The 72,089-nt window shown below is 34.7% G+C and overlaps 2 protein-coding genes across 11 annotated transcripts; both read right to left on the bottom strand.

The window, feature by feature from the left end:
- Positions 1 to 14,273: 14,273 nt before the first annotated feature.
- LOC121227824 (putative 1-phosphatidylinositol-3-phosphate 5-kinase FAB1C) lies at positions 14,274 to 22,519 on the bottom strand. Its single transcript, XM_041110631.1, has 11 exons — positions 20,936 to 22,519; positions 19,919 to 20,707; positions 19,650 to 19,803; positions 19,202 to 19,546; positions 18,050 to 18,769; positions 17,641 to 17,972; positions 17,430 to 17,556; positions 17,183 to 17,347; positions 15,577 to 17,037; positions 15,196 to 15,462; positions 14,274 to 15,010 (listed from the first exon to the last, which is right to left on the bottom strand). Exons 1-11 carry the CDS (start codon positions 21,082 to 21,084, stop codon positions 14,756 to 14,758), a joined length of 4,764 nt encoding a protein of 1,587 aa, XP_040966565.1. The 5' UTR covers positions 21,085 to 22,519; the 3' UTR covers positions 14,274 to 14,755.
- A 13,500-nt stretch (positions 22,520 to 36,019) lies between these two features.
- On the bottom strand, positions 36,020 to 40,470 carry LOC121216993 (nicotinate-nucleotide pyrophosphorylase [carboxylating], chloroplastic). 10 transcript variants are annotated; one of them, XM_041094653.1, is made up of 11 exons: positions 40,262 to 40,470; positions 39,918 to 40,027; positions 39,679 to 39,821; positions 39,339 to 39,472; positions 39,185 to 39,248; positions 39,030 to 39,112; positions 38,549 to 38,632; positions 38,316 to 38,468; positions 37,809 to 37,985; positions 37,298 to 37,365; positions 36,020 to 36,380 (listed from the first exon to the last, which is right to left on the bottom strand). In XM_041094653.1, exons 2-11 carry the CDS (start codon positions 39,974 to 39,976, stop codon positions 36,284 to 36,286), a joined length of 1,062 nt encoding a protein of 353 aa, XP_040950587.1. In that variant the 5' UTR covers positions 39,977 to 40,027; positions 40,262 to 40,470; the 3' UTR covers positions 36,020 to 36,283. The 10 variants fall into 10 exon arrangements, with proteins under 10 accessions (XP_040950587.1, XP_040949522.1, XP_040949256.1 ...); XM_041093588.1 differs by having other exon boundaries at positions 39,679 to 39,827; positions 40,262 to 40,465; XM_041093322.1 differs by having other exon boundaries at positions 39,679 to 39,827; positions 39,918 to 40,091; positions 40,262 to 40,460.
- Between the last annotated feature and the right edge of the window lie 31,619 nt (positions 40,471 to 72,089).

Here is a 72,089-nt window from a genome sequence, read left to right as displayed (position 1 = left end):
GTTTGAACCTAGGAAATAAATCGAATATTCATGCCGTGACATATGGGTTATTGTAGCTAGTGTAAGACATGTCTGGGACACGCATCAGCCATATTATGAGAGCCAGTGTAAGACCGTGTCTGGGACATGGCATCAACATTGAGATGAGAACTAGTGTAAGACATGTCTGGGACATGCATTGGCCTCGAGACGTAAGTCAGTGTAAGACATATCTGGGACATGCATCGTCTATGAGATGATAGTCAGTGTAAAACCATGTCTGGGACATGGCATCGACTTGAGATGTGAGCCAGTGTAAGACTATGTCTGGGACATGGCATCGGTAACTTACCTACATTTAAGGCTTAATCAATATCCGGTAGTGTTCCAAATGGTTCAACGATGAACGTTATGTCCTTAAGCTAATGAGGAAAGCATAACTATGTTGCGAGTGGTACAGGTACCTAATTGGTACGTATGATATATGAGCTCATTGAACAATATGTGACTTGTATGGATGGTAATGAGTAAGTTATGCCTATGCCTACATTGGTATCATGAGCATGTGGTTGTGTACTTACTTATATGCAACTTACTAAACTTTTATGCTTACTTCCTTTCCTTTCCATTTTCTTACAGTGCCGCCTAACTAGCTCAAGAATTCCAGAAGTCAAAGATATCGATCACACTATCAATCGAAGCATTCTGTATAGTTGGATTTATATTTTTGAATATGGCATGTATAGGACTCAGACTTTATTATTTTGTGTCTTTGAGACTTAGCCAAATGTGTTGGCTTGGGTTGGAAACCCTTTAATTTGTATTAAGCTTTGAATGACAGTAATATTCATTTTGAATTTATAAAATATGCATTATCATGGTTGAATAAATGTCTAATGTGGTTGATTGGATTATAGAAATTTTGCTCGTTTTGGTATTGGTTGGCATTTGTATGAAAATAGGTAGGTAAGGGTGGCAATGAGGCTTGGTAAATAGCCTTATATTGTCCACACAGGTAGGCACATGGGCATGTGTCTAGGCCATGTGTGACACACGGTCTGCCCCATGGGGATCTAGTTCGGTCCTGTGTCCCCTGCACGTAAAAATTTCAAGTCAGTATGCATGGCAATAAACACACGAGCAGAGACACGACCGTGTGTCTCAGCCGTGTGGCGGACACAGCCTAGCACACGGGCGTGTGCCTTGGCCGTGTGACATTATGAGCATGCTGACGTCAGAAACAAAATACCCAGGTTTTTACACACGGGCTGGGACACGAGCGTGTCGTGGCCGTGTGAGGGACACAGGCCAATGACATGGGTGTGTGTCTGGCCGTGTGAAAACCCCTGTAGGTGTGAATTAAAATTAATTCTACACAGGTGTGGGACATGGGCGTGTCCCAAGGTGCTTAGGCCGTGTGAGCCACACGGGCCATCAGTACGACCATGCTGAGTCAGTTACACGGGCGCATTGCCCTTCCACACGGGCATGTGCCCTGTTTTAAGGACAAATTTTCATAGTTGGTTTAAGGACCCTGTATAATCCCGAATGGTTTTCAATGATCGATTTGAGGCTCATAGGCCCATAATAAGAAGTTTAAGGTAGAAATAGAAAAAGTTTTAAGTTTGGATCGAGTCTCGGTGACTTGAGATTGGTTGTATGCATGATTTCAAGTTAGGTAATACCTTGTGCCCTCCCCGGCATGGGTTACGAGTATAGGGTGCTACAGTTGAAACCCGAAAACCTGAAAAACTGCAAAGAAACTTGACAAAATTCGTTTGAGGTGTTCTCGATTTCCAAAAACCACAAAATTTAAACTAAACCTCCTCAAATTATGTAGATTTGATCTAGAAAGTTTCAGCACAAAATTTAACCTACAGAATTTCTTTCTTTCTTATTTTTTTCGTATTTTATTTTTTTGTACTTTTTTTAACATTTTTTGTGGGAAATATTTTTTTTATATTCTAAAATAGTGCGAAGAAATAGTATGTAAAATTTTAGATCGTTTGAAAATCGTTTACCCACTGAAAAATATTTTTTTCTGAAAACTGTAGGGGTAAAAAACTGTTTTGAGTCTGTTTTCTAGAAATCAGTTTATAAAATAAAAAGAACACCTAAAACGCCCAAATCTGATACCAAATGATAAAGGATGAGATGGATGAATACGAAAGTGGATCGTAAAGTTTGTCAAAGTTGCAGATTTGACTTAAGGCTCTAGACGTTTGGAAAGAAACTTGGATTTTGACACAACCTGAAACGAAATTGAATCCAAGTCAAATAAAACAATTAAAATAAATAACTAAAATAAAATAATAAATCAAAGATTAAGGAAGCGAATAAAAAAGATAAATGGAAAGATAGAACGTGGCACGTAGAAGTCCTAAGAAGCCTTGGAAGCACGAAGAATCCACAACCCCCTTCAAGCGGCTCTAATTTCCCCTTCAAGATAGAAACATTGGCAAGAAAAAGTTTGAAGATGATCCCCACAATTTAAAAAGATTGCTAAAACTCTTCTAAAAGAAACTCGAGAGAAATTCTTGAAAAGAAAAACCCAGAGAGAATTTATTAACTCAAAAGAGGAATAGAATAATAATGAATTGAATGTATTTTGTACAATGCAAAGGCCTATATATAGGCTAGCTAAATAATTCTAAATAAAACTCCTAAGTATACTAGAATTCTAATTTAATCTTAAACAAGAAGTAGTTTTAAACTAAACTTTCTTGTTAACATAAAATTCCTAGATAACTTAAAGTACTTAATAATTGTCAAAAATTTGGAATAAAATAATAATAAAATAAAAAAAGTTGATAAATAAAATATGAGGCTCATATATAATAAAAAGTAAGCTTAAAACTCAAACCCAATATGAAACGTCTAGGCTTGTGAGATCAATTGGGGTACTTGAAGTGAAATGCCTAAGCTTGTCATCATAGATTGAGAGTTTAGGCCTACGAACATAATTAGTCTCTTCTAATTCATCATTACTCCAGAATTCATCATATTGAAACTTCAACTCTTCTTCTAGAATTTTTTTCATGATAATGTCTTGAACCACTAAGTTGAGTTTTAACTTCATCTGTTTGGATTTGGATCTCGTAATTGAGCCTTGAAGGAAACTAAGCTCATCTCTATTATGGCCTTTGAATTAGGCTGAGTTGCTCGTATCAACTTGTCAACTCAATTAACTTGAAATTGTTTCACTCGATTCGATCAAACACTTACCCCTACAAGTAGTGGAAGGCAGGGATGTTTCACTAGGTTAGTGATATGTGTGGACTTAAAGAAACCACTGTCTCGAAAATCAAGTTTAGTGTTTGTATTTAGAGAATCGAATATGACTCACTTCTAATTGTCAACTTTAAATGTGGGATTTATGGCCATAATATAGATTTGTGCACGGGAAATAAGAGCAACTCATTAAAGACGTTTTAGCAGGGGAGAACCAGTGGTAAAAAAAATTGGTCCTCAATGGTGTGCAGAAGAGGAAACATATGAGCCATGGATGCTTGTGGAGCCTTGACAAATATGGAAGGTTCGGAGTACGAAAATAGTGAGAAATGATGTTTCTGGCAATGAGGCTCATGGTTTTTAGCTCTGACAGTGGATTTGAGTGAATCTAATCCCAAAATTAGCATCGTGGATAGAGGGAGCCAGCCTAATCAAATCAAAAGGCATGATTTATGGAAGAACCATATCACAAAGGCTGGGAAATTTGGGCAAAAAGAGACATATTTGGGGATGAAGCTAAATCTAATAGTAAAGGGATTGTGATTAGAGGTAAACCTAGAGTTGGTCCAAAAGTATAACGACCCACTAATACCAATATTGGGTCAACTGTTAAGAATAGGGGAAATGGGTTTGATGATGCCTCTAGAATAGGCCCACTTGTCCCAACTGTTAGGATAAAAGTTTCAAATTTTCGCTTGTATCTTTCCAGTCGAAATTGGACAGAAACAAACATGGGGTAATTCGAGTGGTTGAGAGTGGAGAGTACGATGCTATAAAAGGGAAAGAAAAAAGTGTGTTTCAATTTGGAGAGTCAAGTATTGGGTGTTCAAACCCATATGTGCAAACTTTTAAGGACGGTAACGTTTAATGGAAGAAATCATCAAATCACGAGCTAGGAGGTTCTGTGAATCACATGGTGGAGTAGAGGGTATTATGCGGGAACATGATACTGATTTTCTGACGGATGTGCTACTTTTGGATGTGGAAGTTATGGATGATGATGATATTGGTAATAATGAGATTAGTTGTTAAGTTTTTTTATACAACTTGTGTTGGCTTGTTCGTGTTTTCTATTGTTATTCGGTTTATGGATTTAAAACTCTTTTTCTAGGATTGCCAAGGAATAGGGCATCCCTTTTTCCATAATTTTGTGGCTATAGGAGAGAGTTTTGCCTAGATGTAATGTGTTTTTTGAGACATGGGTCAGTGGTATTCAAGCGAATAGAATTATTACAAAATTGGGTTCGCAAATTCATTAAGAATTGAAGCAATGGGCTTTTCTGGGAGGATTTTGATTCTTTGGTGTGACAATGTCTTCGTTGATATTCTGGATTTGTATCCATAGGTGATTCTTATGAGGGTGAGAAACAGATAAGGACCCTCTAAGTTTTTGTGTTCAACAGTGTATGCTAGCCCACAACCAGCAACGCAACGGAAGTTATATAAGTATTTTGATTTTCTTGCTAAAACTATTGGGGAATCGTGGGTTATAAAAAGAGATTTTAATTTGATTTTGGAGCTTTGGAAATGGGCATGTGGTGCAACAAGCATAAGAATGGATATAATGGTTTTCAGAATTTCCTGTTTGATAATAGTCTTCAAGACTTGGTTTCTGCAGGCCTCGATTCACCTAAAGCAGAGCCAATCTTGCACAATGTTTGGATAGAGCTATATGTAATTTGGGTTGGTATGCTTTTGCGTCGAATTGCTCAATAAGTAATTTGTATCATCTGAAGTCGGATCATTCAATTTTGGTTTCCCACAATTAGTTGCAAAGCAGAGGTACTAGACCTTTTCGTTGTTTGGCTAATTGGTTGCTTCATGCGGAGTTTAAGGCTCTTGTAAATAGTAGTTGGAAAAATTATATGGATGTGTTTACTAACTTAGAGCATTTCCAAAAAGAGGTCCAAGAATGGAATAAGCGTGTTCTTTGAAATATTTTTGTCCATAAGCAGAGGTTGATTTCGAAACTTGAGCATATACAAGGAATTTTGGAATTCAGAGACTCATAAAGACTTCAAGAGCGTGAGTTAGAATCATGGAAAAATATTGAGGATGTTTTAAAGCATGAGGAGTTGTTATGGTTTCAAAAATAAAGAACGGAATGGCTTACAAGTGGTGATAGAAATACAAGATATTTTTATAGCCGTATTATGGCTAGGCGAGAAAAAAAATAAGGTTGAAGGTCTTAAAGTTAAAAATGAGGAATGGTGTTCCGATGCAGAGGTCCTTCAACAACATGTGGTGGATTTTTTTAAGGATCCTTATTCTATGGATTATTCAATGAGTTGAGTCTACCCTTGTCGAGGAAGGTTCCCTTCGATTTCATTAACTGAGAAAGTTAATCTATTATTGGGAATCGGTGATGAGGAAATCTGCAAGGCAGTTTCTGCAATGGCCTGGTGGAAAGCACTAGGAGTCGATGGTTTTTATGCCAAATTTTATCAGCCACAATAGGATATACTTGGCATTTCGGTTTGTTGTATGGTGAGGCAAGTTTTAGAGGGGTGTCAATTGAACCCATGGCTTAAAAGAACTTTATTGATTCTTTTACGAAAAGTTCAGGTTCCAAAAAGAATTACACAATTTCAATCAACAAGCTTGTGTACTGTATTATATAAGGTTATTACGAAGGTAATAATTAACAGATTAAGGTTGATGATGGCAAATCTTGTTAAGTAGAGTCAAGCAACTTTTATTCCTGGTAGGAGTATATCGGATAACATTGTAATTGCACAGGATTGTTCATTTTATGTGGAGTTTCAAAGGAATGACTTTGAAGATTGATCTAGAAATAGCTTATAATAGGACCAGATGGGATTTTTTTGGAGGACATGCTGGTCGAAGTTGGGCAACTGTGTTTGTTGATCATGATGATTTTAAATTGTGTGTCATCGTCATCCCTTTAGGTTCTCTGGAATAGTGCAATTACATAGGCTTTTCGGCCATCCCGTGGTATACGAAAAGGGGATCTTTAGACGAAGTTGCTGACCAAATGGTAAAATATGCTCCTAATAATTTCTTAGGATTACTCTACTTTGAAGAGCTCCCAAGTTCAATGCGTGATTTATTATTAGCGGATAGAAATAGTTCTTCAATTCTTTAGTCTATGCTTAATATTGCAATCATGTAATGTAATTATTTCTAATTTTCGAGTTTCACTTCATAACTTAAATCAAATTTAACTTTTTAAAGATAAAATTTTAATTTTGTTCTTGTCTTCTAACAATTGGACTCTAACAAAATTTTATCTAATTCCCTTTTTATAGCAAATTTTGCATTTATTGCTTAACACAAAATAATAACAAATTATTCATAATATTACAAATCAAAATCACAAAAGATATATTTATTGTTATACAAATCTATTAAAATGTATGTCGCAACAATAAGTTGAATAGTCAAAATTTCTAAAAAAATCTTCCATTTTTGACAAAACCTATAACAAAAAAACTCACATAATCCTATTAAATAATAAACGAATTGATCAGGACTAGATTAGCTAACAACATATTAACCCTAGCTATATAAACTCAATCATCAATTATGCTCAAACTTTTCATTAGCCACAATTATGCATTCTTAAGTGAATATGCAACAATCATCAAAAAAACTAATATAATAATCATCAATGCAAAACAGACTTCAAAATGATGTTTTAAAGGAGGTGGAATTGCAAAATCAAGTTTACGTTTGTATTTTTTTCACTTTAATCTTTAATTTTTTTTTTTACTTTTATTAGTAATGCCACGAGCAAATTTTCAAATAAGATTAAAATTAATTAAATTATCTGTTAACTGACAATTAATATTTTATTCAATGTGACATGTCACATCAATTGATGGCATGACACGCTAACAATTATGTTGTAATTTTTAGATTAAATTTTTATTTTAAATAAAAAAATTTAAATTTTTAAATTTTAAAAAATTATTTAAAATTCAAAAATTATAAAAAAATTTAATAGAATGCTTTCCAATATTAGAGGTGCACAAAACTTTGGTTAATCAAGTTTAACTGAACCGAACCAATTAAAATTTTCAATTTAATTGGTTTTCTAGTTTATTTGGTGTAGTTAATTGATTTCAGTGGTTTATTCTTTTGGCTTTTGGTTTTAAATTTTCAAAACAAATAAATAGAATAAATTGATTAATTTTTAATTAATAAATCTTATACCCACGCTTATATCCAAACCCAAATACCAAATAAGTAATATCCCATACAAAACCCAAACCAACTAGACTAAAATATAAATCTAATTATTCAAATAATGAATTCAAAATTTTAAATTACAAACCATAAATTACAATTAAATTAACCAATGCTTTTTAAAAAGTATCGAAGTGTTTGGTAAATAGAATTTTGGCCATTTTTTAATTGATTTGGGCACAAATAAAGGATTGGGTAGTAAAACCCCCTAATTGTAGTGTTTGGTAAATGGAGGTTTGCAAGAGCTTGTTGAGCTAAAACCTCCAAAACAGAAAACACTTGGATGACCAACTTTTTTCAATAATTGATTGGGAATGAGATATTTGAAATGATATATCTGACCATGCTTACTCAAAAATTACTCATTTTGCTACATGCTCTCAAACCTAATAAGGGTGTCAAGATATCAGTAGCCTTCATTTTCTCATTTTCATTTTTACCTCCAAAGTCCAAAGTAAATCTAAAAAAAAAAATCCACCGTGAATCTACAAAAATCAACATTGTTGCAAGAAATTTTTAATCGAGCCCATTCATCCTTGAATATTTATGTACTCTTAATTTATTTTCAATTTACTTGTGTAAATAATTTCTTATTCAACTTTATATTAATTGAAATATGCTACTTGAAAAATTTATTCAGAGTGTGACATAATTATCATTAATTTACATACTAAGAACATGACATAATTATCGCTAAGAATATAGTTTACAATTATATTTGTACATTATTAATATTTATCAATTTCCACAATGTTAATATTTGCAAATAAAGAAATTAAGAAATTTATTTTTTTAAATTTTCAAAAATATTAACTAATTAATTCTATAATGGATATTTTAATTTATTGGAAATAGTGTTTTATCTCAATAATTTCACCTAATGAAGACAATAGTATTATAAACAAATATATACTTAATAATAAAATGTGTCATGTCCTTATTTATCATTTTACACATATCAGCTTTCAGCTTTTAGCTAAATTTTACCAAACACTTAAAAACAAACAATCAATAGAATCAGTTGATCAAATTAGTTAATCAAATCAGCCATTGCAATTAGCTATCAACTAATTTCCAAACAAGGACACTATCTTTTTCATGAAAAATGAGGCACATGCCTAAGTTCACAATAGAACTTACAAATCAAATAAAAGAACATTAGAATAGAAGTGCTAGTCATGAATCACTATCCAAAGTCTCAACAATATTTTCTACAATTCTTCCAACACTATGAGAGTACCTCCACTATTTATTACTTAATATAAATCTATTAGCATATTATTTTACTTTATAACTATTTTACTTTTTATTTGTTAATTAGAAATATAATAATATAAAAAAAATTGGTTAGAATCAAATAAAATTCTAAAAATCATTTAAATGGTAGCTTTTTCTTTTCTTTTATAAATAAATCATAAAAAAATTGAAAAATCAACTCAATTGGACTAGAAAATTTCAGTTTGATTTATTCAGTTTTGATTCAAAATCGATTCGGTTTAAATTGGTTTTGATGAATTAATTAATTTATTCAGTTCTTGATATATAATAACCGAATTAGTAAAATATGCACCCTTAACCACTATCACATTCAATACCAGTAACCAAAATATTATGCAAGTAATTACTACCAAACCCTATTTTCTTCATCTTCACTTTTTAATTTCTTCAACTTCTCTTAAGTTTGATGTTCCACTAATGAGTATTTTCTAACACTCTTTTCCTTCAATTAAAAATCCACTAGTACTTGAAGAATACAAATTTTTGTTCCCCATGATAGTGAATAATATGACTTAGTGTGAACACAAATGACTTTCACCACCGTATCCATCGTTGGCACTACCTTTGCCACAACACTCTCCAATTTCACCACTGGCTATGATGGAGGCTTTATTACCACTCCCTTATTTTGGTATGGTCTCCACTATGGATGCCACTATATGCAACTTCGTATCCACCATTTCCCCACTTCAGGCTTCCTCGGCCACCCTTGACCTTGTCTCACTGGTGGAAGGTTGTTGATGTCATTTTTGTCGCAACAATCAATACGATATCGTTTTCAACACTAAAGACGTCGATTGGGTGGCGTTGTGGCATCTAAATCTTCTACCAACATATATTTCACAAAATGATTATGATTGGTATTTCTCTTTAGAAAATTTATTTAGTGTTTTCTAACTACAACATCAACAAAGTGAGAATTCTTTACTTAGATATAACCCTAGTCAATATTAAACTAATTTTTGTCCTAATCAAGAAAGGTATGTTTAATACCTTAAACTAATTTTTGGACTAATCATGTGAAACAGACCCTTGTTGAGATGTTCCAAGTATTACAAAGAACAAAGTCAAGCTAGCAATGGAGGGTTATCTTGGGCCTATTACAAGGTCAAAAAGGAAAAGAAAAGTTAGTTCAAAGATTGATTAGGATAACATCTAGGTAAATAATTCTCACTTTCTTAATGTTAGCAATGGAGGGTTATCTTTCTTTGATTTCTAGATGTAACTCTGGCTTCAAAATGATATCAAACAATGGATTTTCTTTTTCCATTGATAAATGACTATTAGGAAAGAAATCAAGGAATATATCAAGAGCCAGAGAAAAAAAATAGTCATAAATAGCGACGGAAAGAAACCTGTTTCCACCTACATGTTGACTTCGAGTACTAATCCTGGTAACATAATTACTCAAGTGCAATTGAAATGAGACAAATATGATGAATAGGCTCAAACGATGCGAATTGCGTTGAGGGCCAAGAAGAAATTTGGATTTATTGATGGAATGATTGAACAAACTAGTGATAATTCCTCTGAATTTGAGGATTGGTGGACTGTAAACTCTATGTTGGTTTCATGGATGCTCAACACAATCGAGCCAACCCTGCGATCTACTATAACTTACATGGAGATTGCAAAAGATTTATGGATTAAATAACAATTCTCTATTGCTAATGGACCTCGTGTTCAGCAGATCAAGGTAGAACTTGCCAACAGCAAACAAAGAAGTGTTAACTCTCAGATGAACAGACCCTTTTCTAAGTCTACATAGTGCCAGCTATGGGTGATCACTGTCCTCAGTATCTTGGGTGATCCCCTCCACCCTTGGTCTCTTTTGAGTTTTCTTAACCGTTATTTTTCTCTGTGGAGCAACAGTAGCACATTCGTTTGCATGAGCCTCATATAAAATAGCTAAGACATCTATATTGTTTGCTAGAACGAGCGTAGTGGTGTAAGAATTTGAAGAAGACCCTGCACCATCAATAAGAGAGTTAGCTCGACTGGGAGAAGTAGAAGATGTACCATGACTTATAATATTCCAGTGTCGTGGGCAAATCCCACAAGCGTCATATAAAAAGAAATGATGTTCTCTCATCCTCCCTACTAGTATTCATGCCAGATCTTCATTGGAGTAGTTATTGGGCCAAACCCCTTCAGCAATAAAGACATTCTGAGAATTCGTCCACATTAAAAGTTCATTAGCTTGGTGACCATTGAGGCTTAATCCTTACAAACAATATTTTATGACATGTCTAACAATAATAATCTCTCTCAATTCTAGTAAACGTCCCACTCTTAACTATTTATACTAGATCCATGCAATCTTTGTGTCAACAGGCTGATTTTGTGCACAAACATCTTCTCGGGATAGAGACCAGAATGTCGAAAAGTTGAACTTAGTTTCGAGCGTGTTGATGACCCTTATGAATTTGTCTTTTCTAATATGAAGGTTCGAAGCCCAATTCTGGATTTGATCTGTCGCAATTCATTGAAGTAGATTAAACTAGTTTTCATACCTATTGAGTTTGAATACAAACAATTTTGTTATGTTTTAAGTAGTTTTTCCAATTTAGTTTTAATTTAATAAAAAATGTAATTTGAGTCATTTTATGACCTTAGGGGTCGAATAAGGCCTAAAGGAGGGCTAACGTACTTAGTGAGAGTGCAGGACACCATTCAAAGGCATAATAGCTCAAGGCTAGTCGCCATGTTGCTACACGGGAGTCTAATGTCGCAACATAGGGAGTAGAATACAAGAATTTCAAGACTGCCTTTGGTGTCGCGACACAGCCAAATGATGTCTTAACACACCCTTGAAGTTGAACTCGAATCCAAGCAAACTGCCTTTGATGTCATGACACAAGTACTAAATGTTGCGACACCGACCCTATATGAAAAAGAATTATGAACTGAGGGCGTTTTGGTCCCCATAATGTATTTTTATAGAAAAAAGTCAGCCAACCTAGGGCTAAGGATGACAGTCAACCATAATTTAGAACTTTCTTTGTAATTTAGTTTTTTAGCTTTCAATTCTTTTTAGATTTAGGTTTTCTTTTTAGTTATTTTCAGTCGTGTTCATCGGCAAAGCTGATTTGTGGATTATGCACTTCATCTATTGAATACAATTAGGATTTCTCTTTAAACTCTTATTCTTGATTTGTTCTTAATGTTTATTTATTTTATCAATTTTATTGTGTTTATGAAATCCATGAGGAACTAATCCTCTTATAGGGGATTAGTGAGTGGAAGTGTGATTAATTAATTTCTATGTAGGGTTTCTTAGTGGATTAGTTGTTTGGGATAAGAACTTCTTAAACCCTATGTCTGACACCCTAGAAAGTCATCTAGGTGAGAATTAACCCAAAATAGGTATTGCCTATTCATGAACCCCTTACCCTAATCCGGTCTGGACTGTGAGGTTGAGAAATAAGTAGTTATTGTCGACTCATTAGTTTAGTGGAAGATCGAGAGATCCTACTAAGGTAACAACTAGTTGATTGAGTAGAAACCCAAAATAGGAATTAGTTATAATCATTGAAACGAGCTAATCACCCATGCTGAGATTTTGTTGAGTTTAAAGATTAGGTTTTCCTTTGTCAGTATTTTCTGCATGTTATTTCTTTTTTTAGATTTATAGATAATTTCTTTTTTTCTAGGCAAAACTATAAAATCTAAGAATCAAAGGACACACGGCCGTGTGACCGAACTATGTGAAAAGCCTAGGCTGTGTGGAGGGGGTGCACGACCATGTGGCCAAGTTGTGTAACAGACTGAGGCTGTGTGGAATTTGCAAAATCATTGTACCTGGGAGACACGATCGTGTCGCAAGCAGTGGGGAGAGGTTCAGGCCGTGTGCGAATCAAACTCCTAGGGTTTCAAAGTGGCCATGGTCATGTGAGGGGGTCGTATAGTCCACACGGGTGGCCCTATCCTAGGCATGGTTTTGTCTCAATTCACTTGTAAAAGAACACACATCTGTTACTAGGAGACTAAGCGATAATCCTCACGTTTAAATCTGATTTGGGATACCTACAACGAGTCTTTCAACCAAAAACTATGCGAGAATTAATAACAGATTTCAAGAAAAATCAAGATTTTTGGCAAGATTCGTAGAGGATTTATTAATTTGGATGAACGATTAACAATGGATGTAATTACTACAAGAATTCGAGATTAATCAGGTTTGAATTGAACTTACCGATTCTTGACAAGGATTGGGAACGTTTCTAACAATGATTTCGATTCCGTCAAGAAAACGAGTTAATATCGGGGATGGACTTTGATCTGGGTTACATAAAGAAAGATAATTTTCAGCAATGGGAGAAAAATATTTACAAAGAAGAAGATGGAAAAGAAAGGGAAAATGAAGCAAAACTTTTAGTTTAATTGAGAAAGGGAAATTATAGTTCTATTATGATTTGGAAAAGAGACTAAATATCTAGGGTTTTCAAACTTTAGGGGTTGTTTGAGCAATTAATCCATTCTACAGAAAATAAAAGAAATAGTAAGGAGAATGGCGTGATTCAAACCTAGGTAATACGGGGAAAATAGATGTTTAACCATTTGGAATGTTACTTATACTTGTAATGTTTTTGCCCAAACTGTTAGATATCCTAGTATGATTTTGTTCTTTGGTTGCTGAAAAAGAAAAGAAAATGGGAAGAGGGTGGCTTAAAATTTAGATTTATTAAGGGAATACTAACTAATTAACCATCAAGCCTTGGTCATTTTTGGTTAATTATTTCAATTAATCCCTATATTTTGAGGCGTGACACCTTGATTAATAGTTTACAACTACAGTAAAGTAGAAAATAAAGAATATATATATATGATGTTAGTTGTAGTTTGGACAATTAAGTTGGTTAAAATATCCGATAGCTTTTGTACTTTAATAAAAAATTGAGATCTAATCCATGTATTTAAAAAGGTTAAAAATTAAATCTTACCTTTTAAATTTAAAAACATCACTCCAATAATTAATATTGTTAGTATTTTTTGTCAAAAATTGTCAACTTGACATATTAATTAGGTTGTTCTCATAAGTAATATATGATTGATAGACAATAAACGTGTTACGTGGACAAATTTTGATGGAAACTACTAACAACAAAAATAATTGAACTAGAATTTTAAACATTTAAAGTGTAAGAATTAAATCTCAAATCCTATAAAAAAGTACATATACTAAGCAACATAATTTAACCAATAACTAGTAGTAATTAAATTCATCATATATGGTGAAAGAAAAACACTTGTATTTTGGCATCATTGGATTCGCCTAGGCGAGGTACAGTTTCAAAATGCTATTTTATCTCCCACATTATTTCTTTAAAATAAGTTATTTGTTGGAAATGTTTTTTGTATTATTTATTAAAAAAGTAGTAACAAAATGTCCTTCAACTTTTAATGCATAAATAGCTCCTCCATTAATAATTAAATTTGGATTGCAAAAAGAAAATAAAGAAACATAAAATTCTTAAATTTATTAGTGGTTCAAATTGAAGTCCTTAATAAGAAATTTATATTCTGATTTTTAAATCCTCTAGAAGGGACACTAATAACAGTACTTGAGATGCCCATTTCAAAACCTATTTTTATACGGAAAATTAAATAGCCTTTCCATCTCAACCACTGCTTACAAATTTACAACTTACGGTACAAAAGTTTTGTTCGCATGCTGTTTCCCACAGAGTCCATAACTCCTAATTAATTAATGTTAAGGAGGAAAAAATAAAATAAAAAAAAAAAGTACTTTAGCACATGCACAACAAAATATACACACAGAGCCCTAAATTCTTCCCTTTCTTCAGAGGTCATTAAAAGGAGTCCTCAAAAAGAAAACAATGTCCCCCCCCCTCTCTCCCCATAGTGTACATTTTTTAGTTGTAGGCCTATTTACTAACCACAACCAAAAGAATTTGTTGACAGAAAAACACAAGGATCGAATAGAAGAATACCCGAAGGGAGAGGGAGAGGGAGAGCGAGCTCGCTTCAAATTTAGCAGGCAATTACAGTTTCTTATGCCGTTATTAATCAACCAATGAATCAATGATGAAACAGGTCATGAACTCCATTGATCGGGTATGGTTAGAAAATATGTAGTCATCGCCTTTCGGAATCTTTTCTTGTACTGTTTCGGAGAAATTATTGTTGGGGATGCATTCTTTGGGCCACCTAGTATCCCTGATGCCTTAACCCATGTCTCCAAGTGCTTGTCCCAAGTATATTGTCTCATGAAATCGATAATTCCCAAAACCAGCTCTTTGCGCTCCTCATCCACCCCAACGAGTAATGAATAGTCCATGACATCGACCGACTGAAAATACACAGCAAATGTTTATTACTTAATAATCTTAAATCAGTGGAAGAACTTGCTGAAAACTGTGAATATTTTAGATACAGTGTCACATTCAAATCTTGTTATTACTCCAGCATACCAGTAATAAATTTGAAAGACTACAAACCATTTTTGACAAGGTCTCATGGGAAAAAGCAACTTACTGCCAGAAAAGATGTATCATTCCAAATAGCTCTCTCGAGGTTTCTCTTTGCCTTGCTTCCGAGAAAAATAGGCTCTGTTCGCAGCGTTTCCAACAGATTCATATCTAACAGTACTTTGTTTGTCCCTGATGTATCCGGATTGTATCGTGATCTTATGGAACCCTTAAGATCATAAACTGTTGAGATACTTCTCCTGAAAAATAGGTTCTCCATCACTGTAAGATCCATTTTTGTTTCTTTGCCACCTTTCAGGTGTTTTACAGAGACCTGTCAACAAGCAAACCACAAAGAATTATAACAAGGCTCTATATATTTGACCCTCCACAACTCGACTAGATGCCCAAAAACTGTGCTTTTAAAAGGTAAAGTGTGAGGACAAACCTGATAAATGCCAAGAATTTTCGCAAGGCAAGTAGGGCTTCCTGAACTAACAGAATCTGTCAAATACTTAAAGTATTCCAGAGCAAATTCATCAAATGATTCTAACTCTGTCTTTTGCACTTGTTTTATAATGAATCTCTCATCAAATGTTTTGGCAAAATACACATTGCTCTTTCCCCCTTGTGCGCTCCATTTCTTACAGCGGCTCAAGGAGCGCAGAAAATCCACGTCACTGGGGCAACATTTTCTTCTAAGAGAATCAAATTGTTTTGCAAAATAACAAGTCACTGTAAACTTCACTTTGCCACCAGCAGCAGCAGAATCATCTCCGAAAGAAACTGTTAAATGTGGAGACCTTTTTGTATCAGAAAATGTGGAACCCACAGATGATGAGGCATCTTCAGAGCTAAAACTTCCATACTGTATATAATCCAGGTCAAGAGAGCCAAATGACTGCCAGGGTGAAAAGCTGGAAGCAGCAGAATCTTCTTTGCTCTTTTCACTAACACTCCAACCTCCTCCAATTTCACTGGACTTTCCAGTAACCCACTCATCATACTCTTTGGAACTAAGGGCATATGATATTATACTTGCAGGATCATTGTCGTAAACAGCAATAACAATATCACTATGACCCCTCTGCGAAAGAAGCAGCCGAGTCCCTTCAGCCACATGAGATGCAGAGGTGATCATAGTGGGTGTGGAACTGAGTAACAAATTCAACTTCTGTGCCTCTAGTGGCAATGCATGGGAGTAAGTCCTTGTTACATTAGAAACAGGATCTCGAACCATGCTTCTGTAATCTCCAGAAGCATGGAAAGATCTAAGCACTGACAAAGGACTTGAAGAGGGGTGCAATCCTTTTTTAATTTTTTCTTGGAATCTCAATGCAGAATCAAAAGAGTGAAGCCTCCTTGGATATGCTACATTCCTCAAACGAATATCGCTGATTTTGTTCATTTGCCTAATCAAACCAGCTGGGAGCTCATCTTCTTGAAATGCTTCCGTGGTTTGAACTTTCAAGGTAAGTAGATCAGTACCCGTCCAAGCAGAATCTATTCGTTCAGATAAAGCAGATGCAGGAGACGTGATGTTTCCATCTGACTGCACACCCTCGTCTATCTTATTATACAACACCAAGTCAGATTCTTTTGGCACAACAGATTCCAAGTTTGATAGAATATTGTTATTCTCTGACTGTATGTCATTCTTAGAAGGCTCCTGTGAATCTGGGGATCTGTAGACATTTTGCTCGCAAGCACCAAGTTTACCATCATTGGAATGATCTGCTTTAACTTTGACAGCAGAACCTTTCTTAATATGGGACTCCAATGAATGAAGTTGCTGATCCCAAACATAAAAACTGATTAGAAGTGAACGCCTTAAGTGATTCAGCTCTAGGATGTCTACAGCTGTTGGACCCAGTTGTGAAGATTCCATAACAACTGGTTGTAGCAAACCCTAAAAAAGAAAAAAGAGGTCAACAAATGGTAAAATTCACCTTTCAAAAGCACTGACCAAAGATAAAATACATAAAAAATATCAAATACATGCTACCAAGTAATATTCAGGGTCACATGGGTAACTAGTATGTAGTTGTTCTTACATTGTAATCATCTCTCTCCTTTTGAATCTGTTCTCTTAATTCCACGATGTGATCTGATAAATCACTAGCATTTGATGATTGACAGCCAGCAGAATTACTCTTCTGTTCAATGCTGTCGAGTACATCAGATAACTCCATATATGACATTTCCATTTGGACCATTAGCTACAGGAGAAAGAATAGTCAGTCATTTCATAATCAGCTGATTCCAAAGGTATAAGAACAAGAGGGAAAATACATAACAAACCTCGGCTGCCTCTTTTCTAGTCCATTCCTGCTGAATGTTTCCACTAAATTCAAGTGTTGATGGGGGCAAATGTACCGATAGAATATCGATTGGAGAATAGCGGAAGAATGCAACCATGTTGCCAAATCTAGGAAAAGATACTCCTCATAACTACCAACATCATACTTAACGGTAAAAAATGGTTAAATATTCAAAGTTTTTCAAAATTTACCCATAGAACCTAAGGCAGTCCCTCTGCAATGAATGACCACATGTTGCGACACGATTAGCAGTCGCATGATTTGAAAAACTAAGCTCCAAAAACTTTCCAAAAGAAAGTCCCCATGCAGCATCTGACATAACTACTCTACGAGTTGCTGGAGGAACCCCATTTATATGAACGCACTTTAGGCACCGGTGCCACATCCATATCTTCCCATCTCGTTCACCAGGCAACTTAAGAGAGGAAAGGCGTCTTACATTGATTGTGAGATTTCCTTGTTGGTGGGTATAACATATTACATGGGCTTCAGCTGGCTCATTACATGACCTACAACATGATGCCTGCAAAGAACAATTAAAATAAATAAGTGAAACATAGAACCAGTAATTTCGGATGAAGCAAAATCGGAATGACTTACTTGATCAAACAGATCATCATGAAGATATCTTCCCAGTGGTTTATCAAAAGAACCATAAAACTTTATTCGCAAGAGCCTCGCACGTTCGCATACAGTTCCTTTCAGCACACACCGGCTTGAAAATGAAACCAATATACTCTGGTGTGTATCAGTGGCTGAAAAGTATTCACTGGAATTCTCATCTTCATCAATCTTTTCAGGTTTTACCAATTCATGAATCTCACCAAGACGAGTCTCCTCTTCTGTCATGGTTTCTTGCAATTCAGATCGTGGAAAATCTCTAATATCAGGCAACATACTGGACAGCTTTGAATCCTTGAAATCTTCTGAAGAGTACGTGTCCAAACCCGCAATTGGTGACCAATCATCATTGTATACATCAAGAATAGAACCACCAGAAGAAGGAAAAAGATGACTTTGATCGCACTGCTCAGACAATGATCCCATTCCTCCTTGCGCTGGATCAAGACAAGGAGATATATCATTCTGAGCAGAAGCATTGACTATTGCATCAAAACTGGATGGAGGATAGGAATTACTGTCAGCCTGAATTTTCTCTGGCATGGAAATCGAATGCTTTACTTTCATCTTAGGCAGAGTAGCACCTTCATCAGCAAGGAAGGAAGTCTCAAGAGATAAGTGATAGGCAGCAAAAATAGCATACTGAACAACATGTTTAACCTTCTTTAGTTCTTCACAACATCTGCCCCTCAGCAGTACCTATAAAGAGAAACAGGGCAAGAAGATCACGTATATTTCATTAAAATACAGATCAATGAATACAGTACATTCTCATAAGAAAGTTTAACATTTATCTTATCAAACAAGAAAACGTCTATATATTTGCTTGCTCCATGCTATTTCACCATTCACATAAACAAACCAATTACAACCCTCAACAGCCAATACTGATCAGAGGAAAAGTAACAAGATTACTTGCAATCTTTCTACACTACTTTCCTTTTACAATTTCAGCACTGAATATATAACAAGAACAGTTTTAGGACTGGAAGGAACTAAAGCATCAAAATGATCATAACTTAAACATATAGACACCCTATCGAACCTACAGAAGAATATGGAAGCTTGGTTCAAAAACCACAACTCAGATGACATAACAAATGAATCACATGCATAAAAAGAAAAAGTTACCGTGCAACATAAACGCCTTGGACAACCTTCAAAGAACATCAGTGTTTTTGATGGTTTCTTGTTAAACTGATTGGCCATCTCATGTTCTTCAGATACTTTCTCCAACCGAAACAGTTCACAGTGCCCCAATCGTGTAGTAGATAAATCATCAATAGATGGACAAACAAGAGCTCCAGTGCACCTTGCTATACGCTCAAGTAATGGCCTTTTCACATTGAGCACTAACGAAATTTCCTTAGCAAGTAGATACTCTTGGGCATATGAAGACGCACTCTTTTCTACCAGCAGAACATTGGGCCGTAGGGCCTCGATCTTTGCAATGATCATCTTGAGGTGATCATTTTCCTGTCCAAATGCAAACATTCAGAACACACATATATGCAATTGCTTTGATCACGTAAAAAGCTTCAATTGACTGGCATAAAGAGGATAAAATTTTTTAATGAACCTGTTGAAGTAATGTACTAAAAGAAGCCAGCTGGTTTGGAACTTTTAGAAATTCAAGGGCTCCTCCTAAAAGAAGTAATCTAGGATTTTTGTATTGTGAGGTCATACGCTTGTGCTTTACATTTTTCGTACAGACCACTCCCTTGACAAGGGTGCTGCAAGAATGATGGAATTCACAAGTTAAGAACCCATATAATAAAAGACAAAAAGAGAAAAACAATAGAACATTTGAACTATTGAATAATAGAAGAAAGTTAAAGCAGCCCCCACCTCTCACTGGGTGTTCCTGATGCTATACACTTGACCTTCACATAATCCCCAGGATCCATACTGCCTCCTCTGCTAGTATCTGGTTTCACAAAATTTGCAGCTTGCCATGCTACTGCTGTCACAATGTCAAGCCATCCTCCAGCATTATCCTCAACTTTGATACCTTCACCCAGTAAAAGTTGTGACACAAGAGCCCTAAAGTGTCCCTGTATTACAGCTCTAATAGGTTCTTTGTTTCCCTCTTGTTTCTCCTTTGCTGGGAACATACTTGAAAGGCTACTACTTGATGAGAACATTGCACCAGAATCCCCAACATCATCATCTTCATCATCATATGTAAAGAAGTCACTCTCTGCCTCATCATTCTCATCCTCGGCGGGTGGCGGATACCATATTAGGCCATTGTTCTCAAAATCTAATGGCTTTTGCAACTTTGAAGATTGATTACCCACAATAGACGCATCATCAGAGTAATCATCAGTATTCTCTTGTTCCATCACTGTCTCTGGTGGCTTTCTTAAAACAGCCATGTTTTCTTGATCAAAGGGACCAACACATTGAGCCATTAGGCTCCCTTCTTGCCTCTGCTGTACAGAATGCCCATCTCTATAAGGAGTAAAACTGTTCCTAGAGGGGCTAACTGAAGGACTTGATCCCACAGATTTACAACTATTAAACTCATGTCTAGCACTAATACTACAAGAATCTATATCCGAAACATCTTGACTGTATTCAGCTGAAGGGCTATAAAACTGCTTACCAGAACCATCAGCATCTTCTTCATCACTCCTACACCAAAGAAACCCACAGATAAAAATACATTCATTGCCGGAGGGTTAGAAGAATAAATAAAAACTAACAACAAATCCACTACCAGGGGGTAAATTTTATCGGATGTCCCCGTAGGGACAAAATAAGGATAACAAAAATAACAACTTTAGGAGGTTAATGAGGTGTTTCCTATATGCATAAATAATATTTTTTTAGCATAATTATGTTATCTGAGCAAAAGTATACCTGCTGGCAGATTGCTGAGTAGATATGGGAGAACGATGAGTATTAACTGAAGTCATACTCTTGCCAGCTACCACCGGCAGAGGAAACCCACAATCATGTGCCTCAAGATGTTGAGCAAGATGATCACTTCTAATGGATTCACTATTCATAGAACAAGGAGATGGTGGTTCCAGGCTGTCCCGGGGAGACTCAGAAGGATGCACCTTCTAAGAATACTTCCTTCCTCCACTTTCAGGCCTTGCATTAACCCCATCACAGCAAAATTTGCAACATTTAACACTCATCATCTTTGAAAAATCATTACTTTTTGCATTATCTGATTGATATACATCATCAACAACATGGGATTCATATCTTTCAACACATTTAGAACATAACCAGCGACCACAGCTTTGGCAGGGGTATCTATGAGATAATTCATCAGCAAACTTCGTATAACATTCAGAGCAACACATTTTTTGGCAAACACCGTTTTTTAGCATCAGAAATTCTTCACCAGTGAAACCGGAAAGATCACTAGCTCCCAATGAAATCCAAGACCTAGCTTTATCTATTAGATCTAATAGTGAACTATCAGGTACTCCCAGAAGAATCCCAAACAACCCCCACACAATAAGAAACTACGCTCTTTCTCCTAGTCCTCCTTCTAAAAATCAGTATTTAAGAAAATAATAATAATCAGCAGTTTAATATGGAAATATTAAAAATATAAGAAAACCCACAATAAAAATGGTGAGTTTTAATTATTTTTCAGGGTGAGTTTTAATTATTTTTCAGGGTAAGTATTTTTTATGAGCTTAAAATTGATTTATTTTGACCCCTTCAATTTTTTTTTTCTTTTCTCAAAGGTGTCAATTTAAGAAAATGGAATAAAAATACTCCAAGGAAGAAACTTAAATCGATCTTCCCCACAACTTTTCTTTTTCACTACATCACAAATCACAGAATAACAACATTTACACATAAAAAAATCACAACAACAACAACCCAACAAATTCAAACACGAATTCAACTACAACATAAACCCTAAAATTCAAAAATCCCGCAGAAAATTGACCCGAAATGAAAAAAAAAAGAAAAAGGAAAGTTCAGAGCTTAACCAATCCCAGATTTATGCATCCATAGATCAAGTCAAGCACCAAAATCACAGTGACTTATGATGGGTTTTAGTTTTTCAGAAGAAACATAAAGAGAACTAAAGTTCAAACACTAGAAGATGAAATTTAGCAGTAAAACAAGGCAAGGAAAGGGAAAAAAAATAATGAAAGAAAGCTAGCTTAGTGATTGAAAGAGAAATTAAAAGTAAAAGAGAAGAGAGAAGATTAGGAGGCAAAATAGGAAGAAAAAAGAGGAAAAGAAGAAGTGCAGAGAAGGTTCCCTTTTCTTATTATTTCCTTTTCTTCCTCAACTATACTCTTTCTTTCCCTTTTCTTATTATTTTCCTTCCCCCTTTTCTTTTCCTTATTATTATTTTATCACCTTTTCTCTCCTCTTTCATTTCCCCCTATCCTTCAACTTCCCCCCCCCCCCTCGCTCTCTCTCTATACTATAATAATATTTCTCTTTCCTTTTTTAATTCTTTCCTTCTTTGTTTTAACTAGGGTTTTGTTGAGAGATCAATCTGATTGGGTCATCAATGATTTATTCTTTTTTGTACCAATTTTTATTTTTATTTTTTCTTATACCCTTATATTTATTTTAATTAATAAATATAAAAATAACATAACGAACTATTTAAATATAAACATATTTTTATACAAATTGTTTATTTTTTATTTTTTAACTACAAACTGTTATCGACATGAAAAATAAATTTTAGTTCTTTTTTTATTTACACTATTAGAATATTGTTAACATAAATACACTTAAAAACCATGCGTTTTATTACATCAAACTTCTTCATCCATTTTTTAATTTAACTTAAAATATTAGCAACGCTTTTCATAACATCATATGGGTTGTTAGTGGCTGTATTTGTATAAAATTTAAGATTTTATTCATATTTATTTTTTTATTTAAAATTTTCAATCTAATTATTAATTTTTGCTCAAAATTTTTAATTTAACATGTCATATAACTTAATCAAACTTCTAAAATATTAAATTTTAACAGAAATACTTACTATTAGATTTTTAAATAAAAAAATAAAAATTAATTTTTAAATATAAAAATTAAATCTCAAATTTTATCGAAATATAATAATTACATATTTAACTTATTATATAATAAAATTCACGATCTAGTTGTAAAAAAAAATTATTTGATATATTTTATCTTAAATCATAAAAAAGAAATAAAAAAAATCAAAGTAATCTGAATTAGGGAGTCGAATTCAACTTTAACATAGCATTTAATGAATTAAATTGAATGCAGACATAATAAATAAGTATTTGATTAAATATTTAATTACGGGTGGCTGTTAATGGACGGAAAGACATGGTTTCATGGTTTTTAATTGGCAGTATTAATTTCACCATGAGTCTTGTTTTAATTAGATAAATTATTAATGATTCAATTCTTATGTTTAAATTTATTTTTTAATTTAACAGATCTCTATATAGAGGTAGTGTAGTAAGGCATGTCTCATGACCAAATTTTACAGGTAAGGCGGGTTTGGTAAAGCATTATTTGTGCATATTTGTGTGTTGCCACTCTCTCGGCTTTTTTTTTTTTTTGAAATATTTAAAATTACTCATTCTTCTTCTCTAACTAATAAAAAAGATGATAATATGCTTTAACATATTCGAACTTACGTTCTCTTACATTAACAACAATATTCATACTAATTAAACTAATATTCAATCAATAATTCATTATTTTTTTTTGCTACACATTATCATGCTACAATATTTTTTTATCATTTTTATATTATTATAACTCGCATGTACACATACATACGATAAAATTGTCATACAAGTTAAATCTACACATCAATCATAGGTCTTGGAGATAAGATAAAATTGATTTGATTTAATACTAGATTTAGAGTTCAACTCATTCCAGTTTTTTTTTAAAATATTTTTTATTTTCAAAATTTTATCTTAAATTGATCCAATATTTTAAGTGGATATTTATGAATGTTATAAAACAAGAGAAAATATTTAGCACACTATCAATAGAGTTTTAAAATCCATAAGCATAAATAGAAAGTTGACAAGTATCTTATACGGATATAATAAAATATTAAAATATATATTTAAAAAAACACATATTAATTTTTTAAAATTATTTGTAAAATAAAAATATATATATTACCAATATACCAAATACTCACAGATAATATTGTAGGTTACAAACTAACAATCTCCAACAAAATTTTAAGCATATGTCAATCATATAAAATTAGTGTGAATTCAATTCAATGGATTTTAAATTTTTGAATTGTTTTATTTGGTTTAGTTTTTATTTTGAGTTTTAAAATTTTGGATTTATTGTTTTTAATGATAAAATTTTGAAGTAAATAACTTTTTAAGAATAATAATATTTGAGGTAATAAAAATATATGAATTTTTTAAAAAAATATTCTTATATAAAATTTTTAAATTATTTAGAATATAAAATATCCATTTTCACATCATAAAAGTATTTAAAATAATTAGAAAAGGAATCAAATGATTAACAGCAATTTTTAAGTTATAATGTAAACAAAAATACCTGGATTCCAGTTTATTCCATTTGTTTGTCAGCCTATTGTACCCAAATTTCTGAAATTAGAAGTTGAAATATATTCCATAGCATTGAAAATTACAGCCTTGCTAATTTGTACATAAAGTATAATCAATTAAAGCAAGGGATGAGCCACCCCTAGTTTTTTTCTTCTTCTTCATCATATTTATTTTTAACAATTAAGGTTGTTTTTTTTTTTTTTTGATAATGTCATCTCAACCAGTACATTTTACTATTACACTCAATTTATCAGAATATATTTTATTGATTTACTTTTGGTGTATGCCATTCTCCTTTATTAAGGAAAATAAATAAATAAATGTGATAGTGGCTGTCAAATGACTACAAGGCCCCACTCATACATTTCCTTTGTTCTAGTTTTGCAGATTAAAATTGACGGAAAAGAAATCAGAGGTAAAACAAACTTTTTCCTTTCCCTCTCCTCTTTTCTTTTTTGTCTTTGAAAATCCTAAAATACCCTTATCAACTTAATATATTATTTCCTTCTTAAATTTTGTTTTAATGATGAATTTGATTTTTAACTTTTTTTTTTCTAATTTATACTTTATATTTGATTTCAATATATATTTTAGCACCTAAACTAAATGGCATCATGTGATTAAATAAATCTTTAACACATGTGCTCAATAACTAAGAAAAAAATACACTCAAAAATTAAATTAAACATTAAAGTCAAACTCAATGATCAAATAGTAAATTAACATATATAATTATATTGATTGCATTCCATTAGAACCATGCCATTCTACATACAATAAAAACTAAAAAAATTGATTAAATCAAAAATTATAGATGAATTTTGATTTAATGTGTAATATAATATTAAAAAATTTAATTTTAACATTTGCTCACGTGAAACTTTAATTTTAATTCAATTATTTAATTGTGCATATTTAAAAAACAAACAGATAAATAAAGTTGTTTTCATGTTAGATAAATATAATTATTTGTATATATAATAAATAAAGTTGTTTTCATGTTTTCACGGGCCACACAAAGGAGCTCGCAACTGATGCGCACATTTCAGACCCTTCATGTTCCTTTAAGGTCATTCAACCCGACAAGACTGGCATATTACTTGGAAGAGACTCAATGTCCATCTACTTAGATCCTAGATAAAATATAAACACTCCAGTAAATTGTATTTTTACCAATAAAATTATTGTAAATCCGAAAGGATAAAGATGTATAGAGTTTTAATCCTTTAGGGCTCTCTTATTGTAGATGAGAACTAATCTTAGTCATGGATGTAATTTGAGAGTTAGGCTAATTTATGCGGATTTGAAGCAAAGAAATCGCCTAAGTCGGGCAGTTTGCCAAACTAAAATTCTAACCCCGTCACGGTTGGTACCCAAGCCAGTGTTCAAAGGCACCGGTTAAAATGACAAAAGGAGTAAAAGAGCAAAATGTCCCAATGGAGACTCGTGCTAGGAAGGGCAGGAAAAATAATAGACCAAGGGTATGTTGTCGACTTTGGAAAATCATGCAATCTACCTCGAGAAATCCATGGGTGAAATGTAGTAAACACTCGAGACAATTGAGGGATATAGATGAGTTAGACCCTATGAAAGAGTAGTTCAAGAAATATGTGGCAGACGCCCTTAGTTCCAATATGGACACGTTGCAAACGCTCTTCAATATTACTATGGGTAAGTTGACGGAGAAAGAATGATGCTCTTGAAACTAGGATGAAGTAAGAAAATGAAGCCATAATGATAAAGGATTGAGCGAAAGGAGGCAAAAAAAGGAGGCTAAAGGAAGCGGATCAAGATCGTATTCAACTTGTTCAATTCGAGAGATAAAGATTTGGATGTGACTTAAAAGGAAGAAACCAAAAAGATTTAGAAAAAAATAACAAAAAGAATTAAAAATAAAGAATAAATAAATAAAGAATAAATAAATAAATAAACAAAATTTAAAAGTGGAATATGGATTGAATAAAATGATAGATATGATAGATAGAAGGATAAATGTCCAATTAAACCTAAATCCCAACAAACTCAATTAATGGATCTAATCAACCCTCTAAGAAATAATTATTGGCAAATTGAAGGGTGAATAATAAATTCTCACGACTCCTTGAAGAAAAATCAAGAAAAAAGCTACTTCTAAAAATCATAAGAAAAAAATCTTGCACAAAGAAACTAACTCCCAGAATTGAAAACTTTATTAATAAAAAACAATTATTAATAGACAAATTCACTAGACAAATTCAAGTTAAGGTTAGTGAAAACACAATCATTCCTCTCTTTAGGTTCTTTCTGTCTTTTATTTCTATTTTTCAATGTGAATTGAACTCTCTAATTTTACCTCATAGGAATTTTTACTCACCAAAGTTCAATCATCAAATTGACTTTTATCGCTCAAAGTCTCTTTTCTCTCAATCTTTTTCCATAAATCATCCTTATTTTCATTCAACCCCTCACAAAAAATTTGAACATTGAATTCATCAGAATATAACCATGTATGAGGAGAATAGATATCTAACCCATCCAGATTCATACACTTTAGGAAACAATCTCACTATCAACTTTTTCCAGTTCACAAAGCTCACTATCACTATCATCATAGTTTGCACTATTACTATCATAATAGCTCCCGCTATTACTATCAATTTCTTCGACATCAACTTTGAAACAAGGTGCAATGTTAGATCTAGACTCAACAATAGGCACAAAATCACACTTATTGTCTTTACAAACGGTGTCACTCGAAGTTTCTTGCTCACTTATATTATCATTGTCAATGATAGCAGTAGACGAAGACTCCTCAATAGGCTTTGTGTCATACTTACATTCTTCGGCTTGCAAGGATTTTTTCTTAAATGAATATGTTGGACATTTAGAGGCTTTGTGATCCTTCATATCACACCACATGCATTTGTTAGCTAATTCTCTTTATTCTGCCATAAGTCGTTTAAGCTAGTAGAAGATTTTTTTTTGTACCAATGTCTTTCTTGACAAGTCCATGAACAATAGAAGGTTGAACGACATTAGAAACAACATGTTCGTACAGATTTTTTTACAAATATGACATCTATGCTTTGCCCAAAGTTTATCATTATTAGTTTCCATTCGCACATTTTCGATCACTTTTTTTTATTGGAAATACTTTTTTTATATTCTAAGAGTGTGCCAAAAATCAATATGTAAAATGTCAAATCGTTTGGAAAACTTTTACCAACTGAAAAATATTTTTTTTCGAAAAACTTTCTAGGTAAAAAGAAAAAAAATTGAGGCCGTTTGCTAAAAATCAGTTTATAAGAACATAAAGAACACCTAAGACACCAAAATATGATACCAAATGATAAAGTAGGTGCGAAAAAAGGATCGTGTTTAAGTTGTTCGACTCGAAAAAGAAAGATTTGGATCTGACCTAAAAGAAGAAATAAACAAATTTAGAAATTAAAGAAAACGAACACACTAAAAGAAGAAATTTAAGAACTAAGAATAAATATTAAAAATAATAAATAACTAAACGAAATTTAAAAGTGAAAGATGGATTGAATAAACCGATGGATATAATAGATAGAAGGATAAGATGTGGGATTGGAATGAACAGTGTCAGAAAGCCTTTGATCAAGTGAAACGAGTAATGACCAAAGTGTTGAAAAAAATCCGTTTTGAAAATAGTTTTCTTGCATAGTGAAAAAATGAAAATTTGAAAGTTGAACCGGTTTGTGATATTTATAGAAATAAACTTTTCCTGAAAATATCTATGCTTTGAGTGAGACGAATCATTGATGTTCTTGGCTTTCAACCGAACAATCTTCTTTGCTATTCTCGTATCATGAATAGCTTCGAGTGTGAGCTCAAATAGCTTTGAATCAAATACAACCAAAAATAATTTTATTACTTTCAGTCGAACTCTCTCTTATAGAAACTAGTAGAATTGTTATTTCCAAAAAATAGAATTTATACTTAGAAATAAATTCTGATTATTTTTTAGAAGAATAATAATATTGAAAACTTATGTTATTTTAGTCATACCAATGTTATCTATTTATAAGGTGAGATAGGAGAATCCTAGTTGAATTTGTAGAATACAAATAATACTTATTTGATAGAAAAACTAGCCTCCTAGGTCAACTAAGAGAGAGGGGGTAGTATTGGGCCTCTCATGTATTTGGTCCAATTATATGTGCTTATTGAACTTTTAACCCTGCACTTTATAATTTAATCCAACCTAGTATATATTTTTCTACTTCCAAAAATAAATATTAGTTATTAAATTAATTTTTCAATTAAATAATTTTTTCAACCCATTTCTAAGTCCGTTAAAGTTATGGTAACTTTACAGTAAAAGAATCTATGAGAAAATATATTTAATTTTCATATTCAATAGATTCACAATGTCCAATTAATTTAATTCCATGTTTGAACTTCAATTATTTAATTAAATAATAATTCAAAAAACTTAAATTAATTCTCAAGTCATTTTCACACTAATGAAAAACCATATTCATTTTTTAATCGAACTCATTTCTCTAATTTCATCATATCTATCCATTTCTGTTCATTTGGATCTATATGCAATTTATTTATGGTTTCAACGAGCTAGTGGATGAACTGATTGGCCATATGTAATTAGGGCTCAAATTGTTTATAATTAAGTTCCAGCTTTTCACCTATTAATTATAAACTCATTTAGTCATGAAGTCATTCCACTATAGTATCATGACTGAGCTCTCCTCAATTACATACCATTACAAAAGTTACTCGATCAGTGCTCGTTCATTGACCTTGTCATAAGTGTGTTACCTTCACAGGATATCCTTAATCTTTTTGAGATAAATCTATTCTACTAATATGATCCTATTTTATCTCATAGTAACAATTATATCTTCGTTAATGAAAAGTCAATTACTATTAAATAGTAATTAAGTCATTTATCACAAAGACAAATGACTTGTGGCCACATTTACTTTTCATCTATCATGTAATGACAATGAGAGGATATCATTGACCCATTTCTTGGTTTATGAATTTCACTATTGTGAATGATGATACATGCTACAAAAGTCGTATACCAAATGCACCAACTTTCAGTTCCTTATCTATTTGAACTCAGACTTTTACTTACATCAAAATATACGAGTCACACATATATAGTCCATCATTCATTCAGGATTAAGGTATGCCACACTATAAACGTCACAAGTAAATAAATCCACAAAAAAATTCAGGATCTATTCTACTTAGGTCCCATCTAATGTGCTGTCAGTCCAGTCAATCACATCTATGTCTCTATCTTCTAGGAGTCATTCACTCCAATGCTCAAGACAAAACATCTCTCCAATTGGACTTTATAAACGACTTATTAGTCTTTCAATCAGTTTGCTCATTTTCGATTAGACTAAGGACATGTTTAAGTTCATCTACTAATATAAGTTGTCTTTCCATATTACAATTTAATCACGTAATATCGCTTAGTATTAGTTAAACATTAGATAGTGAGTGAGCTAATATTTTCTTCTATTTTGCTTTACATACAAAAATCATTAAGGACAATATACAAATGATATTACTGTAATTTATGAATAATTTTATTAAACCAATTTGTTTGAAAAATACAAGTATACAAACGAATATACTCCACTTAGGGCACCAGATCCATCATAAAGAGCTTGTGCTTTTCTTGCTGAATTATATTAAACTGTTTGAGGTGTATATGGTATGAGAGACCTTTTAGAATTTTGAAAAGGGCAGGTAAGGTGGCCTACAAACTAGAGTTGCCAACAAAACTCAAGGTTCATTCGATGTTCAATGTCTGTATGTTTAAGCCATTCTATGAGGATCAAGAGGATCCAAATCGAGATAAGTTCGAACAATCACCAATGGGGGTAAAAGTCTTTTATGATCATGAAGTTGGATGCATCATGGTAGACCGAGTGATTCGATGGAAGTATTATAGGTCGAGTCATGAGTACTTTATTTGATGGAAGGGACTTTCTAATAATAAGGCTAGTTAGGAACTTGATAAGGCTTTATGGCAATTCCAAGAGAAGATAAGTTAGTTTCATTTTGAAGATGTGACGAGGGCATCACGAGAACAGGTGGGGGAGAATGTCATGGGCCGCGCAAAGCAGCTTACAACTAATGCGCACATTTCAGATCCTTCATGTTCTTTTAGGGTTATTCGGCTCAACAATATTGGCCTATTGCTTGAAAGAGACTCAAGGTCCATCTACTTGGATCCTAGTTAAAATGTAAACACTTTAGTAAATTATTTTTGTACCAAGATAATTATTGTAAATCATAAAATATAAAAATGTATAAAGTTTTAATCCCTTAAGGCTCTCTTATTGTAGATGAGAACTAATCTTAGTCATTAATGTAATTTGATTTGTACTATTAGATCTGAGAGAACTTAACTATAAATAGAGCCCCCCTCCTTCATTTGTAATCACTTCCATTCTTGAGTTAAAAATGTTTTTGAAAGAATTTACTCAAACACTTGGTGTGCTATTATCTTTCTTGTGGTTTTTTTGTTCAATTCAAGTCCCTTCGCCTTTTCGAGTTGCTTCCACTTTATTTCGGTGCCCTAGACAATTTCTTTTGTGAATTCTCATTTTCGAGAGTTAGGCTGACTTAGGTGGATTTGAAGCAAAGAATCGGTTAAGGCCGTCCGGTTTGCTAAACTAAAATTCTAGCCCTGTGACACTTGTAGTAGGAGTGAAATTGTATTTTGTCTCATTTACTTGAAAAAATGGACAAATTAATCCATGTACATTAAATCAAAGAGTAAACTGATATTTTCTGTAAAAAAAAATCCATTTCTACTATTAAAAATTAGAGTGGTTGACGAAATAATCAAAAAGTTAAATTTGAGATGTCATGTGTACCTAATGCTGACGTACATGGAATAATTTTAACAATAAAAATAGATGAAATTTTTAACAAAAGAACCAATTAGTTCTTTGATCTTATGTATAATAACTAGTTTACCCATATTTTAAATAGAGGGAACAAAATGTAATTCAATTTTTAGCGCAACATCCTCCATAATACAATTTACCTAAATAATTATAAAATAATAGTGCATTGGTGATGTTACACATAATAAATAAAAGATTTAGTCCATTATTAATGTAATTTGATTCCATTATCCACCAACAAAATAAATTGAAAGAAAGAGTAGTGATGATGTTATAATGTCATTATCCACTTTTTGCTATTCATGATGGAATAATTAGTCCTTAAAAATGAAAAAGGGTTTAGCACTAAAAATAACCCTTTTGGTACTCCATCAAAACTATGCTTCACAATTTGGGGAAAAAGTGTTGTTGTGCTTTCATATCACTATACATACATATTTAATACATTGAATTAACACGTGCTTGTATTTGGTATTTAAAAATTATGACAAATTTTCATCCTTATTCTCCTTCTCTTCTCTCCTATTATAAGAACTTTTATATTTATTTCGATATAAAAAATTAATGTATTATATTATATTATTTTACCGTTATTATAAATTGGATGAAAATTTATACAGGACGATTGAATTTAAGATTTCAAAGTTTACCACGTTCTTATCTTATGTTCAATTAAACAATTTAAAAATCATATTTAAATTTTTATTTGCATATAAATATATAATTTATTAAGAAATTTAAAAATTAATAATGATTTATATATTACATGTAATTTAAAATATTTGTTGTATTTGTGTTTTTAGAATGGTATTTTATTTTATTTTTAAATGTTTGCGTGCAAAATTTGATTATGAAATTAATTGAATGTACTATAAAATATTTATTGAAAAATGAAATTTTGGTAAGAAATTGAATAACAGCACCTACTGAAATAAATAATAAAAATATTGTTGTAAAATTTGCATATTTAACTTACCTAACAAAAAAATTGATTGAATGGATCAGATTCAATTGTTGAAGAAACATAAATCTCTTAAGAAATTTCATTTAAAGAAATACAAAACTTATAGTTACCCATTTCTACTTCCAAAAACCTAATCATTTTGTTTCTATAAATTTATCCATCAACAAAACACCTTTATTTTTCCTTCTCCCATACAATGTCTTTTATCAATCAAATTGAAAATTTTAAAATTTTAAAATATTAAATATGAATATTATTTTATAAATTTGTAAAATAATTTTTTAAATATATGTTATACTCCTTTCTACATTACACGATCATTGAGTATTTTGATTTGAATTCTTTATGATGACCTCTCAAAAAACAGTGATGTCCTAAGAATAGTATGGTGGTCAGAACAAGACAACCTATGACACAAGTGAATCTACACAACACGTATCATAACAACAACCTACCTGCAATAGTAGTACTCGTTTGGCACTTAGCATGCGACCACTAGCCTCTAACTTGTCCACACAACCATGCGGCTTGCTACGTGGCACTATAAGATAAGGACAACCCCCTATGTAAACTTGAATGCACAAGAGAACAAGTATATTATTCTTTTCCAAGTCACATTCTCCTCATTGTTACCCAGTATCAACAAAATATAACAATTCTAATACAATTAATTATTACAAGCATTGGTTCAGATAATGAACTTAACAATAAATTTAAGTAACTATCAAACCAAAATAAATACGCAATACATTTTACATAAGGTAAGACTGAAACTAAAGATGTCAAAATTTACATCAACTTCTATATTTTTGTAAGATTATATTCTTGAGTAAAAATATAATAAAGTGGTTTTCAATATATATATTTATATAAATATCAAATTAAATTTATAGAAAGAGGCTTGAATTTAAAATTTCTGTATATATTCACATTTATTTATGTAATGTTAAGAGAAGAGGAAGAAGATGACAGAAAGTTCTAATCATTTTTACAAATTAGTCTTCGCAAGCTTTCAAAAGAGATAGAACTGAATTTTTAATTCAAATAGTTCACGGGTAGGCGCTCATAAATGATGATGATGATAATCAACTCTTACCTCATTCGATTTGGATGTTTTTCGCTTAACATTATGTTTTTTTATTTTTGGATTGTCAATATAATAAAACAACTCTAATAAAGAAGTACAGGGTTGTTTTTGCTTTCTGAAAATATTTGTTATTTTTTTTTTAGAAATTAAAAAATATGTTTGATAAATAAAAACAAAACACTCATACATGTTTTATTGAATGTTTTCCATTTTTCAAGAAAACGAAAAAGATTTCAATTAATTTCCTAAAACCAAATGAAAGTCTATTTTTGTATGTTTTGTTCTCCTAACAACCTTATACTAAAGGTTGGAATCAAAATCCTCCCATTAAAAGCACAATGTTTAGTTGTAAAATTTTATCTCTTTAACTTGTGGATTTTTAGATTTATTGCTTAGTTCAGTTTTTAAAGTATATTATTTTCCCACTTTAATATTTAAAGGTTTTTTTCGTTCATTTTAATCTCTAATGTTATTCAACATTCTTAGTTAAGTTTTTAACGTTATCAAACGTTTTTGGTTCAATCATTTGAAGTTTAAAAAACTAGCTGGGATATCCAAATAATCATAAATTATCACGTGGCATACATCAATACCACAATAATACTATCATAAGGAAAGACTAACAAACTTCAAAAATATAAAAAATGCAAAAAATGAATAAAATGATAAATATATATCTAAAAAAATTAAAATATGTTAGAATTTTTTAAAAAAATTGTAAAAAATAAAACTATATAAAATATTAGAAATTGTAGAACATTGTAAAAAAAATATAAAAATCATATTATTAAAAATTTTATAAATTGTTGTAACTTGGAATAAAGTCTACCTTCTCTAATCACATGTAAATTCTTAAAAAATTGATTTTAAACTTGTATATCATAATACAATCAATTTTTATAAAATAATATTTTAAAAATATTTTAATAAAAATTGAATAAATTTTTGTACCAAAATTTTAATATTTTAAATACATATATTTTTAGTATTTTATCAATGTTATGAGCAAAATTTTTATTTGACTCGGCTTTGTATTTAATGTTTGGAGTAAGCCTCTTTCATACATCTTTGTGCACATGCTCTTTTTATTTTATATCAAATTTCTTTAAAATGGTCAAACACTTGACAATAGTTATGAAGATACTAATCCAGAGACAAATAATTTGTATTGAGATATTAAAAATTATTTGAAGCAATTAAAAATATTATTTAGATTATTATTTAATTCAAATAAAATTATTTTTCATTGTTTAAATAATTTAGAAAAAAATCAAATTATCACCTAAAAAGATCTACCAATTATAAATTCCAATTGATTGATTTATAAAGCAATCATCGTATGTGGTATCCTTTCAAAAAACAACCATCTCACGTTCAAGCTCTCAGCAAGTTGTGATTTATAAAATTTTAAAAGTATTAAAATTCCTAATATATATTAAAAATTTTTAGTATTTTTTTTCTATTTTTCTATTCTTTTTGTAATCTTATAAATTTGTTCTATTTTAAATAATTTTAATAATTTTTGTAAAAATTTTCTATTCTTTTTTCATTTCTAAGTTTTTTCCAATGATGATATCACTATGAAATCATCATATGAAATGTGACAATATATGATTAGCTGGATATCTCAACCGTTAGTTTTTCATGTCTAAAGGACTAACTTGTGAATACTTAATAATTTTAGGGATTAAAGTGAAACAGAAAAAAATTAAAGACCAAACTAAAAATAATATATACTTTTAGGAACTAAAGTGTGAATTAAATTTTTTTTATTACACATGATAGTGAGTTGTACAAGTGTGTTTATTTAAAAAAAAAAAAAAAGAGAAGAAACCCTCATGAGTTCCATTTTGTTTATTTGGAAATTTCCAAAATTTGACTCGTTCTTGATGGTTGATGCCCCTCCCTCCTATTTGCTTTTAGAATAATTACTTTCATAGTTATTTGATAATAATAACGAGCCTCACATTTTTGATTAAATTTGTGGATGGATTAGGTTTGGACTGGACTAACTTCTGGGATCCTTCAATCTAATTTCATTCTATTCAAATTATTATTTGAAGATAAATGTTGTTGAATATATATATATATATAAACTAAAATTGACTTCATCCAATTAGATCTGACAATAGATACAATTTTCCATCAAATAGAAAAGGTGAGGATGCACTGCAAGGTCAAAATCATAAATTAAATTAGAATAATTAAAATGAAATAATAAATTAGTGACTCCTTTAAAGATAAGGAAAGTTGTCCATGTTTTTGGAAATGGCAAAGTGATCTAGTTTTTTATTATTAATTTTTGTTAACTTTTAGTGTTTGATAAGTAATGGTTGGCAATGGTAATGCATGATGATGCAAAGTCATGTGCTTAACCATCCCCATTCCCCCCACTAAAGCTCTGAACCAATCCTTAATTAAAACTGTGCTTTTAAAGTGGTATTATATCATCATCAGACAATGCTTCACTTGGGCCACAAGACATCATGTGTTGCACCAAATTTTATTTTACAAGACATCATGTAAGTACATTAAGAAGAGTCCAAATAACATTAGCAACATGCATACAATTATACTCCCTATATCTTTCATAAAGCGGTTTATCGTCTATCAATTCTTTAAACCATTATTAGAGCATGGGAAGAGAAAAACTAATGATGTAATTCGTAAATAATTCCTTTTGGGGGTAGATAAGAGTTTTCCTTATTCAATAAGGGCGTAAAGATGAACCGACTATGCCCGTTTCGTTCGCCTTCCAACTTCAAGTGCCAATTCTGTATCAATTTTGAGTGATATATCAAGTGCTGTCACAGAATGCGTGAGTGCACCGCTGCAAACACCCAAGGGTTAGAACAGTACGACATACCAAGAGTTTTAGTACCAAGTTGGTTAATAACTTAGGCTAACATTTCCATAAAAATGTCAGAAAGTTCTAAACAACTTCCTACAGAATGAACCCTCTTATACTATTTGAAACAACGTGGCTTGCATAGTTTCTCAACATTTTGAAGTTCTATATACAACTAAAATGTGGATCCCTCTGAGTGTGTACCAATATCAGTCATAACTTTTTGAAAGAAAAACAAAACCCAATAATGAGAAATCATGGATTTGAAATCCACACTTCCTCCTACATCTCTAATTGATATAGTTTGGCATGCATTTCAAATGTAGGTAAATCCATATGCTTTTGATAAAGTTAAAATTTGATGCCTAACCCCCATATCTATTTGAATTGGAGCAATGGATAACTTAGTGATAAATAGTTCCATTAAAATAAACTCAACTGTCTAAATGCAAAAGAATAGATCGTTGGTGTAAGAATAGACCCTGCATTTTATAATAGAACTTTTAATGATTCAAAGAAATTTATCAACCTTTGTAGGTCTAGAGACATGCTCCCCTAAAGGTGCCAAAGAAAGTAGTAGCATAGCCTAATTACCAGCAATGGGGCCCATTCTCACTCATTTGAGTGCCCTTGTTAAATATTAGGATATTTGATGCTTGCACGTATATACATGTATATATCTGTCTAGGAAAGTGATATCTGTTTATCTTTATACTGAATTCTGGCACTTCTCAATACCACTAGAACCAGCTTTAGAAGTAAAATAAACCCAGTGAGAGGATGATAAGATTTTTCCAGGATAATCACCTCCATGGTTCAAGCTAAAGTTCAGTAACTTAAAATATTTTTGTTTACAAGAACAATATACATTACAAAATAAAAAAGTTGCACTGCCTTACCTGGATATGTAGGTAACTCCAGTTTGTCCGATTTTATGTACGGTTTTAAGAGTCACATTTCCGGATGCCTACCACAATGAAATAGATACATCACTTACAAGCATCAGAAAAGTTCAAAGTAGAACATTAAAATAGAAGTTACCATGTAAAACTATAGATGGCATTCGACAACTACACGAGCAAGAATGCCAAGGTAAATCACCAAAAACAAATTACAATTTAGAAATTCTTAAAAAAAATTTAAGTAGCAAGAGCTTTCATATAAATCTTTTTTGTATAATTTGCTCATGTTTCACATATTTAAAGACCAAAACAGCAAGCAAATAGAGTGAACCATTGCGCCACACACCCCTCCATGACTCTCAAATAAAGAAAATGAAAGAACAAGCATCTGATAAGTAACACATCACTTCAGCAGGAGTAATTCATTTGCAATACCTTCTTGCAAAGTCAGCAGGCACTAAATAAATGAACTGAGAAGTACACAATAAAATCATGATTCATGAGATACCTCTGTCTCAAATTTCCCATTGATTAGCTCCACAGCCTCTTTAAGCATAGACACATCAACATCTCCATTTGGAAGAGGTATAACCATATTATCCAACATTATCCGGGTCAATGAAGTCTTCATTTGTGATGCGTACTGCAATACTTCCTTTACTTCCGCAAGCGTCCGGGTCTCAACCTTCAAAAAGACATTGTGAACATATCTGTTACAGTTGCCACAATGCAATGACAGATTAATTCATTTTCACACACACTCACAGACATGCATGCAGAGAGAAGAGAACCACTCCAAAGCATTGCAAATTAAGAAGAAAGCTGTATTTGATCACAGAATTCCAGTTGAATATATTTTTCGGCAATGCTTCGAATTTCGGAACAGAGAGTTGAATCATGTAACAGCATACATGATTTACCACACAGAAATTAACAGATTTGTACCCAATTATGTTAAACTAGTCCACTGCACAAAATTTTAATAGACTATATTTCTAACATATGAAGAAATTACCTCAACTTCCATTTGAAGATTTCCCCGCTCTAAATACTGGTCAACAGATCTAAGGGCATTGCTGATTCCCCCAGCTATTGATATATGATTATCCTTTATCAACACCATATCAAACAAACCCAGTCTATGATTTCTTCCTCCACCAATTAGTACCTACAGAAAGAAAATTTCAACAATATCAACCGAAGGCATAAGAGAAGGAACCAACAGTAAGATCAAGGAAATGATCTTACTGCCCACTTGTCCACCAAACGTAAGCCCGGAGCTGTTTTTCTTGTCTCTAAGATGTATGCAGGGTATGCAGCATCAGCCATTGCCTGCAGGAACAATTAACATTCTAAAACACTCTACCCTCAAAAAGTTATTGCAATGATAAGCTTTTGCTAGGTGTCTTGTTTCTTTAGTATAGTTATTGAACATGCATGCTATAATTTGCAATTCATGACATAGTTTAAAATAGTTGACTAGATAATGACAAACAGTTGATGATTCTTATTTTGTCCGTAAAATTTATACTCATCCACCATAATGTTTTGCATTCAATCCACAGCAATCTAAAATGAAACATAAGCAGTTTGGGTTTTCCTATTGCCATCCTGCCATCTGCCCTATATGATAAATCAAGATTTGTTTGATTACAACAAAGAAACATAGCTATGATTATGAGAACTCTTTTGTTTACTTCATTTACAAAATTCAAAGAAATGGAAGCACCTTAGTTAGTGTAGCTATACCACTCATCCGCTGCATAAAGTTGAGAGCTATTCTTTCTGCTACAACAATGCTGTGTGCTCTTCCTATATGGAGAGAGTGTGTAATTTTAGTAGGGCCTTCTTGTAAAAATTTAAGAAACTGCCTTATTGACTTACCATAAACTTTTCCAAACTGCAGTCCCTTGCAAACATACTCTCCATCCTTTCGAGACCACTCCACCTGATATCAAAATGTACAAAAGGATGGAGTGTGTGGTCCAAGCACAAAAACCATAAAGATGATCCAAAGACAGAAAATGCAGTTCTTTACCTTCAAAGGAGGATCAACCTCTTGAAACACCATCTCTGCAAGTGCAATGCCAGCAATGATACCATCCTCCTTTGCCAAAAAACAGGCTTCCACTTCCATGTCAACTGGAATGGTGGCCATACAAGTTACATCCCCTGCAAATGAACCCAAATGAAACATAATGTAGAAAAAAAAAGAGAGAGATATAACTGAATATTTGAACCCTCTTCACCAAAACCTTTAGCTTATCATTATGAACTTAGGGGAGCTAAGATTATGAAATATGAAAACACTGATAACGGAAACACCATAAAAGCAAGGAAGAACATTGTAAACTAAAAAAAAAAAAAGATAGCTAAACCTCGATTTCCAGCATCTTCAGCAAGGGCAAGTTTAATGATGCCCTTTAAATCATATGTAGGGTGTGAGGGAGGCTTTATTGCCATGGCTTCCAACGACAGTCCAGCATGTGTAGTGCGAGCAGCAGCCATTCTAACACCACGCCTACAACTACGGACCAATAAAATCAGGCTCAACCAACTGCTAAACAAAAAGGGCATTCTATAATTAAAAGAATAAAAAAAGAAGAAAACAATTTACCTTGAAGTTGAACACCAATCAGGCAAAACTATTGAGGAAAAAGAAAGAATTCCAGACATGAAATCTCTCTGTGTTAAGCTCTTGTAGTCCAGTGAGCTTTCTGATATTACCTGCTAACAGATACCTCTCAGTAACAGCCCATAAACGTCAGAAAACTATATGCGAAATTGCTACCTGAAGCAACAGAATAAAAACAAAATAGTAGATGTTTTAAAGGCCACCCAGAAGGGTTTTAGATTAAGAATATCGACCCATACAGTTATTCTAGCCAAGAAAATTAGTTTAGAAAAAGAAGAAGAAAAGAACATGAAAACAAGAAAAATAGGTGGATTGAAGGTTACTACCTTACTGGTAACTGATATATGGAGAACCCAATTTTCGGAATTTGGCACTGGTTGCCCAATACCCTTCTCCTTAACCCCAACAGTATAAACCCAAAACGCAATTCTACCCCTTTTTTTTTTTTTTTTTGGGGGGGGGGGTTGGGGGTTCGGGTGTTGGGGCGGGGGTGAATCGTTTTAGCCAATTGAATAAACAAAGAATAAAATGCAATACACTTAACTACTTTTTATTTTCTTTATCATGAATCAACCATGAAATATTACAAAACGAGGACTCAATTTTTAAATTTATTTTTTTTTGTCAATAACGAAATCCTACGTGGCCATTTTAATTTGCAACTTAATTTCCAAATAATAGCCACATAATTTAATTTAATAAAAAATCATAAACCTAATTATTTATAAAACTCATAAATCTCACGAGAACCTTAGAATATTTAAAAGTAAGGTTTGTATTCGTCATCTTTTCAAACTTGAACTAATGAAATCTTCAAGGGAACGAAATAGGAGGAAAGAAGGGAAAGAAGAAAAAGTGAGGTTACTAGTGTGATTCGAGAATGTCATTGTGGATTGCCGACTGATTTGAAAATGTCATTGTCAAATGAAAATTAGGTAAGAGATTTTTTGGTTGCCAATCTTATTGGAATCACAAGAGGACAGCAAGGCGGGTTTGCAGACATAACTCGCAAGGGGAGCTTCAGGACACGGCTTGCTAAAGGAGACTGCGAGCACGGGTCGCAAATCAAGCTTGCAGGAATTTAGGGAGGGCCACGACCTCAGCTCGCATGCACCCAAGGAATACGCAAAAAGGATCGCGTGCCTCGCAGGCCACCCAAACACGTGTTTAATAGGCACGGAGCCCGCTTAGGATATCAATCCTAGGAACAGAAAGGATTACGTGCTTCATGGACATGTGTCTAATAGGCTTGGAGTTCGCAAAGAATGTCAATACTGGAGGTAATAGAATCAAGACAAAGTAGTGGGACCCTGTTATGAGCTGTAATAGTACCTGTAACCGCATGTATAAATACCCCAACATTCCTATTAATAAGAAACAAAAAAATAGTACTCAACAATTGGTGCGGTGAACATGGACAGACTTCCGATCATTAGAATTTTCGAGTTTGATTAAGTTTCTTTATTTTTGGAAACAAATGGCTCACCCGAATGAAAATCCCCCTATCAACTCATCACCAGGACAGGCTGAAGTGCCAGGTTCTGGTGCCCAGCACGACGAAACAGACTTGTTTGCTGGATGGTTCAACGATAGACTGAAAAACTTTGACAATGCTGTTTATCGGGGAACATTTGTTCCTTTGGATTTGAACTTTTCTACTGGCCAGGAGCTGCCTCCCACTCTCAACCAATAGGCACCCCCAACAGTTCTTGGCCATCCAAGAGCAATTGAAGTTTATGAGGGAATAGATGTTCGCTCAAGAGGCACGGTTTGTGGAACAACAGGCCTTTCAATAGGAATTGTTGAAATAGAATGATGAGTTGCGAAGGAAGATGCATGTTGATAATTCTAATTCTTAAGACAACGTAGGCAAATAGGACGAAACCCCAGCGAAAGAATGGCAAAGCGAGATGGATGAGCTAAGGAGGGACATATGGGCGTTACACCCTAAATCACAAGACATGGACTGGTTATTCAGTTCTAATAACCCACTGGCCACTGATATTTTGACAGTAAGCTTACCACGTGACTTCAAGGTCCCGAAAGATATGTTCAAAGGAAGAAGGGACCTGTGAGCTTATTTGATATAGTACAAAGACTATATGAACGTGCTGGGAGAATTGGGCGCAGCAAAGTGTAAAGTTTTTTCCACAACACTCAAAGGAAGTGCCAATGACTAATACATCTTCCTTCCATAAGTTTTGATCCAAAACTTCTCATAGTTGGGTCAAATGTTCTTGGGCAGATTTAGGGCCAATAGGGCAATCATGAATACACTTATGGGCATGATGTCGGTGAAGCAGAGGGAAGGTTAGTCCCTTTAGGATTACGTAAAAAGAGGCTATGTGGCGACCCTAAACACAAAAAACTTAGAGGACTAGTGGGCCATAAATGCATTCATCATAAGAGTGCAAAACAACCATGTCCAATATTCCTTTACGGATAATAGACTCTAGAGTCTAGCTAATTTGTATGAGCGAGCTCACAAGTTCACAGAAGTAAAATAAATCAAGAGAGTATCACATACCACATTTTTGAGGGAAGAAAGGTAGTTCTGGAATAGAGAGAGACCTCGCAGCTGGCAAGGACCCCCTAGCCAGTCATTGTGAGTAAGAAACGACAGGTCGCAAAGAAGTCAGACCTAGAGTTATACCCTTAGGGCATCCCAAAGACCACAGCAAGAGCACGTCAGAAGATACACTCGCTAGGGAAGGTTTGAGGCTTATACCCCCTGAATGCTACGTGAACTTAAATCCCCAGTCAGGTTAAGAGCTTCGACATCTTGCCCAAGCCATCCTTGATGAGGAGTTTAGGGAGAAGGGTGAACTCGAGGGATCAATGTGCCTTCCACGATGATATGGGGCATAAGAACAAAGATTTTTTTACATTAAAAGATGCCATAGAGGAAGCGATTCGGAACGGTGAGCTCATAGAATACGTGAATCAAAGTAGTGCCCAACAAGGTCAAAGCTCGTGTGGTGACCCTAAGGGCAATCAAAAGGTTCAAGGCACCATCTGTAACACCCCGAACCCGAGGCCGTCGCCGGAGTCGAACACGAGGTGTTAACAGACTTCAAACCACTTATTAAAATTTTTCCAGACAAGCTGTCAATCTGCGTACTAGTCTCTTTAAAAATCATATCTTGAGCTCTGGAACTCAAAATCCAGTTCCGTGAATTTTCCCTGAAACTAGACTCATATTCCCATCTACATATTTTTTTCTAGAATTTTTGGTTGGGCAAATTAGTACAGTTTATTAGTCAAAGTCTCCCATGTTACTGGGGTCGACTACACTGACCTTTGCGCATTATGACCTGGATATCTCCCTGTACAGAACTTCCATACTGATGCCGTTTGTTTCTATAGAAACTAGACTCAGAGAGGAATCTATACATATATGGTATGACTCCTAATTATCTCTGGTTAATTTATAATGAATTTCCAAAGTCGGAGCAGGGAATCCAGAAACCGTTCTGGCCCTGTCCCACGAGAACCTGATTATCTCTTAACATACTGTCTATATGATCCTTTCGTTACTTCTATATGAAAATAGACTCATCGAACTTCGATTACATAATTTATTCATCAATTAATTCCACTCCTACTATTTTTAGTGATTTTTCAATCCCATGTCACTGCTGCTGCCAGCATCTGTTACGAAAGCAACTATGCCCACTTCGTGTTTACTCCTTGATCTAACTAATAATTCATCATGCATATCACAAATTATGATCATGACTAACCATGCCAAAGGCTAATCATTGTCAAACTTCCCCCTACTACACTATTGCCATATCATGAATTTTAACATCAAAATAATCAACCATGACGTATGGCATAAAAAGGTCGAATTATCAAGATTTGCGACCTAACGTTATGAATCCAAACCCAACCGAACATTTATGCCATTTTCGCATGGCTAAAAGATTACATACCAAAGTTCAAACACAACATAATAGCCTATACATGCCGAAATGTTCTCCTAAGCCAACTAAGAAGAAAGTACCAAAACTCGCTATCCGGTGTGATGACTTCGATGACGGCCCGACCACGCAAAAAGAGACGAGTCCAAGAAACCTAGAATAGGTGACAAGGAAACACCGAGTGAGTTTATAACTCAGTAAGTCATAAGCAATACACTACCATCCATTAATAACATTGTCACAAGAGGAAACAAAATGGAACGAGGCTAGTTACTCCATCCATACCGAACCATACCATAGTTCCTCTGACCTATCGGTTCAATCTCATACCAAATCATGCATTCACATTCCATATACTCATCAATAGGATATTCGAGGCATTTTCATAAATCATTTTATTTTCGTTACAATCATACAACTAAACGGCCTTTCACCCATTCCACGATAAATCTTATGTACGTGACTTCAAGTATATTCGTCACATGGGTTCAAACTTACCAAGCTCAACTCCAAATATAGACATAGCACCTATTAGCCATGAGCTCAAGATACTTACCCGATCCGCTGTCCGTGATCGACTCAATAGCGTCGCACACTTAGTGTCCATAATGATTCAAGAATATATATTAAGTCCGCACACTCAGTGCTATATAATCAACTCGCACACTTAGTGCTACATAATCAAACTCGCACACTTAGTGCTACATAGTCAACTCGCACACTTAGTGCTACATAGTCAAACTCGCACACTTAGTGCTACATAGTCAAACTCGCACACTTAGTGCTACATAGTCAATTCGCACACTTAGTGCTGCACAATTTAAACCCGCACACGTAGCGCCAATCTCATGGTCATAAATGTTTATACCCGCACATTTAGTGCCGAGATCAACAACTCAATACATCTCACCTCTTTTCTTTTCATTCAACACTTTCATCATCACATACGTACATGCATATATATATATTTATTCATTCCATTCAGCATCATTACATAAACGTTATGACCGTTTGAATTAATACCAACTATATGCTTAATGACTTACTTTATGTTGGGTAAAATAATTCCGAGTCGGCTACTCGATGACCTTCGATTTCCCCTTGTTGGACGCCTCTCCTTTAGGTTCTTGAGCTTAAATAATACAAATAAGAGTATTCAATATTTAACCCAATAACATGAATTTATTTCACATTCGGCAATCACATATCATTGAATTTTCAAACCAAAATGTCATTATATGACCACATATACACATATCCATATACTTAAGCTCAATAATTATAATGTAATATCATGTACCCACTTTAAGTATATTGCCGAATATACTTAATCATACATACACCTAACCTAAACAATTTCCTAAAATCTTTATATCATTTATACACTAAGCCGAATACTCTCACCAAGTTCACCTATATTCTTCAACAATTCCTTCATTGATCAAACACATATTCGGCTAAAGAAATGGCAATTTTAGCAACCTTCGATTTAGTACTTAACTTTTACCACATATCAAATAACTCATTTCCTTACTCATGTGACCACGTATATTCGGTCATGCATACACACATAAAATCAATTTGGAGCCTCTATCAATCCAACATACATTCGGCACCTTCATCCACCATTCTACCAAGCATGTAATATTCAAACACAACCAAACTCACATTCGGCCCTAGCTCATAACAAGGTAGCCGATTCTTTTTATAGTTCAAACACTCCTCTATCATCATTCACCTAACTTTAACATGAAACAACAAAACTCACCATTTCTCATCCAAATAACATGAACAACAACCATTTCTTGAACACTTTCTCATGACCGATTGCTCATGTTATCAACAAGATTCAAGATTTGAACATGGGCTATTTAGAACTCAAGTCAATTACTAAAACATGCATGCATCTCAAGGACAACATCAAACATACCTTAGTCTAGCAAACCACCATAGCCGATTTTCTCAAGCTTTTCCCCTTCCTTTCTTTCCTCTATTCGGCCAAGGATGTTCAAGAATGAACACTTTTTTTTTTGTTTTCTTTCTTCAATTCACGGCAACAAGGGGGTATGGATGAGACCATATTATTTTTTTTTTCATCACCCTTCCTTTCATTATTTAATCACCATGCTCATTATTTTATTTTTCTTAACATACATCACTAGCATAACATGTTGGAGACATGTTTCCACCCATAGCATGGCCGGCCACTATGCTTTAGTTTGGCTAATTTGACATGCAAGGACAACACTTTCCCATTTTAATACTATTTGGTCCTTACTTATTTACCTATCATAATTTTCCAAGTCTTTCAACTAGATCCTTTCAAGCAAAATTCACATTCCTAATATAAAATTAAAACATCAAATTTTTGTACAAGTACTATCACACATATAAGATATGCAAATAAAATTTTAACTAAATTTTATGACTCGGTTTTGTGGTCCCGAAACCATATTCCGACTAGGGTCGAATTAGGGCTGTCACAACTCTCCCCCACTTAAGAAATTTTCGTCCCCGAAAATCTTACCGGTAAATAGGTTTGGGTATCGTTCTTTCATCGAGCTCTCAGTTTCCCAAGTAGCTTCCTCGATCCCATGTTTGAGCCATAACACCTTCACTAACGGAACCCTTTTGTTTCGCAACTCCTTCACTTCACGAGCTAGGATACGTATCGGTTCTTCTTCATAACTCATATCGGCTTGAATTTCAACCTCTGATGGGCTAATTATATGCGATGGATCAGATCGATAGCGTCGAAGCATCGAAACATGAAAGACATCGTGAATCTTTTCAAGCTCAGGGGGCAAAATCAATCTATACGCAACTGGCCCCACTCGTTCGGAGATTTCGTACGGCCCAATGAATCTCGGGCTCAACTTGCCCTTACGGCCAAACCTAAGTACCTTTTTCCAAGGCGAAACTTTAAGGAACACTTTATCCCCAACTTGATATTCAATGTCCTTTCGTTTCAGATCCGCATACGATTTCTGACGATCTGTGGCTGCCTTCAGACTTTCGCGGATTACCTTTACTTTCTGTTCGGCATCTTTAATCAAATCAACTCCGAAAACTTTACTTTCACAGAGCTCGGTCCAAAACGATGGTGTACGGCATTTACGACCGTACAAAGCCTCGTAAGGTGCCATCTTAATACTTGATTGAAAACTATTGTTGTAAGCGAATTCAATCAAAGGTACATACCGTTCCCATGAACCACTAAACTCAAGGATGCAGCATCTCAGCATATCCTCGAGTATCTGAATTATCCGCTCGGATTGACCATCGGTTTGGGGATGAAAAGCGGTGCTAAAATGCAGCTTGGTACCCAAAGCTTCTTGCAATTTCTTCCAAAATCGCGAGGTGAATCTCGGATCTCTATCCGACACGATAGAAATAGGTACTCTATGTAATCTCACAATCTGAGAAACATACAATTCGGCTAGTTTATCCAATGAAAAATCCGTACATACAGGGATAAAGTGAGCCGACTTAGTCAGTCTATCGACAACAACCCAAATCGCATCTTTCTTACTCGTCGACAATGGTAACCCAGATACAAAATCCATCGTGACTCGATCCCATTTCCATTCAGGTATCATGATTGGATGAAGTAATCTCGAAGGCACTTGATGTTCCGCTTTCACTTGTTGACATATTAAACACCTTAAAACAAATTCCGAAATGTCTCGTTTCATGCCCGGCCACCAAAATTGACGTTTCAGATCGTTGTACATTTTAGTACTACCCGGGTGGATAGACATTCGGCCACTATGAGCCTCATTCAAAATCATCGAAATAAGTTCCGAATTCCTTGGAACACACAAACGACTTCTAAACCTCAAACAATCATCATCATCCATTCGAAACTCCAATTCCTTGTTCAGAACACACTCAGCCCGTTTTGCAACCAATTCATCATCAACTTTCTGGGCTTCACGAATTTGATGAATCAACAATGGTTTGGCTTTTAATTCAGCTACTAACACATTGTCGGGTAGAACAGACAAGTGCACATTCATCGCTCGTAAAGCAAACAGCGATTTCCGGCTTAAGGCGTCCGCAACCACATTAGCCTTTCCCGGGTGGTAATCAATGACAAGTTCGTAATCTTTCAACAACTCAAGCCAACGTCTTTGTCGCAGATTTAAGTCTCTTTGAGTCATCAAATATTTGAGACTTTTGTGATCCGAAAATACATGGCACTTCTCACCAAACAAATAATGTCGCCATATTTTCAAAGCAAATACGATGGCAGCTAGTTCGAGATCATGGGTCGGATAATTTCTCTCGTGTGGCTTCAATTGTCTTGACGCATAGGCCACAACTCGACCTTCTTGCATCAATACGCAACCCAACCCGAGTAGGGATGCGTCACTATAAATGACAAACTCTTTGCCTGATTCAGGTTGCACTAAAATTGGAGCTTCAGTCAAATAAGTTTTCAGTTGATCGAAACTTTTCTGACATTTCTCCGTCCATTCGAACTTAACATCCTTTTGAAGTAGCTTCGTCATTGGTGTGGCTGTCATCGAGAAACCTTTGACAAATCGTCGGTAATAACCGGCGAGCCCCAAAAAGCTCCGAACCTCAGTAATATTTCTCGGAGGTTTCCAGTTAAGTATGGCTGAGATTTTGTTCGGGTCAACTCGAATACCCGATGTGGATACCACATGACCCAAGAAGCTAACCTCTCTTAACCAGAACTCACACTTACTGAACTTAGCATATAACTGCTTATCCCGCAAAATTTGCAACACTAATCTCAGGTGTTCAGCATGTTCAGTCTCATCTCTTGAATAGACCAAGATGTCATCAATGAACACAACTACGAACCGATCCAAATATGGTCTGAAGATCCGATTCATCAAATCCATAAATACCGCAGGGGCATTAGTGAGCCCAAACGGCATCACTAAGAATTCGTAGTGACCATATCTCGTTCTGAAGGCAGTTTTGGGTATGTCCGAATCTCGAATTCGTAACTGATAATAGCCCGATCTCAAATCTATTTTCGAGAACACTGTGGCTCCCTTCAGTTGGTCGAACAAATCATCGATGCGCGGCAATGGATATTTGTTCTTTATCGTCACTTTATTCAGTTGACGATAGTCAATGCACAACCTCATGGTTCCGTCCTTCTTTTTCACAAACAATACTGGTGCACCCCAAGGTGAGAAACTTAGTCGAGCGAAACCTCTATCCGTCAATTCTTGCAACTGAGCTTTCAACTCTTTTAACTCGGTTAGTGCCATACGATACGGAGCTATCGAAATTGGCGCAGTTCCAGGTACAAGCTCAATACCAAACTCTATCTCCCGAACAGGTGGCAAACCCGGCAATTCTTCAGGAAAAACATCCGGGTATTCACAAACCACCCGCACAGATTCGGGTTTCTTTTCTAATTCTTTATCATCAAGTACATACGCAAGGTATGCTTCGCACCCTTTTCTTACATATTTCTGGGCCAACATTGCTGATATTACAGCTGGCAACCCCTTCAAATCCGTAGACTCAACTCGGATTACCTCGTTATTTGTGCACCTCAAATCAATAGTCTTGCTTTTGCAATTTACAACCGCATCATGCGCGGTCAGCCAATCCAAACCAAGAATAACATCAAATTCATCAAACGGCAAAAGCATCAAGTCCGCCGGAAAACAAGAACCTCGAATTACTAGGGGACATCTCTTACACACTTTGTCGACAAGCACGTAACGACCCAAGGGATTTGACACCCGAATTACGAACTCAGTAGACTCAACAGGTAGAGTCTTACTGGATGCTAAGGTTTCACATACATATGAATGAGTAGAGCCAGGGTCAATCAATGCAATCACATTAGTATCAAAGAGAGTGAAGGTACCAGTGATGACGTTAGGGGAGGATGCCTCCTCTCGTGCGCGGATGGTATATGCTCTAGCAGAAGTGCGGTTCTTGGCTCGAACAGCCGTATCAGAGGCCCCTCTCTGACTACCACCCCTACCTCCTAAAATTCTCGGTGGTCTACCTCTAGTTGTCACTCCACTAGGTCTTGCACCTTGAATCTTATTCTTCTCATCAAGCTCTGTGCAATCTCTAATGAAGTGGTCCTTCGAACCGCATCCGTAACAGGCCCTGTTAATAGACTTACCCCAACATTCACCTATGTGTCGTCTTCCACATTGGGGACATTCAGGTTTCTCTAGACGATTATTGCCCACACTAGCTACCGAAGTAGCTCGGGAGTCCGTCGATGGTCTTGCTCTGATGGAAATTACCGCAGTCGTCCTCGACTTATTAGTGTCCTCCCTGAACTTCTTTACGGCTGAGAACGGGGCTTTACCCGTCGATCTTTTACGGTAGTCTCTAGCTTCAAATTCAGCCTTCTTCTTCTCCTTTCCAAGTTCTTCTGCCTTGCAGGCTCGTTCGACTAGTGTTACGAATTCTTTTATTTCCAAAATACACATTAGTAGCTTTAAATCCTCATTCAATCCTTCTTCGAATCTTTTGCACATAGCAACCTCATCAGCTACACACTCCCGGGCATACCTACTGAGTCTTACGAATTCATGTTCGTATTCAGATACTGTCATACGGCCTTGCTTGAGTTCCAAGAATTCCTTACGCTTTTGATCAATGAACCGTTGACTAATATATTTCTTTCGAAATTCCGTCTGAAAGAAGTCCCAAGTTACTCGTTCGTTTGGGACTATGGAAATCAGGGTCCTCCACCAATAGTAGGCTGAGTCCCGCAACAAGGATATAGCACACTTTAGACATTCATCGGGTGTGCATGACAGTTCATCAAACACCCGAATGGTGTTATCAAGCCAGAACTCGGCCCTTTCAGCATCATCAGTAACTATGGCCCTGAATTCCTCAGCCCCGCGCTTCCTAATCAAGTCTACAGGTGGCTTACTCAGCCTCACAGGATCAGTAACTGATGGCATTACTGGCTCCGGGGGTGGATTATTCTAATTCGGGAATTGTTGGACAGCCGGATTGGTTCGGGCATATTGCGCGACCCATTCATTCATCATGGTAAAGAAGGCTTGTTTAGCCCCCTCACCTTGATTATTCGCAAATGACTGAGGTTCAACAGGCGGCATCCCTTGTGCAGGAGCAGCCGCTACGCTCTCAACGTCATCCGCTAAGGTTCCTTCTACACCGGGGTCCATTTACTAATCAAAACAAAAACATTTTAACCGTCAGAAGTCATCACACATTTAAACATTAACATTAAGGCATGTATAGCTAGACTCATACGCGCTATGGTAGTCCTAGAAACGACTAAACCATGGCTCTGATACCAATCAAGTGTAACACCCCGAACCCGAGGCCGTCGCCGGAGTCGAACACGAGGTGTTAACAGACTTCAAACCACTTATTAAAATTTTTCCAGACAAGCTGTCAATCTGCGTACTAGTCTCTTTAAAAATCATATCTTGAGCTCTGGAACTCAAAATCCAGTTCCGTGAATTTTCCCTGAAATTAGACTCATATTCCCATCTACATATTTTTTTCTAGAATTTTTGGTTGGGCTAATTAGTACAGTTTATTAGTCAAAGTCTCCCATGTTACTGGGGTCGACTACACTGACCTTTGCGCATTACGACCTGGATATCTCCCTGTACAGAACTTCCATACTGATGCCGTTTGTTTCTATAGAAACTAGACTCAGAGAGGAATCTATACATATATGGTATGACTCCTAATTATCTCTGGTTAATTTATAATGAATTTCCAAAGTCGGAGCAGGGAATCCAGAAACCGTTCTGGCCCTGTCCCACGAGAACCTGATTATCTCTTAACATACTGTCCATATGATCCTTTCGTTACTTCTATATGAAAATAGACTCATCGAACTTCGATTACATAATTTATTCATCAATTAATTCCACTCCTACTATTTTTAGTGATTTTTCAATCCCATGTCACTGCTGCTGCCAGCATCTGTTACGAAAGCAACTATGCCCACTTCGTGTTTACTCCTTGATCTAACTAATAATTCATCATGCATATCACAAATTATGATCATGACTAACCATGCCAAAGGCTAATCATTGTCAAACTTCCCCCTACTACACTATTGCCATATCATGAATTTTAACATCAAAATAATCAACCATGACGTATGGCATAAAAAGGTCGAATTATCAAGATTTGCGACCTAACGTTATGAATCCAAACCCAACCGAACATTTATGCCATTTTCGCATGGCTAAAAGATTACATACCAAAGTTCAAACACAACATAATAGCCTATACATGCCAAAATGTTCTCCTAAGCCAACTAAGAAGAAAGTACCAAAACTCGCTATCCGGTGTGATGACTTCGATGACGGCCCGACCATGCAAAAAGAGACGAGTCCAAGAAACCTAGAATAGGTGACAAGGAAACACCGAGTGAGTTTATAACTCAGTAAGTCATAAGCAATACACTACCATCCATTAATAACATTGTCACAAGAGGAAACAAAATGGAACGAGGCTAGTTACTCCATCCATACCGAACCATACCATAGTTCCTCCGACCTATCGGTTCAATCTGATACCAAATCATGCATTCACATTCCATATACTCATCAATAGGATATTCGAGGCATTTTCATAAATCATTTTATTTTCGTTACAATCATACAACTAAACGGCCTTTCACCCATTCCACGATAAATCTTATGTACGTGACTTCAAGTATATTCGTCACATGGGTTCAAACTTACCAAGCTCAACTCCAAATATAGACATAGCACCTATTAGCCATGAGCTCAAGATACTTACCCGATCCGCTGTCCGTGATCGACTCAATAGCGTCGCACACTTAGTGTCCATAATGATTCAAGAATATATATTAAGTCCGCACACTCAGTGCTATATAATCAACTCGCACACTTAGTGCTACATAATCAAACTCGCACACTTAGTGCTACATAGTCAACTCGCACACTTAGTGCTACATAGTCAAACTCGCACACTTAGTGCTACATAGTCAAACTCGCACACTTAGTGCTACATAGTCAATTCGCACACTTAGTGCTGCACAATTTAAACCCGCACACGTAGCGCCAATCTCATGGTCATAAATGTTTATACCCGCACATTTAGTGCCGAGATCAACAACTCAATACATCTCACCTCTTTTCTTTTCATTCAACACTTTCATCATCACATACGTACATGCATATATATATATTTATTCATTCCATTCAGCATCATTACATAAACGTTATGACCGTTTGAATTAATACCAACTATATGCTTAATGACTTACTTTATGTTGGGTAAAATAATTCCGAGTCGGCTACTCGATGACCTTCGATTTCCCCTTGTTGGACGCCTCTCCTTTAGGTTCTTGAGCTTAAATAATACAAATAAGAGTATTCAATATTTAACCCAATAACATGAATTTATTTCACATTCGGCAATCACATATCATTGAATTTTCAAACCAAAATGTCATTATATGACCACATATACACATATCCATATACTTAAGCTCAATAATTATAATGTAATATCATGTACCCACTTTAAGTATATTGCCGAATATACTTAATCATACATACACCTAACCAAAACAATTTCCTAAAATCTTTATATCATTTATACACTAAGCCGAATACTCTCACCAAGTTCACCTATATTCTTCAACAATTCCTTCATTGATCAAACACATATTCGGCTAAAGAAATGGCAATTTTAGCAACCTTCGATTTAGTACTTAACTTTTACCACATATCAAATAACTCATTTCCTTACTCATGTGGCCACGTATATTCGGTCATGCATACACACATAAAATCAATTTGGAGACTCTATCAATCCAACATACATTCGGCACCTTCATCCACCATTTTACCAAGCATGTAATATTCAAACACAACCAAACTCACATTCGGCCCTAGCTCATAACAAGGTAGCCGATTCTTTTTATAGTCCAAACACTCCTCTATCATCATTCACCTAACTTTAACATGAAACAACAAAACTCACCATTTCTCATCCAAATAACATGAACAACAACCATTTCTTGAACACTTTCTCATGACCGATTGCTCATGTTATCAACAAGATTCAAGATTTGAACATGGGCTATTTAGAACTCAAGTCAATTACTAAAACATGCATGCATCTCAAGGACAACATCAAACATACCTTAGTCTAGCAAACCACCATAGCCGATTTTCTCAAGCTTTTCCCCTTCCTTTCTTTCCTCTATTCGGCCAAGGATGTTCAAGAATGAACACTTTTTTTTTGTTTTCTTTCTTCAATTCACGGCAACAAGGGGGTATGGATGAGACCATATTATTTTTTTTTCATCACCCTTCCTTTCATTATTTAATCACCATGCTCATTATTTTATTTTTCTTAACATACATCACTAGCATAACATGTTGGAGACATGTTTCCACCCATAGCATGGCCGGCCACTATGCTTTAGTTTGGCTAATTTGACATGCAAGGACAACACTTTCCCATTTTAATACTATTTGGTCCTTACTTATTTACCTATCATAATTTTCCAAGTCTTTCAACTAGATCCTTTCAAGCAAAATTCACATTCCTAATATAAAATTAAAACATCAAATTTTTGTACAAGTACTATCACACATATAAGATATGCAAATAAAATTTTAACTAAATTTTATGACTCGGTTTTGTGGTCCCGAAACCACATTTCGACTAGGGTCGAATTAGGGCTTTCACACCATCCATGTGATCGTAAGAACAGACGACGAATGGGCAGGTTCTAACACAAAAATAAGGGCACACATGAGGAACGTAATGTCAATTAGTGCTCTCAAGAGATTACGCTGACAGGAAAAATAGAGTATTGAGTTTGATGGTGACGATGAAGAGTTGGTGCGTGACAAAGAAGGAAATGACTCAATGGTGGTCTTAGCAACGGTCGCCAGTTTTGAGGTTAAAAGAATATTTGTTGATAGCGGTAGTGTAGTATAGGGGTGAGTATTCGATCAAACCGAGTCAAATCGAGTGAAAAATTTTGATTTAGTCGAGTTGATGAATTCTATTTTAGCAACTGAACTCAATTTAAAATTTTTCCGAATTGAACCGAATCGAGTAAAAAAAATTCAAGTTAAGTTGAATCGAGTTAACGATTCCTATTATTTATACTCAATGTTGCGTTTACATGGACTGCTTATTTAACTAATAGACAAAGTACAAGATTATTTAACTACATAAACAAATATAATGGTTTTACCTTTTAACTTAATGAGTAAACATTTATCAAAATGACATAGTTTTGCCTTTTAATTTAATGGCTTTGACTTTTAACTTTAGAAAAGGTAAACATTTTCCAAAATGATGTAGTTTTGCCTTTTCTTATTAGAATTTTTGGATAGCTCAAATTGTGTAATTCATATTCGAGTTGAACTGAGAAACTTAATTTTTTATTCGAGTTGATCCGAATAACTTGATTAATTCAAATAACTTGAACTATTTAATTCAAAATTTGAATTTTTTATTGATTTTTTCAAATCGAATTGAATTTTGCTCACCTCTATTGTAGTGGAAGTGCTATCCTGGGAAGCATATAGGAAAATGGGATTAAAAGACCAAGCATTGTCTAGAGTTGGTCTGTTGTATTGTTTTATGAACCATCTAGTCAAGGTGAAAGGCTCAATCACCTTGCCAGTCATCTTGGGGGATGGGGAACACACTACCATAGAGTATATTCAGTTCTATATGGTGAACTACCTGATGCCATACAATGCCATTTTTGGAAGACCAATAATGAGGATGGCAAGGATGGTGATCGCAATATTCTATATGAAAATTAAGTTCTCAACAAAGACTAGGGTTGGGTTTCCACGATTTGATTAGCGCACCACAAGGCAATGTCACATGTTATCAGTCAAGCAAGCGAAAGAACCTGTGGTCGAGGGGCAGAGCTCATAAAAGGCTAAGTTAGCAACTCAAGCTTTAGATTTGGATAGTCTAGATGTAAGAGACGAGCACATGAGCAAAAAACCTAAAGCTACAGAGCATACTGAGACCTTGTAGCTATTTTATGACAACGAATAGAGAACTGTCAAAATTTCTTCAGCATTGAAAGAGGAAGAGAAGAACATGCTGGTAAGATGTTCAAGGAAAAATAAGGATGTTTTTGCCTGGTTCATAGCAGACATGCCGGGCATAGACCCTTAAGTAATTGTTCACAAGCTGAACATTTTCCCAGAGGCGAAGCCAGTAAAATAGAAGAGAATAAAGTTTGCGCCTCAAGTGGTAGTAGTAATGAGACAAAAGGTCACTAAGCTGTTATCGACATGATTCATCTGGAGGTAGAATATCCAGATTGGGTCTTGAATGTGGTAATGGTGAAGAAAGTGAACGGTAAATAAATGATGTGTATCAACTTCACTAACCTCAATAAGTCATGTCTCAAAGACAATATCCCCTACCCTCGATCGATCGATTGGTCAACACTTCAGCGAGCCACAAGTTCATGAGCTTTATGGATGCCTTCTCGGGTTACAATCAGGTCATGTTGGAATGATACGACCAGGAAAAAAATAGCCTTCATAACAGAAAAGGGATTATTTTGGTACCAAGTTATGCCCTTCGGTCTCAAGAATACGGGCACAACCTATTAGAGGTTGGTAAATAGGATATTCAAGGACCAGATAGGCTGCGACCTAGAAGTCTACTTTGATCACATGTTAGTAAAAAGCACGTCTATGGGTGAGCTCGTGCGAAACCTATTAGAGACATTCGCAATCCTAAGAGCTCACGGCATGAAACTAAATCTGGAGAAGTATGCTTTTAGGGTGTGAGCCAGCAGGTTCTTAGGTTTTATGATTTTAGAAAGGGGAATAGAGGTAAACCCAGAGAAAATTAAAGCAATCATGAAAAATATCCCCTCCGCGGATGATAAAAAATATAGAGCATCTTACTGGGAGAGTAGTAGCACTAAACATATTTATCTCGAGGATGACAGACAAGTGCGTCCTATTCTTTAAAGCTTTAAGAGCCTCCTTCTCATGGACAGAAGAGTGTCAAGCAACCTTCGAGGAACTGAAGCTATACCTCTCATCCCCTTCATTGTTGAAATCGCCTTATGTAGGAGAAACACTCTATCTATACTTCGCTACCTCATAAGAGATAGTTGCAATGGTACTAGTTAAGCCAGAGGGTGTCCATTAGTTCCCAGTATACATGTCAGTAAGGTAGTCCAAAATGGTGAATTGAGGTACTCAAAAATAGAAAAATGCATTTATGCTTTAATTTTTGCAGCTCGCAAATTATGACCATACTTCTAAGCCCATCTGATTGTTGTGACCACCAATCAACCTATGAAAGAAGTACTATCCAACGCGGATACTTCGGGAAGGGTAACGAAGTGGAGTATTGAGTTCGCTGAATATAGGATTGACTTCACCCCGCAAATTGCAATAAAGGGAAAGGTGCTGGCTGATTTCATAGTGTAATGTTCCTTCGAAAGAATTGTCGATGCCGTAGGTAATGTGGGCTACGATTCAAATTGGTGGATAACATATGTCTTGTAAAAATGGTACACTATATGAACTTTTACGAATGTTAACACCTTGATCTATTATAATTATGACAAAGCATGACATGTTAATGATTCAATGAGTTATATTTTATGATGAGGCACCACATGTTTCACATTTTATACTAAAATTGCTTTTTCATTTATTGAACATCATTTAATAGCTAACCCCTCCCCAGAAAGTACACATGTAATTGACAATCTAAAAAGTTGGCTGGTTTATGTTGATGGCTTCGCCGCCAAAGCAAGATCAGGGGCAAGAGCACTCATAATTGACCCCAGTGGCAACGAGTGGCAGTATAGATTATCATTTGAATTCCAAACATTGAATAAAATCATTGAGTATGAAGCCTTGGTGTCAGGATTGCAGTTAGCACGACAACTAGGGGCAAAGGATCTAATTGTCCATACAGATTCACAATCGGTGGCAAAGCAGATGAATGGTGAATACGACGTAAAGGAAGCAGTGCTAAAAAATATCATACAATGGTGACTCAGCTGCTCATAGGATTCAACAAAGCTCAAATTGAATAGCTCCCAAGAAATGACAACAACGCGCAGACGCTTTGTCAAAATTAACATCTTTTGTCATCATCAACCAAAGATGAAAAATCCTGCTCTAGAATAGGGAAACCTTGAGCTACGACGAGCCGGAAGTGCACTACATGGCTTAGAAGGAGACCTAGATGACACCAACAATCTGCATAGTCCAAGATGAACAAGACATTCGAGATAGAAAAGAGCTCGTAAAACTACAACACAAGGCTGCGAGGTATGCCATTATCACAAATCGTTAATATTTGCTAAAATCCCAATATATGAATTGAATATTTGAATACTGCAAGCTCATTGCATGATAAATTAAAACATGTTTTATCCTACGATTAATAGATACACCCTTTTGGAGGGTGTACTGTATAGAAAAGGCTTTTCATATCCACTATTGCTGTGCTTATCGCCATCTAAAATGGAGTATGTTATGAGAAAGATCCATAAGAGAATTTGTGGCAATCACTTAGGAGGCAGATTGCTTCCATAGAAAATCTTTAGAAAAGGGTACTACTGGCCTATAGTTTAGGAAGACACCTACCAGTTATATAACACCCCTAACCAGTTCCCGTTGCTAGACTAGGTTTACGGAGTATTGCCGTGCAAATCAAAACAAATAACATCAAAATAGATTAGTAATGCTATTTAATATTAATTACTTAAAGCTCATTAGAAACCCAAGAAACAAACATATTTGAGACTTCAATTGAGCCATCGAGGCTTGCAAAATAGTTCAGGATCAATTTGGGACTAATTTAAAATAATGCAGAAAATTTGAAAAAAACTTAGAAATTTGAAAATAGGGGTCACTCTGCTGTGTGGCATAGCCCAGACCGTGTAGTACTCGATCAATGGGACACACGGTCGTGTCCCAGCCCATGTCTTAAACTGTGTATCTCATTAACTTGAGTCACATGTTCGTGTTGCAGATTTCGTGCCAGACCGTGTACCTCATTAACTTGATACACACGACCATGTCTTAGATCGTGTGATACTCGCCCTGAAATAATAAACAATACACAACCATGTGATAGCCTGTGTCCAGGCCTTGTGCTCCATAATTAGACCTTAAAACAAGCCATTTTAAGACCAAACCTTGCCCAACAAACTACATCATTTGTGCATACATTAAATAGACCCAAACACATTTCAAACACATATAAATATACCAATTCAATCAACCTAGTTCTCTTAACCAATATGCCATTCAAAGACACCTCATTTATACTAAAACAACATCAATCAAAACAAGGTTACCATGCCACATCTCAAACACAAAACATAGATAATTTAGCTACCTAATAACAAAATTTCAAAATAAACATACCAAAATGACCATAATCATTTGGCTTTTAACATATAAACAAGCCAACTAAACCATATATTTCAAAATACTTAAAAATAACCAAAGGACATAAACTTGCCAAAGCATTATAAGTCCAAACAACCAAAATGTATACTCCAAAGGAATATTCATACCAAGTTGATTATTAGCATATTCAAAAACTTCCATTATAAAAAGTTCTATACATGCCATTTCTAACCATAACCAAGATAATCAAAAGCTAAAAAAGTGATTGTTGGATAGTGTGATAGAACTTCGACAAGCTTTCAACTGATCGAGCTTCCGACAATCTACGAAATAGAGGAAAATAACTATGTAAGCAACTCGTGCTTAATAAGCTCGTGAAAGAGAAAATTAAACTTACCATTTCACCACATTAAACATTCAATCATACTTAGTAGTTCATACAAATACTTGATATTCCTATTAAATATAATCCACACCATTAGTAGAAGATTTAATCATATAACATCATAAAACACGACAAATACCACGAAGTGAATTGCATTAATTTACCTTGCTCATATGAATATTCAATAATCTTTTCATCAATGGCACATATTAACTTTCTTATCTTATGAACATAAATATCTACGATATTGTATACAAGCCTTTTGATTTCCTTTTTATATAGCTGTAACCTTTCATTTTTCCATAATGCTCACACGAACTATGGGTTGGAATGTTAGCTACATGATACTGCTCACATGAGTTGTGGAGAATCTGCAACAAATGTAGGACCTTAGCCATTGGTAGGACATTCAAGACTAGCACCCAAAACATTAAATCCCTAATGACATGTCATTTGTATCCTAAAATTCTTAAGGTTCAAACGAGATTAATTAACCTTTAACATTCCGAAATATTATCATAATCATCGAGTCAAAGTAAATCTAATATATTACAATAAGTAAACTCAATTCAAAACATCAAATGACAAATTTTTTTATCTCTATACGAACTTACCTCGATCACCATGGTTGTTACAACTAAATTGACAGCTAACCCAATATTTTGCCTTTCCCTAATTCAAGTCCGATTGATTCTTTTCTTGATCTAAATAATAATTTAACTCAATTAAATAATTCAATAGCTTAGCTTTATAGATTCTAACTTATAATCCATCTTAATGTAAAATTACTAATTTACCCTTAACATTTTAACTTTTATGCAAAATAGTCCTTAAATCTCAAACTCACTATTAAACCACAATTAATGAAATATCATGATAGCTGATTTTCTTTAAGGTCCTTTTGCAACCCATATATTTCATTATTCATAAAATTATCATTGAATTTTACCATTTTTTAAAATAAGTCCTTTAGCTCAAATTCATTAAAAATCACTTAACAAAATATGTTTGTTTAACAACCAAGCTTAATAATCCATCAATTAAATTCACTAACACTACAAACTTATTCATGGAAAGTCCCTAAACATTTAACATTTTTACAAATTGACCCTCAAGCTAGCAAGATTAAGCTAATACGAGCTCAAAAACATAAAAATCACTAAAAAGGGGCAAAACTACATACCATGCAATAGAAATAAGCTTGGCTGAACCTAGTTCTTCCCTTGGCTATGGGTTTCATGGTTTCAAAAAATAAAAAGAAAGGAGGAAGATGATATACACTATTTGTCATCTTTTACTTAATTTCTAATTTACATAATTACAAAATTAACCATTTTAAATGATCAAAATAACACCAAAAACCTTGCCATACTCACCCATTAACTAATGATATGGTGGATTTATCCATTAAGTCCATTAGTTTAATGTTCCATAATAATTTAATACTTTTAGCTAATAAACATTGACATTTGTAACTTCTACGATTTAATCTTTTTTATTTAATTAACCATTTAAACTTCAAAATTTCTTAATGAAAATGTAATGTTAATTAAATTAACCTTATAGACATTAAATAAATGTTAAAGTATTTACTCACTCATTGGAGTCTTGGTCCCAAAGCCACTATTTTTGACACTACTGAAAATGAGCTGTTACAAGTTAATTCGTACGTGCGATTCTTACCAGAGAAATGCCAAAGTCTGACGACAACTAATGGAGCCCCTTCTAGCCATGTTGGGTCCTTGGCCATTTGCAACTTGGGGGGTTGATACCCTTGGTCTGTTCCCTATAGCCATGACATAAAAGAAATTCATAATAGTGGCCGTAGATTCACCAAGTGGATTGAAGCTGAAGCTTTGGCAACCACTACAGAAAAGCAGATGGTGTCTTTCCTTTGGAAATCAATTGTCTGTAGGTTTGGGATACCTCGCATGATCATCATAGACAATGACACACAGTTTCAGGGAAAATTCAAAAAATTCTATATTAACCTCCAAATAGCTCTTGCTCAAAGCTCAGTAAAAAGCCACAGACCAATGGGCAAGTAAAAGCGATGAAAAAAAAATTCTAATAGCCCTTAAGAAAAAAAGATGGAGAATCTAAGAGCGCTTGGTTGGAAGAATTGCACGAAATTTTAGGAGCCTTACGAATTACACTTTACATAGCAACAGGAGAAACAACCTTTTCTTTTGTCTACGATGAAAAAGCAGTAATCCTTACAAAAATTGGTTTAAGGTCGCACAGAACACAACATTTCAAGGAGGAAGCTACTCAGGAGGCTCTCAAGCTTAACCTCGATCTGATTAACGAACTTAAAGAAACAACCGAAATCAGAAACGTAGTGTGCGCTCAACAGGTAACTTGCTATTATAATTCCAAAGTCAGAAACAAACAATTTCAAGTTGACGATCTTGTCTTAAGAAATAACGAGGTTAGCCTACTCATTTTCCAATGAAGAAAAATGGCCCCAAATTGGGAAGGGCCATACAAAGTGATAGAAAAATAGGTTATGGAGTATACAAACTAGCAAAGATAGAGGGCACAGTTGTACCGTGAACTTGGAATACCTGGCATCTAAAAAAATACTATGTATCACTCCTTATCTAATGAATGAAAAAATTTTCCAAATAACATATGACAAAAATTTCCAAATAACATTCGTGTCATACTAAGGCTCGCAAGCAAAGTGTCATAGCCTTCAACACAATTAGTGAGAGCAAAGCTCCCAGCTATCATATTAAGGCATGCAGATGAAGTGCTGCAGCCTCTAACACAGTTAATGAGAGCAAAGCTCCCAGCTGTCATATTAAGGTTTGTAGGCAAAGAGCCGCATCCTCTAATAGATTTAGCGAGAGCAAAGCTCCCAACTATCATATTAAGGTTCGTAGGAGAAAAGCCACAACATCCAACACAGTTAGCAAGAGCAAAGCTCCCAGTTGTCATATTAAGGCACGTAGGACAAGAGCCATAGCCTTTAACACAGTTAGTGAGAGCAAAGCTCCCAACTATTATATTAAGATTCACACGCGAAGAGTCGTAGCCTTTAACACAATTAGCGGAAGCAAATCTCTTAGCTATCATATTAAGGTTCGCAAGCTAAGAGCCATAGCTTTGAACAGAGTTAGTGAAAGAAAAGCTCCCAATTTTCATATTAATGCTCGCAGATGAAGAGCCGCAGCCTCAACACAGTTAGCAAGAGCAAAGTTCCCAATTGTCATATTAAGGCTCATAAGCGAAGAGCAACAGCCTTCAATATAGTTAGTGAGAATTAAAAACTCCCAGTTGTCTTATATTTCAAAATTTTCTTAAGTATAAAACAACTCACAGAGTAACATCCCCAGCTATGTTATTTGTCAAAATTTTCTTAATTATAAACAACTTATTGAGTAACATCCCTATCTGTGTTATCTTTCAAAATTTTTTAAGTATAAAACAACTCGCGGAGTAAATCAGCTATGTTATCTTTCAAAATTTTCTTCAGTATGAAATAGCTTGTGGATTCACAACCTTAGTTTATTATCTTTCAAGATTTTTCTTAAGTATTAAATAGCTCGCGAATTAACGTTCCCAACTAACGACTTTTGCAAAGTTATCTAATATTTTTACAATAAAAATAAAGTCGTGTAAAGGATATAAAAAATAGATGAAAGATAACAATATTATAATAACAGAAAAAGATTTTTAATTTATTCAATGAAGGATGTACAAAACATTAGAAAGCTAAAGTACATCTGTTTCCCTTTCGGCTTTCTGAACCACATCATCATTACCAGCAGTACGGGCCATGTCACCATTAACAACAAATGAGGTCGCGTTTCCAGTAGAAGGGGCCAAAGTGTGATACTCAGTTGAGTCATCCTTTAAGTAGAAAGCTGGAGAATTTGTCTAGAAAGACACAAAGGAGTCCCACACAGCGCCCGATGGACATAACACATCAAAGCGAGCTTATTCATATTCACCTCCTCGGGAGCATTGAGATCCATTTTACGAACATCGAAGGGACCACCAATGCCTTGGGCATGGAACAATATATTGATCTTCAGCTTTGACATAGAGTTTAAACCATTCTTAGCTATCTTTTTCTTAAAATCCTCTAGGACCTGAAGTTGCTCCTTAATTATGTTAACTACTTGATCTTAGCACTTCCAGATAATCCTATTCATTTTCGCTACGTACTCCTCTATAAGTCTATCTAGCTTAGCTTGCAAAGCCTTTTTGCTTTCCCTTTTAGCGACCACCGTATGCTCTAACCCCTCCACTTTAGTCTCAACGATGGCCAAACATTCTGTGAGATCTTCATTTTGCTTAATGATAACCTCATTTTCCTCCATCATTTTGTGATGCTGCTCGCGAACTCTCGCCAAATCCACCTTAGTGTCCATGAGCTCCCTTTGACGGGCCTCCCCATACCTCAATCCCACCATATTAGCATCAGAAAGTAAGAATTGTAGAGAAGAACACAGGCTTGAGGCTGACGGTAGTTGTGCGTTGCTTGGTCTTGCAGCCTCTAGCACTAAAGCCTCTTATTTAAGGGTCATGACATCAGGGTTGTAAGGGTACCCCTGTATGCTTGAGTCCCTATGCCAAGGGAACGAACCTCTATTACCCCTGATCAACACTTCTCTAATGACGGGCATAGAAGGGGAAGCACAAGCAACAGGTGGGGGTATCCACATCAATGGTAATCATCGAACTAGCAGGGGAAACATATGGCAAGCTCAAATGGTGAAAAACTGGAAGGACTCGAGGTTCTAGCGACAGTAGCAACAACCCCAACAAGTTCTGCTCTCCTTTTATTACGATGCTCCTACTATGCACTATTCCCCTCCTCCTTACTCGCAGAGCCAATACGCACAGCTCCGCGGTAGTCTTTGTAACAACCTAATTTAGGGCCTAATCGGAATAGTTATTTTGTGACCATAAATTCGAGATAGAAATAGTTGTTTTATAATTATTTTGAGGTTTATGATATGATTTCATGATTGAGTGAAAATTTCGTGATGAAATTCTATGCATTAAGCGCTTAAGTTGAGATTAGGGACTAAATCGAATAATTTGCAAAACTTGTGTTCTAGAAGTTTTAGTATGAAATTGCTTTGGAATATTAATTAGGAGGTCTTAAATAGTAATTTGACCAATTTATAAGTTTATGGACAAAAATTGGACATGGATAGAATTTTTGGAAAGTTTAGTAGTAAGGGCATTTTGGTCATTTGTATATTAAATGAAATAAAATGGGAAAAATAACACAAAAATGGTCATCTTCTCAATTCGTTGCTGCTGAATTTTGCTCTCCTTCATAGCTAGGGTTTCTTCAATTTTCAAGCTTCATAATCAAGAAAGACATGGAATCGATCGTGATCGGGGAAAAGAAAAGCTTTCGGACTAAATTATAACATTTCTAAAGTTTGCACCGAGGTAAGTTTGTACATGAATAATTTATCAATTTTTTTATGTTATTTTATGTTGTTATCATATGAATTGGTGACTGTCCATAGAATGATTAAATGATGGAAACTTGCAAATTTAATTAGATTATGAATAAGTGTTAACGGTGAAAAAGGAAAGATTTTCAAGTTGAACCCTCGGAACAGGAACAATACGAATGAGCCATTGTGAATACACGTGTGTAGTACTAAGTGCAGGCTACTACGTGTACCATACTGTTAAGTCACATGTGTAGTATTAAGTGCAAGCTACTATGCGTACTCAATGACTTCGATCACGTGTGTAGTACTAAGTGCAGGCTACTACGTGTATCAGATGGTGAGGTCGCGTGTGTAGTACTAAGTGCAGGTTACTACGTGTACCGAATTGTTGGTCGCATGTGTAGTACTAAGTGCAGGCTACTGTGCGTATCAGATAGCTTCGGCTATAAGTGTAGAAAGGGGAAATATGTGTAAACAATGGTATATTTGTTATTTTTCTGTTGAGTTCAACGGGGAAAATCGATAAAGTGGTAATATGTGAAAGTTATTATAAGGTGGATATGTGCCAATTTATGTTTATGAAAATTTAGGAGCTATGTGCTCGATAATTGAGTGAATTCTGGTATAACAAAAAGGACTAGGTGAAATTATGAAAGAGTGAATGTTAGAAATAAAACAGTGTTGGACAGCAGCAGTTACATGATTTTAAAAATTTACCAAAAATCGTGGAAGTTGAATAAAAATCAAATGATATATGAAAATAAATCTTAATGAGTATATTTTCACATAAAAGAAACAGGGGAGGCAAAAGATTTCTATATTGTGTGATATTTGAATTCTTGTGAAACAGGGTCTGAATGAATTTGAGATCCCCTGTTCTAACTTTAGAAATTCACCATAAATTATAAAAAAATTATTAAGAGTCATACTTTATATTCATGGATTCCTTATTGAGTCTATTTTTAAGGGAAACAAACGATATGGTCGTTTGAATTTTGTACAGGGACAAATTTGGTTCGTAGTGCATAGGGGTCAGAGTAGTCGAACCCTGAAACAGGGGAGACTTTAACTAATAAACTGTACTAATTAACCCGACCAAAAAAATTCTAGAAAAAAATTAGTAAGTATACATATGAGTCTAGTTTCAGGGTAAATTTACAGAATTGGATTTCGAGTTTTGTAGCTCGAGATATGATTTTTTTTAAACCGGGACTCTAGAAAATAACCTGTCCTAAATATGTGATTATATACTAGTATGATTGTTTTACTTTGATAAATTGAATATCAATTTCGTACTTACTTACTAAGCTATATGCTTACCTTCTTTTCTTTTTCTTGTCTTATAGAATTACTAAGCCAACTCGAGATTTGGAGATCATCGGAGACCCATCTACACTATCAATACTTTTTGGTATTTTGTAAACACTATTTTGGAATTATGGCATGTATAGAGGGCTGAATCATTTTTTTTATGTGTCATAATTAATTTGTTTTAAAATATTACTTTTCAAAATTTGATAATTTACTTTTACTTATGTATATCTGTTAATGTTATCTATTTTTGTTCAAGCTAGAGGAATTAATTACGTAAGATTAGGTAAATGTGTGATTTCATGTTTTCGTGATCTGTAATATTTCGTACCTTGTTCCAGCTTAGAACATGGGTAAGGGGTGTTACAGTCTTGCACTTCTTACACGCCCCACTTACCAACAAATCTATACCAGTGACATCGTTGAACTTGTGAGATATTCTATTAATCCTATTTAAAGTGTCGTCGGAGCTTTGATCAATTCCTGCACCAGTAATAACCCTATGATCAGTGGGAGAACTTAACAAATCAGTATCTGGCCTAACAACCCCTTTGTGTAAACTTAGTAAGAGCAAAAAGATGAAGCTTCATCTGGCCAAAGTCATAGAAGAAGTTAAAGGGCTCCGACATATAACCCAATAGTATCTGAGCCAATCGATCGAATGAGTCATGAGGCTAAGTAGCACACTCAGACACTGCACTAACTGACTCAACGACCTCCTGGTTATCACTAGGCCTCCATCCATTAGGGCTAAAACCCTTCAAACAATATTTGAAGACATTTTTCACTGTGATCAGAGTCTGCATAATCAGCGGGCGACTAGCATGAAGCCTTTGAAACTGGGTAATAACTTCATCCATGGCGAGGCTTCATTAAAACATGCACATATCTTTACTAGGTGAAGACAACTTTATAGGGAACCCAAAGTCTTCGTCAAGCAAATTGTGAACCCAAACATACTTTCTTTGGTTCAGGCGAAGGTTGTTACAGGGGAGAAGTAGAATCCCGACGAACTTTCCAAATCATAGCCCTTCAACTAGTACAAATGTTGGAAAATATCGAGCATAGGTACCTCACTGCGTTGACAGCTGTTAAGGAAGTACGCCATAGCAAGCTACTAAGAAAAGTTTGAGACTTGGACATAAGCAATGCTGTAGTCATCCAAAAGGCTGCAGAAGAAATGATGTAGCGATAAATGAAACCCAGCCTCAAGTGCATGCATCGGAAATAGTAAGCTATCTTCAGTGGTCTCACATAGCTGATGTGACCCTTCCGAAAGGTAGAACTAATACGCAAAGTTGGGGAGTTATATTCCCCACACTTCCAGGACTCGTTCCAACTCCACCTATTTAGTGGTGTAAGCGTAGGATTTCTCTGTCTCTAGAATCGGAGACGGTCGTGCCCATGACGGATAGACTAAGATGAGGCGCTTACCAATTCCTCTCATTCTCACCATACCATCAATGAAAGAAAAGAAAAATAGATATCAAAGAGCAAGTGTTTTTTGGAATTACCTTTGTCACAAATTTTTGAAAATGTTGAGTGTGAAAATTAGGACACCGAAGGTCTTTATTTTAAAGAGGGATTTCCTTTCCTGCTCCTTGACAATTCACATGACCAAGGAAGATTGATGACCCAAAGATGGATAGATAAAAACGTATCAAATCTCAACTATTAGATACATATACTTGATATCAGCACGCCCACATGGTAAAACAACTGTTGTGTATCACAGCTCATATCGTACCTAGAAAGCTGCATTTGAGTTTGACAAGTGGACTTAAGAAGTGCCACTTTATAACACCCTTTAGGCCCACTGAGGGGGAGACTAGATTGTTATACATTAGTAACCATGACACGAGCCATAAAAAGGATCCGAGTTTTTGATCCATAACCTGAATAGATCCCACTCGAAGAGTAAGTAGAGGGAGAATAACAAGAGGACAACGAGACGGGTTCACATACATAGCTCGTAAGGAGAGCTCATAGACATGACTCGTTAAAGGGGTCTGCGAGTATGGGTCACAGATCAAGCTCGCAGGAATTTAGGGAGGGCCTCGACCTTAGCTTGCATGCACCCAAGAAGTGCACAGAAAGGGCTGCGTACCTCGTATGCCACCTAAACATGTGTTCAACAGGTAAAGATCTTGCTTAGGATATCAGTCCTAGGAACAGAAATGACCGTGTGTTCTGTAGACACGTGTCCAGCAAGCCTGGAGTTCACAGAGAATATTGGTACTAGAGACAGCAAATGTCGGTACTAGGGACAACAAATGTTAGTACCGAAGGTAATAGAATCAAGACAAAGTAGTGGGCTTGCTATGAGCTGTAATAGTACCTGTAATCGCATGTATAAATACCTCGACATTCCTACCAATAAGACACGAGAAAATATTACTCAACATTGTTTATGTTAATTTTTTCTTAGTATGATCCTCCTAAGGTTCCTTGTGATAAAATTGTAATGCTTGGGCTCTTAAGAAAGACAAGAACATTAGAGATGGGAATGAAGAGGAAGAGAATATTTTCGGCTATTTTCTTGGTTCTTGCATTATTTTTTACGTGGATTTTGAAGTGAAGAAACTGGTGAAGTGGACTTATACACTTTTCCATGAAGAAGATTACATTAAATGTTTTGGGTTCATTAGTTGTAGTTTATGTTATTTAATTTTGAGGTAAGGGTTTAGGGTCCATTAGTTATTAATTATGGGTTAGCTTATTATTCATATGTTTTGGTTTACTATACAATCCAATTATTGATAAGTCTAAGCTTCATGGTTGAGATGAACATCAAAATATAGGTACCTGCGTTGGTGTATGGTTTACCGGTGTTTAGAGAACCTTATGTTAGTGTATATTGTATAGGAATTAACTAAACCTTAAACCATTGCTCTAATCAACTCTCACTACCTAACTTAGTGTATAAATTATTGGGAGCACTATTAGTTGGTGTATATCTTAGCAGGTTTAGGTGACTATTCAACTAGATTGCCAAGGTTAAGCAAACACTCTCGAAGTTTAAATCTCCCCCAAATTATGAAGAACGAATTGAAAAAATAATCTTGCCACTAACCTAAACTTACCTCTAACTTATTTTGATTAATAACCTATTAGCTTTTGATTCACTTGACCATTGCTTGAGTAGTCAGTTCATAATGAACATTGAAACAACAAAAATAATAAATAAAAAAAATCATAAGAACAAAAATTGAAAATATATTGTAGACACTCAATTTAGCCCGGGCCCAGAAATAAGTCCAAAAACAAAAATAATAAATCCCAAAAAAAAACTGAAGTCTAAGTTCAGTCCAGAATTACAAATATAATTTGGCCCGACCGGAATGACCCATTACTTGAAAAGATTTAAGGTCCATCTACAAGCTTGACTCATATGGAAATATAATCTTCAATGATATGCAATATTAGATATGATATGCAATCTTAGATATGATACAATCTTAGATATGATTGCAATCTTAGATATGATATGCAATCTTAGAAGATATGATTTTGTAATCTTAGAGATTTAATTTGTAGATACCTTTTAATCTTAACTGTTGATGTAATTGATCTGTACCGTTGGATTTGAGGAGGTTCAACTATAAATAGAGGCCTCTCCCTTCATTGTAAACACACTGGAGTTTTGGGAAACAATAAAAATTTTTGAGAGCTTTCACTCAAATTTCTCTCCCTCTTACATTCTTATTTTCTATGGTTTGTTCTTATTTTATTCTTTGTTCATCTTCGTTTTTCAACCCTTTTTATTTTGATTTAATCTATGTTTCCTTGATTTTTTTTATATATTTTAATTTTTTAATAATTTTAGTATCATATCAAACTTTTTCATTTTTTAAATAATTTTTTTAGTATTACTCTTAGTAAATTATTTTTTAAATTTTATTCAAATCATTATTTTTAAAAATATATATTTCATTTAATTGTCATTTTTGATCCAAAAGTTTTTCTGAAATGAGGCAATGTTTTTTGTATTTAGGAATTCGGGAAATAGTGCCCTAACATGCTGGGTTGCGATTTCCTATTTGTCTAAATGCCTAAAGTATCCTTCTAAATAGATTTTGTAAATCATGAGATGATTTCAGTTACGAGAGTTTAAGAATATCATGTCCTATCATGCTGGATGTGATGTTTGTATTCTTTCGGAGCTAAGGAATCTCGATTTTTCAACTTAAATAATTTCGGTTTTAAAAAAGGGATCCTATTTTTAAATCCTTTCAAAATTTTGACATTAAGACAGAAAACTATTCAATTTGGTACCAATTTTGGGCGTTGCGAGGGTGCTAACCTTCCTCGTACGTAACCGACTCCCGAACCTGTTTTCTTAATTTTCATAGAGCAAAACGTTTTATAAGGTGATCCAATCACACCTAAAAAAGGTTGGTGGCGACTCCTGTTTTCGTTTTTCAAAAGTCGATCCCCGTTTTTCAAACATCTCTTTAAAAAATGGTTTCAACAACTTGGTGACTCCGCTAGGAACCAATAAATAGTCAAGCCGTAAAATTGATTGATTTCTGTCCTTTTATCGAAATTTGAAAACTCGGTTTGAAAACTATGATCTTTTTTTTTCATGTGTTTGCTGCATATGTTATTTTTCTCACACACATTGCATTTGCATGACCGTTGTGGTCCCACCCTTAAGTGGGAGTGAGAAGCTAAGCTTTCGTGAGGTTTTCACCTCCGCATGAGTTAGTGGATTACTTCCGGGATATATTTGTACCTATGTCTTCGTGATATTTTCATCTCCGCATGGTCATAGGGAAATGTATCCTTCTAAATCGAACTTGGTCCATATGAGCCTATAATGGGTGAGGATCGAGGAATCTGCTGGTTTAGGTACCCTTGCTTTAGAACTGAACTACATATAGTGAACTTTAAGTGCTTGCTCTAGGTAGTATGGTGATGACCTTTAGTACCTACCTTTATAAGTGCTTGTTTATTACATCTTTTTATATGATACTGACTTGTTTTTTTTTTATTTTGTCATCATCGCATATCATTCATCATTAAAAGGTGTCGATTCAAGGTTCAATTTCTGAGTTAGGAAGTTTTGTAATAAGGAACGAATATCTTAAAGTGGAGGACAACTCTTCCGTTTGTGCGTGGTCAGAGAAAACCCAGCTAGAGAAAGGGGATAGTGTTACCGAGGGATATACATCAGAGTTGTGGGGCTTTACTCGTATTAGTTCGACACAGAATACTTTCGGGAGATGAAGGATATTTGGGCCCAATGAGATGACGAGGCTAGATAGCTTTTCTTTTAGACTTATGGAGATCTTTCTTATTTGTTAGACATTAAGGTAGATAAGCATTTGTTTCGAGCTATGGTACAGTTCTAGAACCCTACTTATAGTTGCTTTACATTTGGAGAGGTAGATGTAGTGCCTACTTTGGAGTAGTATACAACCTTGCTTCGCTGTCCGAGAATTCAAGGTAACAAAGCTTATGTTAGGCCTGCTAGTCTCCCAATTTTCATGAGGAAATTAGTGATGATCACAGGGATGAGTGAGTAGTGGGCTGTAGCTGGAGTGCAGCAAAAAGACGATAGTAAGTGCATTCCGTGGGCCATTTTGAGGGATCTGATATTGACACACCCAGATGTGAAGAAGAAGGTCAACGTTTTGGCCTTAAGTATTTACGGCTTGGTGATTTTCCTGAAAGCGATAGATGAGGCAGTCGCAGATTTTTTTGATCGTATTGGTAAACAGAACACACCG

This window comes from Gossypium hirsutum, chromosome A01 (genome assembly GCF_007990345.1).
Source record: "Gossypium hirsutum isolate 1008001.06 chromosome A01, Gossypium_hirsutum_v2.1, whole genome shotgun sequence".
NCBI lineage: Eukaryota > Viridiplantae > Streptophyta > Magnoliopsida > Malvales > Malvaceae > Gossypium > Gossypium hirsutum.
This window is presented reverse-complemented; position numbering and strand designations above follow the sequence as displayed.

Excerpts from the sequence above, each read along its gene's own strand:
- LOC121227824 (XM_041110631.1), bottom strand. The coding sequence starts at position 21,084 with ATGAATAGTGAATCCATTAGAAGTGATCATCTTGCTCAACATCTTGAG. Across the intron at positions 18,770-19,201 it reads CAAGGCGTTTATGTTGCACG|GTACTGCTGAGGGGCAGATG; the intron begins GTAACTTTTTCT and ends TTCTCTTTATAG. Across the intron at positions 17,348-17,429 it reads CTAGAAAAGAGGCAGCCGAG|CTAATGGTCCAAATGGAAAT; the intron begins GTTTGTTATGTA and ends TTTCTCCTGTAG.
- LOC121216993 (XM_041093588.1), bottom strand. The coding sequence starts at position 39,976 with ATGTCTGGAATTCTTTCTTTTTCCTCAATAGTTTTGCCTGATTGGTGT. Across the intron at positions 39,249-39,338 it reads AGGTTGATCCTCCTTTGAAG|GTGGAGTGGTCTCGAAAGGA; the intron begins GTAAAGAACTGC and ends TTTTGATATCAG. Across the intron at positions 38,633-39,029 it reads GTATAGCTACACTAACTAAG|GCAATGGCTGATGCTGCATA; the intron begins GTGCTTCCATTT and ends TTGTTCCTGCAG.